At 37.2% G+C, this 60,948-nt stretch overlaps 3 protein-coding genes across 11 annotated transcripts; 2 read left to right on the top strand and 1 right to left on the bottom strand.

Annotated features, from left to right (window-relative positions):
- Positions 1 to 18,061: 18,061 nt before the first annotated feature.
- On the top strand, positions 18,062 to 21,741 carry LOC145804122 (MICOS complex subunit MIC10-like). The gene is made up of 3 exons (XM_082897842.1): positions 18,062 to 18,537; positions 20,630 to 20,760; positions 21,396 to 21,741. The coding sequence occupies exons 1-3, from the start codon at positions 18,405 to 18,407 to the stop codon at positions 21,408 to 21,410; spliced, it is 279 nt and encodes a 92-aa protein (XP_082753968.1). The 5' UTR covers positions 18,062 to 18,404; the 3' UTR covers positions 21,411 to 21,741.
- A 1,805-nt stretch (positions 21,742 to 23,546) lies between these two features.
- On the top strand, positions 23,547 to 38,072 carry LOC114283769 (DNA mismatch repair protein MLH1). 2 transcript variants are annotated; one of them, XM_082897769.1, is made up of 16 exons: positions 23,547 to 23,940; positions 24,086 to 24,258; positions 24,896 to 24,968; positions 26,670 to 26,804; positions 26,923 to 27,133; positions 27,408 to 27,556; positions 29,529 to 29,627; positions 29,847 to 29,916; positions 30,034 to 30,169; positions 34,049 to 34,143; positions 34,239 to 34,347; positions 34,624 to 34,789; positions 35,561 to 35,722; positions 36,421 to 36,595; positions 37,207 to 37,367; positions 37,772 to 38,072. In XM_082897769.1, the coding sequence occupies exons 1-16, from the start codon at positions 23,677 to 23,679 to the stop codon at positions 37,814 to 37,816; spliced, it is 2,223 nt and encodes a 740-aa protein (XP_082753895.1). In that variant the 5' UTR covers positions 23,547 to 23,676; the 3' UTR covers positions 37,817 to 38,072. The 2 variants fall into 2 exon arrangements, 1 of the variants encoding a protein (XP_082753895.1); XR_014345733.1 differs by having other exon boundaries at positions 23,568 to 23,940; positions 37,177 to 37,367.
- A 686-nt stretch (positions 38,073 to 38,758) lies between these two features.
- On the bottom strand, positions 38,759 to 59,781 carry LOC114283768 (phospholipase SGR2). 8 transcript variants are annotated; one of them, XM_028226649.2, is made up of 22 exons: positions 59,255 to 59,747; positions 59,047 to 59,147; positions 58,623 to 58,723; positions 57,901 to 58,095; positions 56,523 to 56,678; positions 56,139 to 56,210; positions 55,894 to 56,046; positions 55,034 to 55,084; positions 53,958 to 54,128; positions 49,461 to 49,610; positions 47,216 to 47,281; positions 46,591 to 47,112; positions 46,462 to 46,516; positions 46,193 to 46,314; positions 46,040 to 46,112; positions 44,778 to 44,880; positions 43,549 to 43,642; positions 43,408 to 43,470; positions 42,039 to 42,087; positions 41,712 to 41,815; positions 40,895 to 40,941; positions 38,759 to 39,259 (listed from the first exon to the last, which is right to left on the bottom strand). In XM_028226649.2, the coding sequence occupies exons 3-22, from the start codon at positions 58,659 to 58,661 to the stop codon at positions 39,019 to 39,021; spliced, it is 2,526 nt and encodes an 841-aa protein (XP_028082450.2). In that variant the 5' UTR covers positions 58,662 to 58,723; positions 59,047 to 59,147; positions 59,255 to 59,747; the 3' UTR covers positions 38,759 to 39,018. The 8 variants fall into 8 exon arrangements, with proteins under 8 accessions (XP_028082450.2, XP_082753894.1, XP_082753893.1 ...); XM_082897768.1 differs by having other exon boundaries at positions 46,046 to 46,112; positions 58,208 to 58,723; positions 59,255 to 59,659; XM_082897767.1 differs by having other exon boundaries at positions 58,519 to 58,723; positions 59,255 to 59,394.
- Between the last annotated feature and the right edge of the window lie 1,167 nt (positions 59,782 to 60,948).

Raw genomic sequence — 60,948 nt, 5'->3', positions numbered from 1 at the left:
CATTCTTCAAACTGAATGGCATCACACGGTAATGATAAGTCTCTCTATCAGTAATGAACGAAGTGTGCTCTTGATCGGCCATATGCATTAAAATTTGATTATAGCCTGAAAAAGCATCTATGAAGCTGAGCATCTGATGTCCTACAATTGCGTCGACCAATAAGTTTATCTTGGGAAGTGGGTAGCTATCTTCAGGGTAGGCTTGGTTGAGGTTGAAGTAGTCGACGCACAGTCGCCACTTGCAGTTTTTTTTGCAGACTAAGACTATATTGGACAACCATCTGGGATAGTCCACGTTTCTGATGAACTGGGCTTTCAGCAGTTTGTCCACCTTAGTGGCAATGAGATTGTTGCGCTCAGGATGGAAAATGCGCTGTTTCTGGCGAAATGGTCGGAACTGGGGCTCAATACTGAGGCGATGAGTAATAAAGAAGGATCGATATCTGGCATGTCTGAATGAGTCCAAGCAAAGACATCGTTGTGCTCAGCTAAGAGAGCCATGAGGTCGGCCTTGGCCTGAGAGGACAGCTGACTGCCAATCTTAGCTGTCTTCGTTGAATCGGTGGGATCAATGGAGATTTCGACCAGTTTCTTCATGTGTTCTCCTCTAACTAGCTCCTCCTCATCCCTGACATCGAGGCCTTCGATTATCATAGCCTCTATCATCTTGACGAGGCAACATAGTATTCTCTGGCCATTGTTTGTTCACCCCTCACTGTGCTGACCCCTTAATTAGTAGGAAATTTCATAGCCAAATGGTATATGGATGTTATGGCATGGAGGGCATTGAGAGCCGTACGTCCAAGTATGATATTGTAGGCAGAAGGGCAGTCGACGATGAGGAAAGTTAAAAGTTTGGTGAACTGTCGTGGATACTCCCCAATGGTGATTGAAAGGTCGATGAAGCCTATGGAGGTCACTTGATCCCCAGTAAAGCCGACCAAAGGGATTTGTAAGGGTGACAACTTTTCTTCTCCAACCTTGAGTTGTCAGTAGGTGTTGAGGAAGATGAGGTCTGAGGAGCTGTCATTATAAACAAGGACTCGCCTGACTTTGTAGTTAGATAAGAGAGCGGAGATGACTAGGGGGTGTTCATGAGGGTTGCAAATGCCTGTGCAATCTGTCTCCGTAAAGGTGATCGGCTCAGACCATTGCTTGGGTTGCTTGTGGGGTCGGTCCATCGTCGTTACTTCCTTATCGGAGCCTTGTCTGATTTTTCTAAGCTCAGCTTGTTGTCCCAACCGAGATGGCCTACCACACGCGAGCCCTCCAATAATGACTCTTGTGGGGGCATATTTTGTGAACGACAACACGTGGCCAAGGTGACGCCGAAATGTCAGCCGAGATGCCATGTGGTCTGGTCTTGATGCCGAGGTGATCTCGACTAGGCCGAGGTTGTCTGCAGAGATATCGGAATCTGAGATGAGCGAATAAGGAACAGTAGTCCTAGAATTGGAGAGGATCTCAGTTTGGATAAAGATAAAGCTCTTAGAGAGTTTATCCCTATTTAGTTGAGAGTCCAAGGTGAACACTGAGCCAAAGTCCATTGAAGTTAGGCTTCTATAAGGATCAGGTCAGTGCTGGCTATAAAAGCAGGGCACCCTTGTAGGTTTAAGGTATGTGTGATATACTGTGAATAACAAGTTCTTTGCTTGTTAGTTAAGCACAATTAGCTATCTGTGAGAGATATTTGATTACTGACTTGATTGTTGGAGTGCCCCCAGGTGGACGAACCACTGCCGAATTCTTATCTTTTTGTCGCAAGTTGTTCGGTCTTATTCTATTCTGCCGGTGTTTTCCAGCTGAGTTCCCCATTTGGTAGTGTGGTCGAAAATCAACACCCACAATTTGGCACTGTTTGTGGGAACGAAAGGAGAATAGATAGCCAGCGACGGGCAGAAAGAAAAGATCGGGAACGACATTCCTAGTGGGAGTGGTAGTCATGCTGACCCAAACATGGAGGAAGAAAACCATAACGAAGGAACACGGGATCAGAATCCTGGAGAGAAGGACGTCGGCCAAGAGGCAAATGCATCGAAGAAATCAGGTCGAGACGAATATTACAATGAAGGCGACGTCTTGGTATGGAAAGATAGATGCCTAAGGAGGGATGTCGAGACGAATATTCACATCGGCCTTCACGGGATGCTGGGTGAGCAGAATCAATGAGAGCAGAGTCTTAGAGCATGCCTCATACCAAGGGAACTTATGTCAAGGAACATCGGCACGTTCAGGGAAAGAAACTTTGTTTTAACACGGTGAATGAAGAAAAGTCCAAGAGGAGGCATAATGACACCGGGAGTAGTGCACCCAAGAGACTGAAGTTCATTGACAACTGAGCTACTGGACAAACTAAGGAGGATTTGAGGAACTACCTCCAGAGGAAGCGGCAGAATGCTGAGGTCACATCACCCGTAAAGTCGAGAATGCTATTCTTAATAGAGTTGGATAGGTTTGAGGCCCCAAAAAGGTTCCATATGCCGAGTGGGGATTTGGTGGAGTGGATATATTCTTTTTTGTGGGGATTTGGTGGAGTGGATAATGGTGGATGCTTGTTGGAAGGGTTTTGGGTGTGTGTAATGTGGAATTGGGCATTTATTGAAGAGGAACATTTGTCTTTTCTTTGTGTTGTTTTTGTGGAGGCGTTGGTGTTGCAGGTTGCTGGTTCGGTTAGAATGTGACAAGATCAGTGGGTTGTTTTTTTTGTTGTTGGGTGTGTGGCCATTGTATGATGTGATTTTGTATTTGAACGTGGGTGGGTATCATTGGATTTGGTTTTCATTTTTGTGGTTGTGTATGTGATATATGGCGTGGGTGTTGTTTGCGAAATGTAGGTTGTTTTTAAGAAATTATGTGATGTGGATTTTATGCACGATGTGGGATTTTTGTTTGTATCACTGGATTTGTTTTTTCATTTTTGTGGTTGTGTATGTCATGTATGGCGCTAGGGCGGGGTGGTGTTGTGAAATTTGAGTTGTTTTTTGGGAATTCTTTGATGTGGATTTTTCTGGACAACTTGGGATTTTTGTTTGTCTATGTTCGTGTCAATGTGTTATATTTGTTATGGATTGATTAACGTTTTCAAATTGGTGGGTCATGATGGTTTTGATTAAATTTGGGTATTATATTTTTATATGCTTAACAAGTCAATTATAATGGTGTTTAGTTCAGTGAATATACATTGGCGTGGTGCGATGGGTAGCCGATGAGTGATTGCTATGTTTATGTGTTTTGTGCATGTGTGGATACTGTGATTTTGTTATTGTGCACGTACAGGCAAACCAATGTTGTAGTTCAGTTGCATCATGCATCCACATTTGAGAAGATGATTGATGTTATATGTGGGAAGTTTGATGGTTTGGTTCCGGAATTGGTCTACATGTTGTTTAACATACCCGATTACAATAAGTTCAAGATGGATTGCGATGACGATATTCAAAACATATTGTGCCTTACTAAGTCATTCACTCTCGACCATATCAACATCCTTATTCAATTACATGTGGGGATCCGGTGGGGACCGTGGTGGGGTGGATTACGAGGGGCATGGTGGGATTACACCCATTATCAAGTCGACATTCGATATAGATGACCAGACCGATATGTCAACAACAATTGACTCAAGCGTGCCGTCAATATCTACAGTTGCAACGTATAGAACTAATGCACGGAACATTGTTGACTTGCCAAATAATATTGGAGGGACTAAATGTAATGTTTGTTCTTGTAATATGGAAGTTGGCTTGAGGTCTAGCTTTACATCATTTTTTAAGAGTTTTGTTTTGCAACTATGTGGCAATGTATATTTGCATTTTCCGTGGTACGTTAATGGACGAAACATTTCCAACTTGTCAGGTAATGTTTTCTCAATTTTTGGAGACTATGTTTTTTGTGATTTCAATTTCTACGTACGCTGGTTCTGTTAATTGAATATTTCCTTTAGTGGCTTCGAGTTACAGTAACAAATTTGAACAGTACACTCACTTGAAATGCTGTAACACACATCACTCCAACATATGTTTCCACATCGATTTCCCCAGCGTATGGAATTAATAGATGGAACATTTCCGACTTGCCAAATAATGTTGAAGGGAACGAACGTAATGTTTGTTCTTGCAATATGGAAGTTGGCTTGAGGTGTAGCTTTACATCATTGTTTAACAGTTTTGTTTTTGCAAATATGTGGCAATGTATATTTCCCCCACAAACATAACGTGGTCAGGGTTTTGTTCAACGTGTGGGTTATGACTGATCATTACAGTTAACAATACAAACACAATAACATCACAACACACAAAATTATAATGGTCCCATCACATTTACAATGAATCAAACCACGTCAATCAGAGTATATTCATAACCAACCCAGATCAAACATACAGTTGTAATTTACCCAATACGAAAGTCATATGTTCACATTACGAAAACAACAATATTGATCAACACTATCTTAAACAAAAAATCGAATGTTGCATGGTCATTTGTTTTCCTACGGGAAATTTCACATATTGCAGTTGTTGGACGGGCATGTGACTTGGCGATGGGATTTTCATATGATAGTATCATCACACTACCATATAAACATTTCCTTACGACATTGTCAATAGTAAAGGCCTAATCGCCAACAACATCAATACATACTCACGCAGAAGCTACAAATACACACCAAAACCCAATTACAAGCATTGCTTTCGCAACAAACCGTTTCAAACAAACATAGAACACAATATGTGCACATTCCAAATACAAACAAATCCATATTAAAACCTAAATCCATAAGCACAAAATTATTTCATATTAACAAACAGTTCCACACTGGTGTGTGAATATAACCTTTTGATATTGTTAAGCGTTAAAAAACAACTGTTCAAAATAAACTAATCAAAAACAAAATCTTCAGCTTGGAGAGATGTACTGAAACAAGCAAAAATAGGGAATACTGTTTAATAATTCAGGGACAAAATTATAAGTGGATAACAGATATTCGGACCATGAAGTCCAATATCACCGTGGCTCCCTGGTGCACAAGCCTATTCTCGGGTCGTTCATGAACATCTTCACCAAAGCTACTCGGAATACATCATGTGTCAAGCCATCCATTGAACTGCCAATCACCACCTTATTTACATAGTGGTGCATGATGAAACAAACCATTACTCCACAATCAGTGCTACAATATCCAACAAAAACTACCGTTACTTATAACAATTGGGGCAATGTTTGTCAGATGTTTTAGTATGACTATTGTAAGTTTGCGAAACACATACGAGTTTACTTTTTGTTGAGGGCATTCAACAATTGACTCGAGCGTGCCGTCAATATCTACAGTTGTAACTTCATTAGCCACCGGACCTTTTCCCAGAACCTGTTTGGTGTAATCGACCACCCATTGTTTCTACAAACAAAAAGTACTGTAAGGTCTCAAGGGTAACTACTTTTTTATGGATTTCTAATGATTGCGTATAACTATCAATTTATGGGGGGCCACATTTTCCACAATACCATTGTAATTACATGGTCGCAGACATCAAAACATGTACACTCACACATTTACCATTTTTAATTGAACTTCAGAAATTGTCTTAATGACCCCAGCCATATTCAAATGGTACATAAGCTTCAATGGATTGACAGTCGTTTTTTATGTTGTGTTTTTCACACCAGCGCTGCTTAGTTTTTTGCTTTTGAATGGCAGTTTGATCTGTCTTCGCATCGCCAATTTTGATGACGTTGACGCGACCAAGCTTGACGCACGAACTTTACCTGCAGACCCCCGGTGTGGTGTTTGCTCTCGCAACATACCTGTAACATTCGTAACAATTCATTAGTCCAATTTTTACTAGTACACTCGTGCATCATTGTCTAACACTAACAAAAGTCCAACTAATCATAACACAGATGTTAAATGACATAACAAATATCGATGCTTACAGTAAGTGGGTTTATTATCTGATATTTTGGAAAATTAGACATCAGATAAATCCAATAACACATTAACATTGACTAATACTAGTACAATAGCCATGTAAAAAACCTTTATACTCAACGAGTCAAATGCCGATACAATTACACAATGTAATAGCAGATAAGGTGACGCATCTACACACTTAACGCCACGGAACCATCCTCACATATGAGTAATGGATGCATTTCATTAAGATGCAACAATACCAACATTATAACATAAAAACACGTTACACAAGAACACAATCATTCAATGACTCCAAATTAAACAAAGTCCTCTCCAATCCAACAATTGTTGCCTATACGAATATGAGAACGCATTAAAACCTGACACCGTTAACCCCTTCCTACGCAACCCACACTTTATACAACGATCACATTTATGACCCTAAAGTCAGATTTTCAACTACATATCATAAACAAGACCACTGCACCTACGTGCAAAACAAACGTATCGGTATCCATTAATTAATGTTACATAAACGACTACTTGCATAGTTTTGTGTCACTATACACCAGTGTACCTAAATCATACTTCTACAAGTTCATTTAAATGCACGTCCAATTCACCTCGTTGCAAATGTGCACTGATATGCCAATCATACATACATATCAAGCAGTCAACAATACATTTACGTTGTGGGATTCACCCTTCAATTTTGGACAAACTGTGGTCTACCAATTATTATCCCGGTAACAATGTCAACAAGTACATACATGTCCACAACCATGCCGAACCAGGAGATTCCGAACAAAAAACATCACCAAAGAAACATTATACCAACCATCTCATGATTGACAAATGTAGAACAATCGAAAAATATCAACCCAAAACCCAAATTCCAAATTTAGCATTACAAAACAACACCCAAACATATACCAACGACATATCACTCATACATTACTTATCATATTTGTGATTGAACACTAACTGACAAACCCTAACATTACGACCATAACACCTAACTTTATGAACACAAAACAAATTACAGACCAATCAAACATCACCCACATGCACCAAAATTAACATAGGCAAACGTACTGCACATCCTATTCCATCCATATGTCACTCACACATTACTTACATAAACCATTTGTGGAATCGATCCCAATGTGACAACCCTTAACATTACGATTACATATCAAATTAGAGGCCAATGCAACATCAATTACCTTCTCACGCCATCGTCATCCACAAGAACACTGTTTCTACACCACGAATTGATCGTCTGTTGGTGTTCGCCCCAACCCCTCGTTCCAACAATGTAGGGTTTCCGCCTCCACACTGCATGCAAGGAAGGACTACTTTCAACGACAATCTCTCATTACCATTTCACGATTACAATGTTTTAGGATTAGATTTGACCAAATCCACGTTGATCTACAGAATATTTCCATTCCTCATAGTCTGGGATTCGTTTGGTAAGGAGGGAAACTATAAAAGTCTATAGTAAGCTTGGTCCAAATGTGTAATTTCAACTTAGTGAGAAATTCCACATTCATCCCTCAAATCAAACAACCATGGTCTACTAGTGTGCCTTTTCTGGTAATTCTTAATAAATCAGGACCTTTAGGTCCATAAGAAAAAATGGAGGGCTAAATGGAGCACAATTTCACAATTTGGAATTTATTGGTGTTTCACCCTAATTGTAATGCCAATAACAATAGTGATGGAAATAGAAAGATAGTAGTTGTGGTGATAGTAGAAAAAGTAATGTAGTGGAGGTAAAAAAATATGTGTAAAAAATAGTGCAATGATCGTAATAATTGTGATGGTTTTGACAACAGTTGTGGAGGTGATGAGATATGGTAATTGTTTTAATGGTAGTGGTAATGACAATTGCAATTGTGATGGTGGTAAAATGATGTTAGTGCTTTTAGCAATAATAAAATTAGTGATGGTAATAGTGTACGTTGACGTTTATATATAAATATTATAAATTCAATTAGTAATAAGTAAGTTGACGTTTATATATAAATATTATTGTTGGCTTCATATTTTGTATAAGCCAGTTACAGTTCGACACGTGGCAAGATAAGGGCAATACGGGAAGACAATTCAAATCTTCAATCATAATCGTACACGTGGCAGTTAGTATTGGTTTTTATAAGATCTGCGTAACACTGGATCAGCAAAGAGATGCAAAATGATGTGGCTTCAATGGTTACTCATATTTAAATTCAAAATCATGAGGGAAGCCTAACTGCAGATATTGGCATAGTGGAGCTAACTATAAGGCAACATAATCAGCGATCATGGAGGGGCGGTTCGACGGTTAGAAATGCAGTTCGATGGTTGTCATTGAGAAGAATAAATAGCAGAGAAGGTCCCAGAAAGTGCCCCTGGACTCAAATCCAAAAAACCAGTTTTATTTACTTTATTTTTCCTTCCAGTTTTTACATTTCTTGTTATTTATATTTCTGTACTTCAAATTCCTGCATCGCACTTCATTCATAGGAGTAGTTTTCAAGTAGCTTGTTGCTGTAAACCTCTACGAGGCTGATTTGGATCTTTGTAAGTCTTTCATTTTGCTTAATGAAATGCTACAATTGTTCTTCATTTAATCATTGTTTGCTTAATTCTCCTAAACAAAGCAAAGTTCTCTTCATTGAGGCTGAAAGAACTAAAACACAATCGTCTGATAATTGTTTGGCAATTAATATTCTGTAAGGACTAATTGATCCTTGTTAGCACGCTCATAATTACAATAATAACCTTCAAAAGCCAAAAAGCCAACATATATTTTTGGCACGCCCAGTGGGACTAATTGAAATGGCTAGACGTAGGAGACAAGTAGAAAATGAACGCTTGGAAGAAGGCGCGGAATGAGAGGTAGAAATGCCCAATCTAGAGGATAATGTGATAACACATGCCGTGAAAGCACCAATTTTATCAGAACCTATGGTCGAACAGACCAACACTTCGGAAAAAGTACCACATGTTCAGAATATTGGACAAGGCCAAGGGATTGGACCATCCACTATTCTATCTACTTAGCCAATGAATCCATGGGGTGGCTTAGTAGATGCCATGGGACAGCAGTTAATGAACACAATGGAAAGGTGGGCAACATCCTTTTTGGATCGAATGAATACTCATCAACCAACTAATGCAAGGCATATAGAAGAAAATTCAAATGTTCCTCAGCAAATATTGGCTAGAGATAAACAGCCTATGCAGAGTAATGAACATACTAATGGCCAAACTAGTAACCAAAACTATGAAAGACCATCACCTCAGTCTTGGTATGAGCCTCTTTCGAGGCCTGTGGCAAATCAAAATGCCTCCTTACTCAACAGTGAAGCCATACAAATTGGTGAATCTAGTCCAACACAAGAAAATGGCATAAGGATGTTTCCAAATCCCATGTTCGAAGCCATACCTGGCACGATGAGGTTCACTAATCCTTTGTTCGAATTTGTGCCCGGGGGGTTGGAAGGGTTTCCTGCAACTGGAAGAGACACAACACCTGTGCCAGCACCTTCCGTAGGTCCTTTCGCAGGACAAGCTCAAAGGGGTCACCCATACCCTTAACAGTAACCAGCACCACAGGGACAACCAGTCCTAAACATACCACCCTATGGACCAAGAGGACTCCAGGCACAAGGTTGTCCACCAAATCCTGTATTTGTTCCTCTAATAGTGGTTCAACATGCACAAAATATGGTCTCTAGGGACCAAATTGCTGATATTGTTAGAGAAATGTGTGGACCAATGGCTCGGGGGGTTCAAACTCCTGTATATAGGAAACCGTACCCAGAATGGGTAGATAGGGTACATGAATACCCAAGAGGCTTCAAGATACCAGACTTTGCCCTTTTTTATGGGAATGAAAACCAGTCAACGGTTAAGCATATTGCCAGGTTCGCTGCTTAGTGTGGTGAGTTTACCAATAATGATTACATGAAGTTAAGATTGTTCCCAAATTCTCTAACTGGGGCAGCCTTTGTATGGTGTATTAACCTTACACCTGGCTCTATCCAAACTTGGTAACAAATGGAGGAGGCATTTCATGCCCAATTCTTCCAAACAAAGCCAGAAGTTTCTATGGCAGATTTGGCAAGATTGAGTCAAAGGCCTGATGAGAAGGTTGCTCAGTTTATTGTCAGATTCAAAAGAGCACGAAACAAATGTAGGATCAACTTACCAGAGCTTGAATTTGTGAGGTTGACTCAAAATGGTCTAGAGTTTAGGCTTTGAAAGAAGTTTGACTCAACTGAGTTTAGAGACTTAGTGGAACTAACCTGTAAGGTGTCTAGGTATGAAGCATTATTAGAGGAAGAGCAAGATCGAAGTAATGCATCATACAAGACGTATTATAAATATCCTAATTATGAGATTGATGCGGCAGAGATTGTGGGAAAAGAACCTGTGATCTGTGAAACATTAATTCATAAAGACACAACAATAGACCAGCAGTTTAAAAAGAAAGACCTTATAGGAAATACTCTTTTGATTTGACAAAGGCAAATGACATTTTTGATCATTTGCTTGCTGCGAACTTCCTAGAGTTACCAAAAGGAGTCAAAATTCCGTCTCCAGAGGAACTTAAAGGAAAAGTTTATTATAAATGGCATAATTCTTGGTCTCACTCAACTAAAAACTGCATTGTTTTTCGAGACAGGATCCAAGAGCAAATTCGAAAGGGAAGTTTAAAATTCCCAACTAAAGCAGAAAAGGCCATGGGGATTGACACTAATCCATTTCCAGAAATTGGAGAAGTGGCAGCCAATGTTATTGTGCCAGACTTCCAGAACTTGTCCTTGAAAGAATTGGAAAAGGTCAATGTGCAAATGGATGTTGCAAGCCAGACTACTGTCAAGAAAGATGCTAGAAGTCTGTCAGCTATTGGACAAGGTTTTCCAAACTAGAGGGAAAACTCTGATGAAGAAGCACTGGATGATGATTCTTTAGAGGCAGCGGTCATGCAAAGAATGTGTCCCAGATACAGGTTGAGCTACAAGTGGCTGAAAGGGCATCCGATTGATGGGAAACAATATTACAAAGATGTGCAGAGGCATCCTAAACCAACCAGTGCTTATAACAAAAGGCCATATCCAACTGGTATTAGATAACAACCATTAATGGCTGAGCCAACAACCACTAGAGTGCACTCCAAAGGCAAGAAACCTCTACATGAATCCAAACCGCCTAATTATTATAGAATGGAGAGTAATCATCCTGAAAGGAGACCTGAAAAGGATTTAAGTTATGAGATCAAAGCCAGGGATTGGCCTCCTAGACCGGCTTCTCATAGGATGAAAAGTGGCCACCTTCATCGAAGGCCTGAATTGGGCCCAAAACATGAAGTCAGGGCCAAGCTGTAGCCTTCACAGCTAGCTTCGAAGATGGCTTCAAAGGAAGAAAGAGACAGTTCAACAACTGGGCTAGTAGGTTCGTGGGTGCCTGGAGTCCCAGATTGGTTTGTCATGCAGAACAAACCTAGGAAAATGTCTACCCAAAGAAATGTTGTTGGAAACCAAGGTAGGATGGTCAAACCTCCTTTGATAGCTCCAAATAATTGGGTGTTATTAAAGCATCCAAAAACAAAAGAACCGAATATGGTTCCAGTGATCTCTAGATCCCAAAGGAGGAAGATCCAACGAAGGTACACTCAGTACCAGAATGATCAGAAAGAAAGTGGAGAAAACTCTTCATTGGTCCAGCCAAAGGCCCAAGTAGAGGGAGAAAAAAGTTTAAAGTTAGATCATAATCCAAAATTGACTCTTCAAGACAAGAGGAGTTGCAGCAGAGAGCAATTCTCCAAAGTTCATTCCGAACTGAAAGCCAAAGAGAGATCCAATTTGGCAGGACTGGAAAAGGCTTTAATGGAAAGTGATAGTGAGACTGAGGAAGAAGTTGGCCTAGGCCAAAGGAAGGAGATGGTAGATGAAGAAATGTTTGAAGCCTTCATGGCTGAGCAAACATTTTTGGTTGAAAAACCAATATAAACAGATCCTTCGAAGAAAGTTACTAGTACCGAAGTGCCAGAATGCAGCATGGAAGATGCTTCTGAAATAATTGAACAAGTTGGCCAGGAAGAGAAACAGGTACAGCCAATTATCCAATTTGGCTCGTTTCCTCCAATATCAGTAAATATGATACATATACTACCATAAGAATTCCAAACTGAAGATGAGAACCAAGAAGGACAAGAAATTGACCCAATTCCAGTTTCCAGTGAAGACTCACAAGTGAGCATGGTGCAAGATGAATCCAAAGTGGCCATACCAATGGAAACTGGATATGAGAGTGAGGAAGAGGTGAGTATTAACCTCTCATACCCTTTTGAGTATCCCACAACATCCATGACACAGCATGTCAAACCCTTGTATATTAAGGCCTTCTTCGATAGGATACAGATGAACCGAGTGTTGATGGATGATGGGGCAGTAGTAAATCTGCTTCTGAAATCTTCTTTGAAGAAACTAAGAAAGAGGAACCCCAGACTAATCCCAACCAGTACAACCATTGCTGGTTTCGCTGGAGACAAACAGATGGCTCAAGGCATTTTGCCCATCAACTTGAGTGTGGGAACCAGGGACTACATGACTGCATTCTTTGTTATCGACAGTAATGCTAAATACAATGCTCTACTTGGTAGGGATTAGATTCACGCCAACAAGTGTGTGCCTTCCTCTCTACATCAGAAAATAATGATGGCCTTGGGCAGTGGAGAGATAGAGGAGATCAATACAGATCCTCAACCCTTCATAGCTTGTGCAAATTTTGCAGAGACCAAATTGTATACTGAATGAGTGGCACCACTCAGTGTACTGAGGAAACCTGATGGATCAGCCGAAGTGACGGCTGATGAAGAATTAGCACACCTGAAGCACTTAGTCCAAGAAAGTGCTGATGAGGAGTTTGTCGCCAAAGATGACAATGATGCCTGGTTATAGGCAAAAAGATGGAACCCAGGAGGCCAGGTCTTTGGCTTTAATTAAGTTCTCAGTATTGGACATAAAATCAATAGTCCAGAAGATGCAAGAGCAAGAGGAAGAAGCCATGGCAATTGGCTGTAAGCAGGAACAGCAACAGGTTAGGGTTTTGGCCTTGGGAAAATACTGTGCATTAGACATCGAAACAAAAGTCCAGGAGATACAAGAAGAAGAAGCCTTGTGGACAGACTTTGTCTATGAAGAGAAGGGCAAAGATGTTGAATCAAAGAAACTAGGAGCAGGACAGAGCAAGGAGATTACTTCGAAGAAAAAAGAAATCAAAAAAGAAGAATCCGTGAGTCCTCAGATGCAAGACCCTTTGGAAGAAGTGAACTTAGGGGAAGGTTCTATGCAGCAGCCCACCTATATAAGTGCTTGGTTGAATGCTCTTGATAGGGACCAGTTGTTGGTGGTCTTGAAAAGATATAAAGATTGTTTTGCATGGTCTTATAATGAACTACCAGGATTGGATAGGTCATTAGTAGAACATAGGCTCCCTATGAGGCCTAATTTCAAGCCATACAAGCAAAAACCAAGAAGAATGAGTCCTGAGGTGATCCAGAAGGTCAATGAGGAAATTCTTAGGCTCCTCAAGGCAGGCTTTATTAGGAAAGCCAGGTATGTTGAATGGTTATCCAATATTGTGCATGTAGTTAACAAGAATGATAAAATGAGGGTATGCATCGATTTCAGAAATCTGAATTTAGTAACTCCAAAAGATGAATACCTTATGCCCATAGTAGATTTATTGGTGGACAGTTCAGCAGGGCATCAAATTTTATCAATGATGGATAGGCACTCTGGTTATAACCAAATCTGTTTTGCAAAAGAGGATATCCATAAAACAGCATTCTGATGTCCTGGGAACATTGGTACCTTCGAATAGATTAAAATGACATTTGGTCTGAAGAATGCTGGGGCTACATATCAAAGGGCTATTGTAATAACCCTCACTACTGCTTACCGATAAACACTGATTACCGTTCAACTAAACTGATTATGACTGATAATTGAACTGATTAAAATACTGAACTGACTGACTGGAATCTGGAATTAATAGACTGACTGTATCTGTTTAAATGCATAATCTATCTGTTTGATTGTTTATTTGATCTGTTCGTATTTTAGTGTTAAACTGCTAATTGACGGCCTTATCGGCGGCCGAATCCGAAATTGATTAGTGTTTCATGATCAGTAGAATTTATGTGATTTTATGGTGTATTTATCTAAAATGTGAATTGGTATGACTAAATTAGATTAAATATTGATCAATTGCATAGTTTGACTTATTTACCAACTTGCCATTGTGAGTGGTCCACTACTTGATTCATTGTGAGCTTCATTACACTTGATCAAAACATTTCATCAGTCCATATCTCTTGTTCTAGCCGACCTTAGAGAGAGAGAGAGTGAGAGAGTTGAGTTCACTTGTAGAATTGCTTGAAGAATTGAAGATTGATTTCATAATTGAGCTCCTAAACCTTGAATACAAGACTAAGGTAGGAAACTCATCTTCTTATTGTTGTCATTAAGCTAGTTCTTGCATGATTCATGCTTCATTTCATGCTTCATTGTAGAACTAAGTCATGATTTGGGTAAAAAATGTTGAATTATAGCTTAATTCATGCATGCATGTTAGTATTGTTGGATTTTGAGTTGAGTTCATGGCAAATTGTCACATGCATGTCCATGTTTTGAGTGTAGGCCATTTTTTTATCTTGTTTGTGAATCAATTGGCTCATTAGAGCATGTTTTGAAGCTTGAAAGTTGTTTGAAGATCATGCATGTCATGTTTGAGGATTGTTCTTGAAAAATTGGTTTCAAATTGAGTTTGAATTAAACACCCTTAGGCTTTGATTTCTCAAGTTGAGTTTTGAAACATGTCATTCTATGAGTTTATAAGAGTTTTCCAGAAAATGGGCCCAAGAGGATCGGTTTTGATACATTTGAACTTGAGTTTGAGCTTGGAGGTGCAATCTGGAATTTCCAGATTTTGCACTCCCGCTCGAGCGGGGAAAGTGGCGCTCGAGCGGGGAATCCGAGCATCCAGCATCTTGCACTGTTTTACAGTCCGCTCGAACGGAGGATTGGGCACTCGAGCGGAGGCATGTGTCTCAAGCTCGAGCGGGCATTGAGCGTCCGTCGAGCGGAGATTTCACCAATCCAGTACTTTTAAGCGGGGGATTGTCCGCTCGAGCGGGTACCTTTGTTGCATGTCCGCTCGAGCGGGGAAACCTGAGCTCGAGCGGGACTCTGTTTTTCTGAAATCCTGAAACTATTTTCTGAGCACATCTTTGCATCCTCATCCCATCCTAGGCATTCTTAGGCCTAGTTTAAGGCATCTTACTGAGGATATAGGTGTAGAACACACCGAGGCAAATTAGGGGTTAAGTTCTTATCTTTCCCAACTGTGTAGCTTAGTGTGTGCTCAATCTGTTAACTGTGTAGGGTTGGCGACTGGGGAGGCACGCTCTAGCATACTGTAGCCCAAACTCTGTGAGTAACGATTGTGTAAAGATATGTTCACAAATGATTATTTTCTGAACAACTGAACTGTACTGTTCTAAATTGAATACTGTTAATTGAATGAATGTATGTCCTATATTCTGAATTGTACTGTGGCATCCTTAGCACCTACTGTTTATTGTTACTGTTATCGAGATCTCTGTCTCCCTTGTTGGAACCACTACTGTTTACTGACCGATGGCCATCATTATTGTTCAGTCTTTTAAGACCTATTATTTACTGTACTGTTATGCTAATGGGTGTACCACATATGACTGTACTGACTGAATGACTGAAATACTGTTTAAATGAACTGTTTGCATACTGTAAGGACATTCATTCTTAACCTCTTTACGCATTATGTTATTCATTGGGCTTTAGCTCACTGCTCTTATATATATGTAGGTGTACAGGCACCAGACCGCGGCTAGGAGCGTCAGGGTTACTCCAGTTTTGTCAAGCCAACTACCGTGCCTCACTGCGAGGTTCCGAGCCTATCATGCTAAGGCTTAGAGATGTTTTAGGATTTCCCGTTCTGTACTGTCTTACTGTTTTTTAATAACCGAATGGATTGTATAAACTGAATGTTTACTGTACTGTTGAGCAGGGATTAAGTCCCTGTACTGAGTGGTTGTTAATATTGTGTATACGGTTTTGGTACTGACTGTATATATATATGTTTGAAAAGTCTTTTTGCATATAGACTGTCACAGCTCATTGGACATTGTTATTTACTGTTTTGGCTTCCGCCAGGCCCTGTACTCTGTTTTACTGTACTACTGTTAAGCAGGCCTTCGGTAATCTCGGATTACTGGCCGATTACGGTGCTAAACCCATAGGGCTGGGTTTGGGTCGTGACAGCTATGAACACTATCTTTTATGATCTCATTGGAGGATACTTAGAGTGCTATATTGACGACATTGTAGTAAAATCCCAATCCATGGAGGAACATTTGTTTCACTTGGAAGCAGCTTTTGAAAGAATGAGAAAGTGTAAGTTGAAACTTAATCGTCTCAAATGTGCTTTTGGTGTATCAGCTGGAAACTTCTTAGGCTATGTAGTACACAAGAAAGGAATATAGATTGATCAGAACAAAACCAAAGCTATCATCGAAGCCAGACCTCCATCAAGTAAGAAAGAAATACCAAAATTCCTGTGGTGACTTTAATTTAATATTAAAGTAGGTCCCAACCATTTATTGTGTTGGGTCCAAGTGGGCCAAAAACCATTGGGTTTTGAATAAGAAATTGCCAAGAAATTGCTTCATGATGTTAGATTCATGAATAGGATTTTAAAGAGTATTTAAATCATTTTTCTTGGCTAAAGGGTGTGAATCCTTTGGGCATCCAAACTTTTCATATTTTGGAAAGGGGCTATGGATGCTTGGTGTTTTAATGACCAGCCTTAAAGGCTGGAGGCTCTTCCTCTCTCCCCTATACATGTATAAATTGAGACATTCCTATCAAGTTTTAATATAGAAATTTTTTCTTCCATTTTACAAGTCAGTTTGCCAGAAAGTTCCTATTGTGAGAGAGTGCTGCCACTGTTTTTGTTTGCTAAGCTAGACAGAAAGTGCTTCTGCCGTAGCTGGTTTTGACCGTCCTCTCCTGGGAGACAGACGCCGGGTTTCCTCAAGCACTCGACCCGTGAGGCGGCGAAATCTGTTTTAAGGAAACTGCTACCGTACAGGCTTCGGTTTCATTTCTTTACCCTTTTATTGTTTTATGTATTTCTGTTGAAATTTAGTTATAATTATCTGCATGTGTTCTTGGTATATAATTTGATTTCTTCATAAATCTATTTATTTAACTTCACAATTTGAACAACAAACTAGTTTGTAAGTGTTCCGTTTTGACATGCAAGGCAAAATTCACCATGTATTTTTTATTTATTTATATGGAATTGAAAATTAGTGTGGGTCATCTTTCATAAAAAAACAAAAACAATATTGATAATTTACCATCAGAAGAATTTATATAAATTTTTTGTATTCAATAATTTTTTTAAACACTTTTTAAGTATATTAAAATATTAAAAAAGACAAATGAAAATATTAAAAAAAATTAATAAAAATAAAAAAATACTAATTAAAAATTTTAAAAACTATCAAACCGTCTTTTAAAACAATTAAACATAGCCTTCGTTAGTTTTTTTTGATTATTTTAGCTTAGGTTAAAAAGTCTCGTTTGAAATAGATTTTTTAATTTTTTTAACTTTTGTGAGAAAAAAAAATGAAATGATTATAATTTAAATATGACAATTTGTCTTATTAACTTATTTTATCTTTTATGACTAAAATAACCTCTAACTCACGTGCCAATTTGCCAAACATAGCCAGAATTATATGATTTGAATTGATTTCGATTTGACCCCATTTTATGTTATTTTATTATTACAAAAATGAGTGAGACCCCACCACGTTCAGTGAATGCTGATTGGTTCAAATTTATTTATTTATTTTTTTGTCCTCCTCTCGTTGACCCTCGCATGTCTGTGGGGTGGTGGGAGTCACCCCAAGTAAGGGTCTGTATCAATTTTGTTATTATTATTATTATTTTAAACAACAAAAAGATATTTTATGTCGTCATTATATCTGTCAATCCTGACTCGGAATAACTAATTACTTGTCAGATTTAATCTAATCTATAAGAAATGATCAACCACCGACACATTAATAGAGCTGAGTCATGCCTCCCAGAAGAGGCCATAATCGATCAAAATGCGAGATCTCAACAAAAATAAAATAAAATCAAATAAAAGAAGCTGAAATTCAGTTATTTTTCGCACTCAGGATTCGAACCTGATCACCTCTGTGGAGAGAACTGCGCCCTCCACTGAACCACCACATTTTATTGAACACCCTAATTTGAACGACTTACTCACCAAAGGTTCACTTTTACGATGCAAAGCCCACAAACAAGAAAACCAAACGAGATATTCCAAGAAAGATAAGAAAAAAAATTAAAGAGAGCTAAAAAATCTGAAGAAAAAAATGGGTGAAAACAAGCAAATCCCTTCTCCGCAGTTCGATCCGAATGCAAAGTGGGACGCCTGTCTCGATTTGGGTATCCGCCGATTCGTTTACTCCACCCTGGCCGGTGCCGTCGGTGGTTTCCTTCTCTTCAGTAAGTTCCCCCCCCCCCCCCTTTTTTTCTCTCTGTTTCCCGAGAAAACTGCAGAAAAAGAAATGGGTAATAGAAAGTTTTGAATACACCTTCCTGTTTGTGTAGTTTAAGTTTCGAGAAATATGGATAGCCATTGATTCCAAACGGGTATCATTCAATGATTATTTATAGGGTTTCTTTGTTCTTCAATTTTCAGGGATATGATTCATATTGGAATGTGTATCTACGCATGATTTACATTTGTGTATGATATTTTGAGAAAACGAGTCTCTGCAGAAGTACAATACCTACTTATAAGAATCCAGATAATTGGAATTTTTCTAATTTGAGTGTTTCTTCGTAAATGTAAACGTTGAGCAACTCCAATGGCAAAGCTATAAGACCTGCCAAAGCCATTTTTTTCCCTAGATATCTCAAAAATTGTTCTCCGATGGTGAACCAAATTTCTTGCCAAAAAATGGCAAAGCCCTTTTTTCTACGTCAACAAAACTAAATCATGGGCACAAGAGATTTTATGAGTGGACCTAATTGCCGAAAATTGATATGGGAATTGATTGCTTCAAAATAGCATATGAACCATTGGAGTGGTATAGCATAGCCAAAAAATAGCTTTTTTTGCACTGTAGCAAGCAAAAAAATAGCTTGAGCAAAGCCATTTTAGCCTTTACCATTGGAGTTGCTATATGGCCATTTTCTATACTAGGGTGTGGAGGGAGCATAGTAGAAGTTGTGTGTTTGGCTTGAGCCAAATTTTGAATTCCGTGTTACAGGCAATGTTGTTAATCTCATACTGTGCCGGACATGGCCAAGACACAGTTATCTTGCTATGAGCTCTAAGAAGAGTCTCATAAAGTCATAATCACCACCACTATGTAAACATGATGTTTTTGTTAATCATTGCTTACTCCTTAAACAATACAAATAAGTAGAGCATTCTCTCTCTTAATTTTTGAATTAGTGTTTGATTGTTGGATATTGAATTACCATTTTAAACCAGAGTTTGGTTGTTGATTGCTAATGTTTTCTTTTTTTACTTCTTGTGGTTATAGGAAAACTTGTCTTTTTCTTCTTGTGCTGGTAGCACACCCACAATTTCTAATATTAAGGATGGTTGATGATTGATAAAATAGTACTTAATATAGATTGAGTACAGTTTTAAATTATAGATTGAGTGGGTGCAAGTGAGAATTGTGCCATTTTTGCACATTTCTCATTTGCTGAGGACACATGTCTCATTTGCACTCCATTGATTTGCAATTACTTTTCCTGTTTCTCATTTTTACAGCTAATTGGTTTTTCAAACTGGTCTATTAGTATCATTATTATTTTTATTACTCTTTAATGGGTGACTCAAACTTCATTTTTTTTTAGCATTACATTTTGGGCTAATTTTACAAATGGGTGCAATGGAAGGAAATGAATATGGTAATTAACCACCAACACACACACACACCAAAAAAGAAAAAATAACAAAAGACCATGCTTGATTTGAATTATTATGTAATTTCCATCAATATTATGAAATTCCTAGGCTCATTGGTTTCTTCATGTGCGCTGTTCCTTGGTCTTTTCAATTGTGTGTATTATTTTCTGATTATAAAATCTTGCATTGTAAATGGAGGGTCTAAAGAAATATAAGGTGTTTTTAGTTTTGTTGTATTTGGTGTTCTGCCGTGTCAGTGGACCCTGTTTTGCATTGAGAGACCCTCAATCAGGCTTCTTGTTCAAGTTATATTATTTTTCACACTTCCATAGATGCTAAAGTTTTGCCTTTCTTTGACCAACATCTGGACTAAACTAGAAAATCAATCGAGGTCTTCATTTGGTGTTGTGTCATTAATGATATCAAAATTTACCATGTAGATGATCATGTCAACCAACCTCATATTTGGCTGGACCCATGTTGGGAAATAAAGTTTATCTTAAGTTCTTAACGAATAGAAAGGAAAGAGAAAAACAAAAATATGTTATAATAGTATTGTATTTCTAGGTTAATTTGTTTGGTCTTCTCTTGCCAGCTGCATTTGTGAGGAAAAAAATTGTGTGCATGAAATTGATGCCTTAATGGATTTACTCTGGTTTGTCGTGTTAGGGAGTCCTGTGACACGCTGGGCATCAGTGGCTTTGGGTGCTGGAGTGGGTATTGGATCTGCATACACAGAGTGTTCTTACAAGTTTGATGAGAAGTTGACCATCTCTAAGATTTCAGATCCTGCTTCTCAGGTAGTTCTCATGTTCTTCACTTACTTTATATGATCTATTTAACGTTTAATTAAGATTAACACTTCATCCAGTTATACTCCTATAGCCATGCCAAATTGAGGAGCAGCCTTTCTTTCTACATTCAATTGAAACGCACTCAATATTATTAATCCGAAAGCTGAATATTATAATGCTAAAAGCCCAACATTTATAGGCCAAAACCCTAAACGAATCAGGAAACGGATCTTAATGATATTTGGAAACATAATAAAAAAAACTAAATTAATAATTAGCAACTACTAACTAAATAATAGTAATAATAAAAACTATTAATTTCATGTATTGGACCGAAAATTCTTTGAACCCACAGGCTTTGCCGTTCTAAATCTGATAGTAATGGGCTTCTAGCCAGTCAAGGGTTGCGCCATTAAGTTATTTATCTTGTCATTTTCCATTGGTGTTTACCGATGTCAAAAAATGCTAAGATACAATAGTTCAATACAGTTGTGATGCCTACATGGCGGTTATGATGTGTGGATACTTTTGTTTTTATCATTTATTTTTGAAAAAATATTGTTCACAGTTGTATGCTTTTTATGAAGCACAAATACATTGAAGGAAGAATGATGGCTTTTTTTTTTTGTTGTTGTTTTCAGGATGGACAGGACTGAGATTAGAATTTGAAGTACCTTCAAGTTTTTGGTCCCAAATCAGAATTCTTCATACAATTAGATTGGGTGTTACCGTTTTTCTGTTTCAGCTTTTGTCCATGTATTGCCAAGATTGTTCTGGATTGTTAATCATTTAACCCAATGTAGTGGAAATTTCATATGAAACCCTTATTTTCACTATGTAACTTAACATCAATTGGGGTTTCGTAGATGAAAAAAAGAAAAAAGGAATTACAGCTTTTATTGAAGCGTTGGGCTAAATGTAAGGTATGATATGCAGATTTGAGTTTTGGTGACTTTACAAGTATGGAGAGCTTTATTTTTGTTCTTATTTAACTTCTTGATTTACTTTGGTGACAAGTATATGGATTTTCATTGGCTTCTTCTATTGAGTAATGTTGCAGTGTGCCAACTCCCTTCGGTTAGGGTTTGGGAGAACTGACAATAATGTTGGAGCAAGGAAAAACAACGTTACAGCAAAACAGCAGCATGGACGATTAACTGTTGGTAAAAATCTAGTTCAAACCTAATCGACAATGATTTGATCTATAGACTTAAATCAATCTTTAAGTAAACACAAATAAAAATTAAGTTTTGTGGTTGAGTTCTATGCCTTAAACAGATTAAGGACTTTCCTAAAGGTAATTAGGCAAAAAAGAGATAGAACAGAAAAGAATATGTATTAATTCGAATAAATTGTCACTAGTTTCAAAAACTTAAACAAGATAAAAAATTGAAGAAATACAACAAGAGCTAGAAGGAAAAGAAGTGGGGATTGAAAAAAAAGCTATTGGTTTAAATTATTCCTAAATTGTTGAGTTAAATTATTTCTAGATAAACTCGTTTGCGAGTGTGATTGGTGGTTGTTGATATCTTTTTTCTTCTGCCTTTAGCCTTCTTTTATATTTGTTTCTTGATCAGGCTCTTGATCTTGATCTTCCTAGATTCTCGGATTCTCTGCATGCTTATCCCTTCATTCCAGGAGTTGTATTTGAATTTCAAATTCCTCTTTGATCTACTTCTTCTTTTATCTCTTATCCCAGCATTTGTTCGTGCCATCTTGACCAATACTTGATGTTCTTTCCACTTCACCTCTACCATGTCATCCCTTATGTCTTGTTTGCACCCCTACTGACAGAGGAATCCAACTTCCAGCACCAACACTAACACACAGGTTTTAGTCATACACTTATTTATTTATTTATTTATTTTTGCAACACTAACACACAGGTTTTGTTCTTTCCACTTCACCTATACCATGTCTTCCCTTTCTTTTTGTGTGCTTATTTTCAAAGAAAAATGGTAGAAATCTCAAAAAATTTATTAAAAATTTTACCAAATGTCTTATATAAGTGTAAGATTCACATAGGACTCACATTATATAGTCCCACACCCATATAAGACATTTAATAAAATTTTTAATAAATTTTTGATATCTCTAATATTACTCTTTTTAAAGAGTTTAGGAAAATTTGACAATCTAACCAAAAGTTTTTATAAAAAAAAGTCAATTGTAATTAAGGGGTGTTTTGGAAAATTGATTAAAAGTTAACTTTTTAGTTTTTTTTTTTGTGTGGCTATTTTGTCACTTTATAAGTAAAAAATGTGAGAAGTGATATGATCCAAAATAAGTTAAAAGTTAAAAGTTGACTTTTAACTAAGCTGCCAAACAACCCTAAAATAGCTAGTTTTCAAATTGAGATAAAATTTTATAAGTCATGCTGTTCAATAGTTTTGTAAATTTTATATAACTGGGGACCTTTAAAGTTTTCTAATAAATAATACAATAAGCATTATAAGTTTAGTATAATTAAATTGAATTCATTTTTAGTAATATTAAGGCCATCGAAATAATAGTAAAAAATACATTCAATGTAAAAGAGAAAATAATAGTAATTTTATTACGAATATAAGTAATAAATTGTTAATAAAAATGAGATTAAATATTATATAATTTAAAAATTTTAAAATAACTCAATATAAGTTAGTATAATTTATTCTTTGGAATTTTTGGTAAGTCTTTTAATTAAAACAAAATATATTTTTTTAACTTTTCCATTTTTGACTTTATTTTAATTTTTAAACGTGTAAAAAAAACAAAATGAGTTTGTTTTATCTTATTTGGCTTTGAAAAAAAAAACAAAAAAAGCCAAAAGTAAAGTAAGGGAGTGTCTAACAGAAATTCCACTTCACTTGATAGCAAGCCAAGTGGAGAAGCTCGCGCTCTCTCTCTCATCTCATTCATCATTCGATTCTCAATCAAACCATGGAAATCGAAGAAATACAAGAAGTCCAACTAGAAGAACCATCTCCATTACCAGTAGTAGTAAAAGAGCCTCCCATGATACACCGCCTCGATGAGTCGGTGGTGAACCGAATCGCCGCCGGTGAAGTGATCCAGCGGCCTGTCTCCGCCGTCAAAGAACTCATCGAGAACAGCCTCGACGCCGACTCCACCTCCATCAACGTCGTCGTCAAGGACGGCGGTCTTAAACTCATTCAAGTCTCCGACGACGGCCACGGCATCCGAGTATACCTACCTCCCTCCCTTATTTACGTCTCTATTCAAATTCAATTTCTCTACTCTATTGTGTATTTATTTCTGTTGAATTTTTTGATATTGCCATTGTTGTTGTTGTTGTTGTTGTTGTCTGTGATATGTATATATTTTGTAGTATGAGGACTTGCCAATACTATGCGAGAGGCACACGACATCCAAGTTGTGTAAGTTTGAAGATTTGCAATCGATTAAGTCGATGGGTTTCAGAGGTGAGGCCCTGGCTAGCATGACCTATGTTGGTCACGTTACCGTCACCACCATTACCAAAGGCCTATTGCATGGTTACAGGTATGTATGTCTCACCATCACCATATCTATCACCCCCAAATGTCTTCTATTCTTGCTTTTCCCCTCACTCTGTTTGGGAACCTAGGAGAGAGAAAAAAAAAAAAAATTATATATATATATATATATATAAAATAAAAGTTAGGAGAGAATAAAAGAATTAAAAGAATTGTGTTTCTCTTCCTCATATTTTATTGGTTAAACTATATAAAATAAAATTAAAAAAAAGAAGAAGAAATTTTTTCATATTATATTATTAAAACAATTTTTTATACGTGCGAGTTTTTTTATTTCTTCTATATCTAAAGGGAAATTTTAGTGTTATAAAAAAAATAGTGATTAGTTGGTTTTTTTCTCTCCCAAACTCTCTATTTTGGTTTGGAGAGATTCAGAATGAGGGTGATGAGAGAAATAGGTTTCTCTCCATTTCACCCCACTTCTCCTCACTTTGCTTATTCAAACAAGTGATTTGAAAATTCAATCTTAAAAAAAAAAAAAAAGTGATATGAACCAACCCTTTTCTTCCCAAATCACCCAATCCAAACAGGCTTAGGAAATGAAAAATCTTTTTAATTTGAGGTTTTATCCCTATTTTTGATTATTGATTATTATTATTATTATTTTTGGGCTTCTTGTTCAGGGTGTCATACAGAGATGGTGTAATGGAGCATGAGCCCAAAGCTTGCGCTGCTGTAAAGGGGACACAGATAATGGTAGGATTTGGACCTTTGACCTTGGCTTGTGCTTCTTCTTAGGTACACCTTTATGATTTGAGTATCATGGTGATGTAGGACAAGTAGGGGGTTGCACTCTCCTACTGGCAATAAGCCTAAAATTAATATATGCTAGCAAGAAAACTTGGGCTTTTGGGGCTGATTTTAATTGTGTTTTATGGCTAAATGGTTAGCAAAACATAAGAGGTTTTTCAAAGATTTATTTGGGGTAACAAAAGGGTAGGGTTTGAAGAATGAAAACACAAGATTTTACAGATTGTTTCAGGGCTAAATGGTTAATCAAAGGGCTTCAAACTTTGATGTTCAACAATGCTGATTGCCTTTAATGGTTCATCAGAGGACATAGGCAACAAGTTAGCCACCTCAAGGTGCAAATTTTAAGCAGGGCTGACAGAGGAATTTTCCAAAATTGTAGTTACTTTAACGATAAATATCATCCAATTCTTTGCTTTCAACTTTTGCTACTTCAGGGACAATACATGTAACTTCAAGTGGAGGCTTTCTCAACCTTCATAATCTTGTCATCGTTCACCTTGGACATATTTTGTTTGTTTTCCTTCGCTTATAACTCCAATCGTGTGAGGTTATGATCTTTAACAACAATTTTCATTATTTGTGCTACTTGTAGCGCATGCTTAACACAATTCTTTGGATGCTACATGAATTATGATCTTGTAGTAGGCTTAAAACCATCTTTAAATTCAACGAATTTTTGGTGCTGGACTTCAAGTGTCAAGTGCCCCAAGTCTTTTCATATATTCTTCAAACAACATATTGGCATGTCTTGAAGAAACAAATTGTTTGCATGAATTTACTTGATAGGAATATACTTCTTTTGAAGCTTAACTTTCATCTCTTTCCATGTGCTTATTGGTTGCATTTCCAATCCTCTTGTATTTTCTTCAACACATACCACTACATTTGTGCCAAACCTACAAGTTTCATCTTAACAAATCTCACCTTCGATCATTTATCCTATCATGATATAAAAAGAACTACTCAATTGAAACAAGCCAATCGGAGAACACTAAAGGATCATCCCTTCTTTCAAAATTTGAACTTCTATCTTACGTTGTTTGATCTATTGTGGCAAATAGGATCTCCCACTTTGTAAGAATATAGTGGGAAAACCTTAAGCTCTAATACCAAAACTGATGCAACTCTAGTAGATGTAGTGCAAGTTTGTCAGGCTGTTAGGATTTGTTTTTGGGCTTAGGAGAAAAGAATTTTTGTGGAAAAGTTAAGGCTGTTCTGGGGCAATGAATAGTAACCCATGACAGTATGGGAGTTATTTAAAAGGGCTTGGCTTTAAATTTCCCTGACAGTATGGGAAAAATTAAACCTTTCAAAAGGGCTTGGCTTTAAATTTCCCTGAGCACGTGGAAACAAAAGCATATTGAGGGAACAAAATCAAATGCCATAAATTCTAGAATTATTTGGAATAAAATTTCACTAGATTGAATATGGGAGTTATTTTCATTGTAAGACAAATTAAAGATTTGTTCTGTAATTTAAATTGTACGAGGCACAATGGGTTTCAGGACACAAAAAAGCAGTTTATAATTGATGAGTTATAACTTGGGCATTTCATAAAAATGTTGTTGTGCATATCTAAGTAATCCAATCTTTTGATATTTTTATTTTCTATTTTTTCTTCTTTTTGTTCATGTATTTCTTCAGATTGAGAATTTGTTTTATAACATGACTGCTCGGAGAAAAACACTTCAGAACTCTGCTGATGATTACCCAAAAATAGTAGACTTATTAAGCCGGTTTGCCATTCATCACATAAATGTGAGCTTCTCTTGTAGAAAGGTTGGTCTGTTGACCCTTGATTCTTAATTTTTCCATTCTGTGAACAATATTTTCCCTCTCTCAATTCTTCATATGTGATGATTAACAATTTCCCACATTAAACTTCCACTGTACTTAGCATGGAGCTGCTAGGGCAGATGTTCATTCAGTTGCGACAGCTTCAAGGCTTGATGCAATCAGATCTGTTTACGGAGTGTCAGTTGCGCGCAATCTGATGAAAATAGAAGTTTCAGACGATGACCCATCTAGTTCAGTTTTTGAGATGGATGGTTTTATCTCCAATTCTAATTACGTTGCTAAGAAGATCACGATGGTGCTTTTTATAAATGGTACGTATGAATATTCTATTGTATATTGGAATTAATAAGTAACTGTCTAATTATTGTAATCCATTGAGATTTATCATTACCCACAAAAATAAAAAATGGAGGTTTATCATTCTTAGTTACATCTATGATCTTATTTGGTTATTCATTACTGATATGCTCACTAATCTTTTCTGGCTACCCCTTAACATAGATTACTATGAGGGAAAGCAAACAAATAGCAATTGGTATTGTATTCATTCATTTTTTTTTTCTTTTCCTCTATTTTATTATCCAGATAGATTAGTTGAGTGCAGTGCCTTAAAGAGAGCTATTGAAATTGTTTATGCTGCAACCTTGCCGAAAGCATCAAAACCTTTCATATATATGTCAGTTTTATTGCCACCTGAACATGTTGATGTGAATGTACACCCAACAAAGCGAGAGGTATGAATGTTTCTTCTCAAAAATTGATGATTATTATTGCTAAAAATAATTATCATTGTAGATAAGACTAATGCTACACAAATAGAAAGGTGTGCATAATTTTTGTGCAGAATGATGTGGTTGAAATCCATTAAGATGGCTATCTAACCAATTTTAAATGTTGGGCCGATTTCCTAATAGTTTATGCTTTTGTGATAGTTGACGATCTAACCATCAACAACAAAGGAAATTGCTTGGAGAAAGTGTCAAGGAGGCACAAGCTATACACAACTGAACAAAAAGAAAATTAAATAAATATTTTTTTAAAAGGTAGACCATCTTTGTAAAATAAAAAAATAAAAAAAAAAACCATTTGCTCTCTATTCCATAATGCATCAATAAAATGCCAAAATCTTGAAGGGTCCTTCCCTGACTTTTGACATCATCTTTCATTTCCCCATCCTTGCCATTCCTTTTCGTTACCAATTACCATGGAGCTTTGTCATCATTAGTCATCGAATTCCATTTCTTTGAATTTTTGCTCGGGTGTTTTGTTTGTACTTTTTCTTAAACTCCTCCATGAACACCATGAAGGCACTACTAGGTTTCATAGTTTCCTTCACCCAAAGAGTTACTAGTAGCAATACTTTCTACCTCCCTTGTCCACCATCAACACCGACTTTGCTACTCTTCCACCACCACAACCTCCATCACTTGGTTTTGATAAGTACTTCCATCATTATGCTCTCTACCAATTGTAAATCCCCCTCTTCTAACCCTAAGCAATGCAGTAGACCAAAATTTTCCATCACCCTAGAGAGGTGCACTTTACCTTCAAATGATCTCTTCTTCGCCAAAACACCTTGAACAACTAGATACCGTCAGAATTTTGCCCCCATGAAGCACTTCATTTCTTTCATAATTGCTCCCTTTTTGTTGGATTCAACTTCCTCTCACCATCATTTGTCAATTCTTCGATAGATTGGATAGTCTTTGTAAGCTTCCCCTACATCCATGGAGGGCACCCTCCTCAATGTGAATGTTGTCTTGCGCATTTCCTTCAATTAACTGTCCTGTTGACCTTAGCTTAACAACTTCATCAATCGGAGGCCCACACTTAAATATAAACCTTCGCCAAGTCGTGTAGGCCTCTTGAGATCTCTTCACCTCTAATCCACCCAAATCCATCCCATGAATCTATTGGCCCAGGCCACCAACATTTTATTATAATTGTTGTAAGCTTGAAATATAGGTCCCTCCCCTCTTTTGGTGAATTGGGCCCTCTGTTCAACCAGGCCCCCAATGTCCAACCCACCAAATGATCTGACCTGATATCAACCCACCAAAATAACAGACCATCCCTATTGAACTAACCTCTTCTTTGACATTTCCTTTGCGGATCGTCTCCTCTCCTCTACTCACTGTCGTCATTGTTCACCATCGCCATGGCTCACAAGATAAGGAATATGAGTCTCTGTAGAACAAAGCCCAACAATACCAAGAAGAGGCAAAATAAAGATAAACAATGGAGCATCAAGATGGAACCCTTACTCGGACTGAAGAGAAGAAACCCCCAATTGAAACAGAAGCAAACCACAATAAAAGACAAAAAAGAGGAAAAAAGTATGATGGATTCCTGTTTCTGGGGAAGTAAGCTTTATAAATGAGTTAGCTTCTATTGAGAAGACTAGAACATGGGAGTTGGTTTCCTTGTCTGCCAATAAAAATTCCCTTGCTGGTAAGTGGGTATATGAAATTCAAATCCACTCATGGTTATGTGGAGTGTTATAAAGTGCAATCCAATGTGGTTTTCTCAAGAGGACAGGATTGACTATGAGGTGTTTTTTTTCCTGTAGCTAAGATGACCATTTTTCACACTTACAACTTCGTTGTTGGAAACACTCTGAGCTGCTCTTTTTTCTTGTTCAGTTTTATCTGTCCTAAAATGTTGGTTTAAACTTTTCAACCTCATTAGCGCATTATATAAATGCAGGTAAGCCTTTTGAATCAGGAAGTTGTTATTGAGAAGATACAATCTGCAGTGGAGTCAAAATTGAGAAACTCCAATGAGGCAAGGACATTTCAAGAACAGGTATATTTTTCTGCAAACTTGGTAGCTTATAGTTTAGTGATGGTAAACAAATATTATTAGTGGTCATGTCATTTGTATTTATGATTTAGTTGGAAGTTTGGGCAAATTACAATCTTAGTCCCTGTTGTTTTTGTTTGTCTCTTGTGTTAATTTGGTCCTTGTAGTTCTAATTGCATCAATTTTATCCCTGAATTTTTCACTTTATGTCAATTGAGACAGGTGGTAGATCCCTCTCCGTCTAGTCCTATGCTTAGGAGCAAAGATTCCCCAATTAATCCCTCAGCTTCTGGTATGAAGAACATTTTCTTTCGCATTTGGCTGGTCTCATCTATTGGCAGATCTATTAAATGTATTGTCATTTTGGATTTGCTCCATTGAATTGTCCAATTTTGTTGCCTTACTACAGGGACGAAATTGCAAAAAGTTCCAGTCCACAAAATGGTACGAACAGATTCACTGGATCCTGCAGGGAGGTTGCATGCCTACTTGCAAGTTAAACCTCCTAGCCATCATGAAAATAATTCCAGTTTGACATCTGTGAGGTAGGACTTGTATTTAGTCCAAGTGCATCCCTTTTTTTTTTCTTTTTTTGGGATAAATAGTCCAAGTGCAACCATTTACTTTGATAACTGAAACTGAAGTACTTCTAAATCTTGCCACATAATAAATATGCAAAATATGCAGGCAAGGATGAGTGTCACGTTCTCTAACATGCACACAAGAATTAATTATAAATTATTCTCAGAATCATCATCATTCAGTTTCTTCATAGTAATCGATTTGGGCAAATCATCATCCTTAAGTAATGGAGGTTTTGCCTCAACCATGAGAAACCAATAAGGATGCAAACCAGTGAAACAGAACAAACTCAAGTCTATGACACCAAACAGCTGATTGTTCAAACCAGAAGTGGACTGCTACAGTTCAGCCGAACTATCTTTAGGCCCAATAGTCATTGCAAATGCAACAAATAAAAATGAACCTCAAAGATGTCCTCCTATAGCCTGGTTGGTACCCATAGACTTGATTCCAACAAATATTTTGCTGGGCAATGCTACAAATCACATATTTAAAAAATGACCCCTTATATTCCAAAAATAATACGAAAAATGAAAACTTAAATCAAACAACTTCAAAAAAAAAATCTACAAAAATCACCATAATTACCAGGAGGGCAAGACAAATTAGATTGTGTGTTTGCCCGATCACGGCATTCATACAAATGCTGAATTATGCTGATGTCAGCATAACGTTGTGCCTCTTTTCTCTCTTTCTCTCTTATTATTTTTCACTTTTTAATGTTTATTTTTAACTACAAGAAGTGCTGTTGGTCCTTTAAGCTTGTTTGTTATGACTGTAAAAATTTATGTATTATTGATTGATATATAGATGTGTTGTTATATATTACAAATGGTGAGTGACTCATTATATAGGAGAGGGTGAGTGTAGTAGGTGAGGAGTAGGTGAGGAGTAGGTGGTGGTAGGTGATGGTAAATTGGTGGTAGGTGATGGTAAATTCTAACAGCCCCCCGCAAACTCAAGGAGGATAGAAACTAACCAACTTGAGTTTGAAGAGAGGAACAAAACAAGAAAATACATAAAAATAAAAAAGGATAGGAGACACTGTATGGTCGTGTCAGACCATTGGTGAAGACACTGAATGGTGGTGTCATAACGTTGTAGAGGACACTGTATGGGGGTGTCATAACGTTGTAGAGGACACTGTATGGTGGTGTCATAACGTGGTAGAGGACATTGTATGGTGGTGTCAGACCGATGTAGAAGACAGTTTATGGGGTCATGTCGGACCGTTGTAGAAGACAGTTTACGGGGTCTTGCTGGACCCTTGTAGAAACTAACCGGAATCAATGTCGGGACAGTTTACAGAGTCTTGTCGGACCCCTTAAAAAGTCGCACCCTCAAAAAGTGCGCCCAATCTTTCAAAAGGCGTGCCATAAAAAGGCGTGCCCAATCCATAAAAAGGCGTGCCATAAAAAGGCGTGCCCAATTCATCAAAAGGCGTGCCGGATATGATGGCGAGGCACGTGGGCGCCTTGGCGTGTGTGCCCGTTTTGTCGGCTAGTGGCAAGAGGCGCGCGATGCGCGTGGCTGCCTCGGCTATTTAACGGAGGCTGAGGCCGAGGCATACCATTCTGAAACCTCTGAAACTAACCCTTCTCTGAAAAACTCTGCCTCTTCGGAGAGAGAAACTGTGGAACACTTTGTAGCCCAGAAAAATGGCTTCGTCTTCCCGCGGGCTGCTCACCCTCTTTCCCGACCTCAACGAGTCAACGAGAGAGAGAACTGGTGCGGTGGCACTGGAAACTCAACCAAGCGCCCCGGAGTTTGCTCCGTTGAACTTTCCGATGCGGTCTGTGGAGCAAAGAATGGCAGTGCAGTCGGATGTGGAGGCCAACCAGTATACTTTAAAGACATGTGTGGAAAGCATGACGGCGGTCACAAACTTGTCGAACCGGCTGCAGAGTAGGACAAATGAGGTGCAGCATTTAAACGCCCAACTGGCTCTGCTCCAACGCATGTATAAGGATGCGCGAGCAGAGATAAGCGTGCTGAAAGCAGAAAATAAGGAGCTGAAGCGGAAGGCCACTGTGATGTTCCGATTCGGAGGGCCGCCATATGCTGCAGTGGAGGAGCAGGGGGGAATGAACGTGCTCGGTGGATTAGGAAGCACGGAGGCAACACCGTCAAGGACCGCCCAGGACGGAGGCAAAAAGAAGAGACCCGCGGAATAGGCGAAGAAGTGAGGTTGGTGGGTGGCCGCCTGCAGAAAAGAAAACAAATCTTTGGGTGTTTGTTTGTTGTTGTTGTTGTTGTTGTTTTTTTTTTTTTTTTTTTTTTTTTGTGTGTAAAATTGTGATCGGGGTTGATCCCTGAGATGAATAAAATATGGTTTGGTGTGCAAAGCTATATGGTATGAATGGAATTGGAAAAAAGATTAAAAATAATGTGAAAAAATAAAGAAAGAAATAATAAAAATATATTGTTTGTTGTTGTTGTTGTTTTTTTTTTTTTTTTTTTTTTTAAATATAATATAATATAATAAAAAGAGATATATATATATATATATATAAAATAAAGAAAGTGGGGAACAAGTGTGTATCAAGAGCACCAATCGGTGTCCCCCATGTTTTCCTCCTCCAACCGAGACCCAGAGAGAGGGAGATTGAGTGGGTGCATGATGATGATGTTGGGTCCATGGAGAGAGAGAGAGAGATTGCCCTCCTTGAGTTTGATCTGGCCAGATCCAGATCCAGATCCAGAACAGGGGGAACAAGGGGAAAGTGATGAAAGTGGGTGCAAAGCCAACCATGAAGAAGTGGAGCCTTGGGAATGGGATGAGGTTGACTGCAAGTTGTCGGAGATCAGAGTTGAGCTGACCAGGAAACCGAAGGCAACAAGTGACACCACTCATGGTGGTTCTGTTCTTAGATCCCTGAGCAGAAGCTAGAGCCGCAGAGCAAAGAAGTAAGAGGAAGACGAGTGATCCGAATTTGCACATTTCGCCGGCAAATTTCGCCGGAAAATACTCAACAGCTCTGAAACTTGAGGCGATCTCCGGTGAATTTTCAGGTTCAGTGAGATGAGAAGAAGCTTTGAAGAAGCAGTCCTTTCCAGATGGCAGACCCACGAAGCAGCAGCAGCACCTCCAATACCCACAGCCACAGATGCAGATGCAGTGCAAGAATCCGATTTCCTTAAGGTAACCTTGCAAGAAGACAAAAAATGTGCATCATCAAAGAGGTGCAAATCCGATGATTACTCTAGACATGGACATGAAGATGAGAATCTGATTCTTCATTTTCAATGGGCTTTGAAGATGACGATGAAGAAGCTTTGGCACTTTTCCCAGCTGTAGAGAGAGAGAAGATTTGGACAATGATGGGAAGGTATGTGTAGAAAATAAGCGGAATAGATTGAGGTCCGGCGGGCGGCTAAGGTGAGGTTGCCGCCCGCCGGGGAAGCGAAAATATTAGGTTCTAAACCTGAAAATATTAGGTTCTAAACCTGCTCTGATACCATGTAAAAATTTATGTATTATTGATTGATATATAGATGTGTTGTTATATATTACAAATGGTGAGTGGCTCATTATATAGGAGAGGGTGAGTGTAGTAGGTGAGGAGTAGGTGAGGAGTAGGTGGTGGTAGGTGATGGTAAATTGGTGGTAGGTGATGGTAAATTCTAACAATGACCACATACATGAACAATACACGTCCCTTGAAGGCTGACACGTGTAAGTGTGTATAATTAATGATGTGTAAGGTACATGCCATTGATTACTTGCCTGTGACGTTTGGTAGGTTAGGAGGTATCTACACTGGTCATGATCCATGAATAAGTTGTAGATGCATATTTAGTTATTTTATGATTTATGATTTATGAAAGAACTCCAACTGCAGGTCTTCTATCCGACAAAGGAGGAACCCAAAGGAAGCTGCCGATCTAACTAGTATTCAGGAGCTTATTGATGACATTGATAACAAATGCCATTCTGGTATGTTTTTACCAAATTCACCATCGTTGACACTGGAAAGTTTTCTTAAAGTTGAATAAATTTGGATAATTCTTTCCAATAATGTATCTCTGTAGCTCTGCTGGACATTGTAAGACACTGCACCTATATTGGGATGGCAGACGATGTGTTTGCTCTGCTTCAGCATAATACTCACTTATTTCTTGCCAATATAGTGACTTTGAGGTAATAATGCTCTTCGATGCTTCTTAAAATGATGGACTTAAATTTCTACTTATCGATCTTTCTGGAAAACAATGATACCATGATGAATTTTGTTGTCATATAATTTTTTGTAGGACTGACCCACTTGCAGGTTCTGAAGAGTAAACTATTTGAGCTTGTCTTGCTTCTTGTCTAGTTCAAATTGGTCTTGGGGGCACTGATTACTCAATGCTCCACTTCTATGTCTTCAGTTATTGATTCTTTTTTATCATTTGCTTTTATGCCTCCATGTATCAGCAAAGAGCTCATGTATCAGCAAGTCCTTCGTCGGTTTGCTCATTTTAATGCAATACAACTAAGTGACCCAGCCCCACTGCCTGAGTTGATTATGCTGGCACTGAAAGAGGAGGATGTAGACCCAGAATGCAATGAAAAGGATGAACTGAAAGAAAAGATTGCAGAAGTAACTGATCTTAACCCAAGCAGATTAATTGCTTCAGTTTGCACTTAATTTTGCTCCTGTCATCCTGTTTTGCCTCTGCTGTTGAGTTCATGGATCCTTTTTTGTTTAATTCGTGTATGATTGTTTAGTATTTCTATAATGTTTAAGTGCTCTCTCTCTCTCTCTCCAGTGTTAGTATTATTTTGGTTTTGTTGGCAAATGCTGATCAACTTTATGTATACTATACATTTGTCACATGATTCGTATTGATCAAGTTTCACTTCTAGGGCAATCTGATTGGATCCTGTTAAACTATTTGATCCCAAAATAACAACAAAGCATGTATATATATTGGTTACTTTTCATACTAAACACTTTAGAAGTTGTATCTTGATATTTTCACCAAAAAGAGTCAAAATGGGGTCAGAATCTATTGATCCCGATAATTTCAGAAGTTGCATGAATCATAAAACATGAATCGAATTATGAATCGTGCGATTCACTTTTGATTTATCACAAAAAAAAGTTTGTCCCATAGTTGAGGAAACACTCAGTCGACAACACTTCTACATACATGTATTGATTATATGTTCTTTTCTTTCTTTTGATACTTGAGATTTGGCACTGGTGATTCTTTTTTCTTCCATCTGGCAGAAACTAGAAAAAATCTTGTTATTCATAAAAGGCAGACCTTATATAAAATTTTATGAAGTGGTGTAAAATGGGTTCTTTCACAATGGCTGGTCTTCATTTGTACTATATGACTAAAGTTAAATTTTTGTTCTTCTTCAGATGAACACAGAGCTGCTCAAGAATAAATCTGAGATGCTAGAGGAATATTTTTGCATCTATGTTGATTCACAAGGTAACTTGTCTAGGCTTCCTGTCATACTTGACCAGTACACACCTGATATGGACCGGGTCCCAGAATTTGTGCTTTGTTTGGGAAATGATGTAAGTTCTGATATCTATTTTTTCTAACATCATTTTCTTTCTTTTTATCTTTGTCTATGTTTATGGCAATATGGTAGTACCAAAGGTTGTATTCAATTATTGATTTTGCATTACTCATATTTTTTGACAATTCCATTCCAACAGTAGAGAAACCCATACATAGATTTTTGGCTCCTTTTTTTTTCATTTTTTTTTTTCAAGAGAGATTATGTTCTCTTCTGTGCTAGAGATTGTACCACTAAGACATGCGCAAAATTGAAATGAATTTCACCCATTTTAATCATGACACATGTTTTATAGCCTCCTCTCCATCCCCCTCTAAAAGGTACGAGTTGGGTCTTGGTTTCATTTTCTGTCTTCTGATGTAATTCGCTTATCTTTATTCTATATCTATAAAAAGTCATATTTATTTTTTAATTATTTGTGTACTTTGGGTATTGCATCTTGTAGTTTGTGAACGAACTTCAAACACAGAAGATTCACACCTGCTCCTTTTGGTGCTTTTAATTGAACCATCTTTCCTGCTTGTTTACTTAACTAAGACAGCTGTAAATGTCTTTTTCATAATTTCAATTGTGGTAGTAAAATCATGATGATCAACAATGCATGTAACATCTGTCAATTCAAGCTCTTATTCTTCATTCTTACTGTCTTATGAATTATTTGATCCGTATTGCGAATTTTTCTCATATTTATAGGTTGACTGGGAGGACGAGAAAAGCTGCTTCCAATCAATTGCTGCTGCTCTTGGTAACTTTTATGCCATGCATCCACCTTTGTTGCCCAATCCATCAGGTGATGGTTTGCAAATTTACAAGAGGAGGAAACCATTCAGAAGTCCCCAAGCAGAAGAAAATTCCATGAAGAATACTGGTATGGGTGTTTCCTTCTGCAGATCCTATCCATTTTATATTGGTTATATTTGCTTACTAACTTGAATGGTTTGACCACCTACCTTGTGTTCTTTGGACCATGGAGAAAACTTGCTGACTATATAACCAGGATCTTCTTTTTTAATTGCTGATAGATTATTTTTGTGAACATCAAGGTTTTCCTCGATGATGTACCCTATAGTCTATAGTAGTAAATTTTTTCTTCTAAAATCACTTTGTTATTTTATTTTGGTGTTTTGTGTGTGTGATGTGCCCAAGAGATTTTTTGTGTGGTATACCCATGTTTTTGCTTTGTCGTTTGCTGCACAAAGATTGTTTGCATTCAAAGCATGAGATGAGCCATTAAGATTTCCCAGTTTTCTTATCTGGATTCTGAACACACCACTCAAACATGCATGCTTAGTCCAGTGGATGCTGTGTACTGATGCATTGAATAGATCTAATGAAAGATGTCTTGGTCCTGTGGATTGTTTGCATTTAAAGCACGATCATTTGCCTTTTCCTTGATGATTTCTTAGTTTTGAGGCCTCTTTCCTTGTCTTTTGTTAAACTGATGATCAGATCTAATGAAAGAATCCTGATTTCTCTCAGAGGATCGCATAATGGAGGACGAAAATGAGCATGAACTAATTTCCGAGGCAGAGACTGCCTGGGCCCAGCGTGAATGGTCAATCCAGCATGTCTTGTTTCCCTCCGTGAGACTTTTCTTCAAGCCACCAACTTCAATGGCCACAAATGGAACATTTGTCCAGGTATTTTTGTGGATTCCCTCTGGAACGATACCAAATGTTACTCTGGTGTGCAATTGCCTTGTATCTTGAGTATTTTTAAATTTTGTAATCCAATGAAAATTAAATGGATACTTTACCATCCAATGTATTGTGTCACTCATGCTAAATAAAGAGTTTGTCAGGTACTATCTACCTTGGTCTTTTTCGACTGATTGGTACTCTAGATTTTTGAAGCTTCTAATAGTTATTAAAGTGTATATGGCTGTAGCTTGCATTGGTGCAGGTTTTCACTCCTTGTATTGTTCGGCAATTTGCTCGACTTATAGGAGTTTGACATTCTTTTTTTTATATATATTTATTGTAAAGTTATGCATTGCATTTTTTGCTTGTGATTATGGAATAATGTGTTGATCCTTCTCCCACAGGTTGCTTCACTGGAGAAACTTTACAAGATTTTTGAAAGATGCTAACAAGAATAGTTCGGTTCCAGACCTCATGACACAGACAGTTGTTGATGCAACATATCTTCTAGGAGCAGCCAGCATCCCTGAAGGCTGGTGGAGAAAATTGTGTTAGTAAGCATGTTAGGTGTCAGTAAATATACCTCTGTCTCTCTCTCTCTCTCAACTATTGATGATACCGTGGAGATTCCCAAGGATAATCTGTCAGAGGTCAAGCTGATACTTTCTTAATGACTGTTTATGCAAATATTAAAGTTTGTGCCAATTTCTTTTGTTGTTGCGGACTACTATAATTACTGTTGTGTGAATATTAGCTGTACTTAGAACGGTGTTTTTGTAAACTAAATGGTTTAGTATAAATACAAGGGAGAAGTTCAAAAAAGTGGATAGTGAAAACTTTTTTCCCCAACTAATGAAAGTACAAGATATCTTTGCATAATTGAATTTGAATGTATAAAATACTTGTACCTTCGTCATTTTGTAATTATTTTTTCACTCTCCACTTTCTTGATGTTCTCCTTAAATATACAAAGGGCTTAAGGAGAGAGCCCTAGTTTTCTGTATTCTTCTTTTTTCTTCTCCTTTATTTTTCATATTAGTCATCATGATATCAGATCAACTGTTTCATTGTTGGCCTTGAAGATTGCTTCCCCCCTATATTTTATTTTTAATATGATTAATCTATATTAAATTTAAGCAATTTAATACCACAGTTTTTAACTCACCTTTGAAAAAGGAAAATATCAAGTGTTTTGTTCAATTATTTGCTTTTCAATTCATGTGTTGAATGCAAGTCAGTTTGTAACGACTGTAAAAACTTGACAATATAAAGTTATGAACCAAGCAAATACAATGACCATACCCTTCTTTCCTAGAGTTGAGTAAAATGAAGAATTCACTCAATAGTTCAGAAAAGAAAGAACAATTAAAGTTCAGTGATTCAAGAACAGGTCTCGAAATAACCTTCTTTTTATTTATTTATTTATTTTTTTTACTATTCATGTAATTCAGTGATTCACTGTTTTAATATACAAACTATGCAGAAACATGGAATCCGTTCATGTAATTCTTCAAACAATGTTACAAATTTCTTCCTACGTACAGCATGAAGAAACAAGAAATAGGTATCTGTTAGCTAGAAACAAAGACTGACTAATCCCTGTTATGTCTCAATGCACTAACATTTTGCAGAACAAACGGAGAGGAAATTTTTAGCGTCTTTTCATAATGTTCTTTGCTTTCCTTGAGAAGTTTTTTATCAAAACCTTATCAGCAAATGTTAAAGGAAGTTCTTCCTCTACAGCCTCTCTTTGTTCTGATGAGCCATCTGAATCGCTTTCATATTTTGAGCTGCCATCTTTGGTTTCTTCGAGCAACTCAGTTTCTTCAGCTATGTCTCGATACAGGTGTTTCAGTATGAAAAGGGCAGTATCATAATCCCTCCAATAGTTCCTGAAAACCAACGGAAGAATCAAATAATTAATCAGGGTGGAGGAAACAAACTAGCAAACTATAGAGTACCAAGTCCATGCCCCAACAAGTTCAAGCTTACGTGAGCACTAGGGCATGTGAAGTGCTGTGCAAAGTCATGGTTTCAATCACACAAATCAGATTTAGCAGATTGAGAACTTTTCAACCCGCCGCCAACTCACCCATCCACAAAAGAGGGTTGGTTGAATAGTTTGGCTGTTTCAGACCAACGGTTTGAGTGGGTTAGAAATACAAAATGGAAGAGAACATAGGCGGGTTGGGTTGATTTGTAGGTAGGTTGACAAATTTTAACTCACAAGCCACCCAACCCACCAATTTTTATCTTCTAACCCACCCAACCCAACTTGTTCACCTTCTCAAACTGCATGGGTTGGTTTCAATTGGGGTGGTTTTTTTACACACGCTGCACGTAAGGAAGGGTCACCTCAACAACTAGTCTTTGCTAGTTTATAAATGGGGGATTTGGTCAAAGCCCCCAAATAATAAAATTTTAATACATTAAGGACAAATACAAAAAGTTTTTCTTGAAAAATCCAACATGTATTATTATTATCAAAATATTAAACTTTAAAATAATATAACTTTTGATGTAGATATCAATTTTTAATAAAATTAGTATTTTTAAAATTCTCTTGTCAAAATCTATCAAATAAGATTTATGTTGCTATGAAATTCTTAAATATATATATATATATATATATATATATATATATATATATATATATTACCGTCAAAATTGATGTAAATAGTAACAGTAAAATGTTACTCTGTCTCATAGTAATATGTTACTCTGTTTGATAGTAATATGTTACCCTGCCAATATTGTTCAAGAAAAAAAAAAAGAAAAGATATTTTACTTTGTCCTTGCTCAATTATGTATTTTCTCCTTAGGGGGTTTATGAAGCAAAATAAATTGAACTGTCCTTTTCACCAAATAAGGATCCGGTGGAGGGGTTTTGACTAAGTCTCCCTTGTCCATAATTTCTCAATGATTCAAGAAAATATCTAGAAAGTGTAAAGGTAACAAGTTATCTCCCACATCTAGAGACTTATCTTCTGTAAACTGCCCATCCACAACTTAATGGGAGGGAACACTACCATTTTAAAGCAGGATGCACCATTTCAATAAGTTGCCACACAAACAATTACATTTACGTCCCCACCCAGTGGAGCAGTCTGTCTCCTTTGTGGATAGGGCTATACTCTTCAATTTTGCAGCAACTTAAGGGAGCATTACATCACATACAGATGGTACAATACTATACCACCGAACAAGTGGAATAGTTGTGTAGTGTAATATGCAAAAATGGTTATTTATACCTTAAAATTTCCAGTATGTATAGTTATTGGAATATTTACCTGCAATCAGTGCCACAGAAAATCGCAACATTCTACACAATCATGCATGCAAAATGAAATACTAATGACACTTCAAAAGAAAAACAATTCACTCCACAAAACTCAAATCTGGCAAAATGTAATAAGTTTGCTCATGTGATGCCAATGTTTTACTCAGTAAACCAACAAAAAATTAAAATCAACATAAAGAATGTAAAATACAAATTTGAGGTTCGAAGCACAAAATGGGTAACTTACGTATGTGATCCAATCGCTGATATGTATGGATGCTGAAAGGTTTTATCCTGCATTACCAACAAGGAAAATATTTCAGAACAAAATTGAAGTTCACTGCAGCAAATGCACCCATGATAAATAGAATGCTAATGTTTTTTATAGGGCCAGCAGAAGGGAACGAAAGAAATTGTCAAATGATTGAATGCTACCATCTAAATGTTACCTAAGCACAACAAACTCCAATTTTGCATCTCTGTTTGTGAAATCGGGAAGACGAACTAATTTAGTCCAATCCATGATAAGTTTTGTTTTGGAAAAGGCGAAGAATATTTGTTCATGGGGATGTTTGGGTCAGGGATGCTTCATTCGATAATTTGTTCTCTCACTTATATCATCTTTCCCACTCACAGAATGCTTCCATTGCCTTTATGGCATTGCCCTTTTCAGTTCCTACCTCTTGGAATTTCAATTTCTTTAGAAAACTTAATGATTATTTCCTTGTTATCTATTCATGAGAACCAATTGTGTTGATAAGAGAGTGGACAGTCCATTCTTTGAGTCATTTTGTTGCCGATAAATATATATACATATATATATATATATATATTAACGGAAAATATGAGATACGAATAGCCTTAATGTTCAAGTAAGGATTAGGCAACAACATAAGAGAATATATTTAACAATGGGATGCAAAAGAATAGCAAAGGTTTGTTACCTCCAAATAAACATGCTCTCATAATGAAATTAAAAAATTGAAAAGAACAAAAAAATGTAAGCTTCAAATTTGTAAACAATGAAAGCTCAGAAGTTGAGACCAAGTGATACAAGTGCGTACTTGAAGCACATGATCTATTCGCCCATCCTCACTACCAGTCAATCTCTCCATCATAATTGAACCATATGATCTCTCTTCTTTTTCTTGGGTATCTTCTAATACTTCTGCAATATGTACACAGAAGGACACAATTAATCAAGGGATTTAGCAGTTAAAGTGGATTGTTATATGCTTTGTTCTCTGGGAAGGGTGGAGAGGAAGGGAAAAAAGGAAGGCCCTTCAGCTAAATGATGGTTTCTATTTATCCAACTTGCATGGAAAAAGACAGTTAAGAAACCAAAAGGCACGGGGTGGAGGCAATAAAGGAAACAAGTATGCTTGTATTACCATCAAGGCTATCCTTGTTTCTTGATTGGCATAGTGTAAGCATTTTGACCTGTTCAAAAAATCAGATATTTCAAAACTCGTACTTCAATCAGAAACAAAATGCATATGCTAGAATGGATTAATGTCGTGCAATAAAAAGACAAATGTACCCAAGCCATTGTCAATTTTTAAAAAAAAATATGGTGGTGGGTTGAGTAATCAAGAACCAATTGCCTAGGGTGAATTGATCAATTTAATGGCCAACTTCTATATTGTTGAATAAGCTAAAAGAAACATGATCCCCAGTGTGTCTTTACAGTGATAAATCAAAATGTACTTAATTCACAAACATTCTCACGCACTCACATACACACACGGCACACCCCCTCTGCGGTGGCCCCTCCCCATTGCTGAACCTGACCATCCAGTTAAACTCCCACTCTGAACCCGAAGTAACATATACAAATATATATGTATTTTTTTTTATATACACAAAGAAAGAGAAGATATAGTGAAAGGGAGGAGAGAGAGCCCTCAAAAAGCAGTTAGAGTGATCTTGTGTGAATCTCCCTCGCTGAAGTCACATATCTAGGTTCTCTTTGGATATGGCCCACTTGTGACTTTGGAAATTTTCAACTTCCTGTGCCCCACCCTGTTCACACCTAGAAACTTATGTTGAACTTGTTTTTTCCTCCAACAATGAGAAATCCTTTCCTAAAGCCAATGGCTTGTGAGATCTAATTGTTTACTATTTTTTTTGATAATGCTAAATCCTCAAGAACTGAGCTTCTTGACTTTTCCCACAGTAAGTTAAATCCACAACAAAAAAATTCAACTCTCCAACAATTCATGAGCTAATTTTCAACTGAAACCAAAAGAGAAAAGGAAATCTGAAGGTAACACAAACATAGGAAAGAAAAAGGAAATAGTCATGGTTTTTCCTTTACAAAATTGTGAAAATGGTGAAAAAAGAAGCAAAAAAGTAAATAATATATCGTAGCCTTAGAAAACAATTGTTCAATATATCTCAGTGTCATGTTGTTTCTATGTTCAAAACAAGCACAGAGAGGACAGCACTCAACTAAGGATTCAGTAAGTGCCCAGCAGAGAGGAAGAAAATAGGCAAGGAGAAGCCAGTTAACATGTTAATTGGAAAAAAATTTAGCCAAGGAAATGCATGGATGTTATTGCACATTGCCTGCCATCTGCTTTTAGTTCATTTTGCATTTGTCTTTATTTTGTTGTTTAAAATGGTAACTTTTAGATTTAATTCAATGAGATGATTCCATTTTGTTTAAAATGATAACTGAATCCTAGAAAAAAAGTTTTAGTTGAAAAGATCACTAGTCCGTTTATTATGTGATAGTTAGAATGACATAAATGAACCCACCTTTACGGAGTTTAGTTGATCCGTTACTGCCTGAGAACGTAAAACTAAATCTTCAGCAAATTCCTGCAACACACAGTATGAGGACAGAATGAGAATGGAGTAAGCTTAAACCAAAAATAATATTACTGTTAGAGAGCATACCTGAAGTCCAATATGCAATCGTTTTCCACCTTTGTGGTAAGGGATAATAACAGGGCGTTTGCTGATGTATTCTTTACAGACAAGTGGTTCTATTCTGTAACAAAAGCCAATGTAGCTTCAATAAACGTGTTCTAGATTCAACTACTTACAAATAAGAAAGCTGTGTATGGATGCATGTATAAGGGTAATAGGTTGTAGAAGTCACATGAAAATTTCAGGTGAGAGTATAAGTATCTCACAATTCTAGCTCACTTTTATCTTAGAAGTAAAAATAACTATCACAGTTGTGAAGAAGAAATTGGGAAATTGGGAAGGGAGTAACATGTGTGTGAATTAATTCAGCAGGATTTCAAGTACCAACTGGGTCAACCCAGCTGACGTGGTAAAATTGAGAGTTGTAGTTGTGTTTTAGCTTGGGCCAGCTGTACATGAGCTATTCATGAGTATTAGTTGAGTCTTTTAGCCAATAAATAAGTGGTTAGGGCCTGCAGTAATCAGTTTTGATCATTTGAGATTGTAATTGTCAGAGCTCAAGCTCCTGTACCGTAAACTTGGGGATTTCTCTCTAATACATTCAATTGCATCATTTGGTATCAAAGCTCTAGGTTTTGATTCTTCCTTCCTATTTGTTGCTTCACTTGCATGTATAGAGTATATCAGCTTCACAATTGATAAGAGGGGTGGGAATATACCGTTGGAAGTATTTATACTATGATAAAGCATTGAATAAAAAAAAAAGGGCAGGAATATTTTTGGTAGTTGTATGGAAGGGGGAAGATTGGGGATTGGACATCATGTCCCGAGCATAAAATGCACACAAACAAGGGTTAAAAGGGAATGGAGCCATAAGAAAAAATATGTGGGGCCCATAAGATAACAAACCGAGCCATTCCTATTTGTTGCATAAGAATTTTTTTTTCTGACTCAACAAGGAAATAATGTTATATTCTCCATTCTTTGATTGTACATACACCACAGCAAAGCTATTGCATATAGTGCATGTGCATCTAATATTCTATTAGCTGTTCAAACCCGAAGTTCAAAATATGGATACAGTTACATTGGATAAGTAACAAGAGTGACTTGCATGGCAACATTAAAGTCGACTAAGGAGAAAATAAAAGGTTCCATGGAAGGCTCTAGTTAAAGCCTTTCAACGAGATGGAGTGCATGTGTGAGATTGTGATACAGATCCATAAGAGTATCATGATATAGGGACTAAGACATACCTATACGCCACAGGATCAAATGGATGAAAAATGTTGAACATTTGGCGACAAGCTGGCATCTCTTCACATATATTTTGCTGCTCCCAATATTCTTGCCCTTTGCCTAGAGTTCAAAAGGAAAAGGTGCAAGTAAATGAATGACCGACTACAACTAGAGATGATAAGCTTCAAAGTTGGACAATTGTTAAAGAAACAATAAAAGAGTACTGCCAGGGTTTACAACTTTATTTGCCTATAAAGTTGATAAGCTGTGAAAACAATATCCCAAAAGAACACCATTAGCAAACGAGATATCAGGATACATCAAGAATATGATTATGTTATATAAGCATCCCTTTGATTAAAAGATCTGCATTACAAAAACATGAGATACAGACACAAAACAACATGGAAATGCAGGAAAATTCTAGAAAAGATACGTGGACATGGATTAAATCAACATGTATTTTTATGTATATGCATTATTATAATTATTAGTATTATTTGATAACTCTACATATATTTATATGATAAAAGGATGTCATTACTTACTGATCCATATTTACATCAACAAATGCTTATACTGTATAAAATATTTTTCTACTAATCTCTCTTTCTTTCTTTTTTCCCCACTTCTTTGTCATATATTCTTTTCATGCATTGAAAAGTGACCGTCGGTTGCTTGAATTGCGATGGTGATACTTCCAAAAGAAAAAAAAAAAAAAAAATTGGTACAAAATTAGCAGCCTATAGATTTCTTTCCATCTCAAGTCAAAAGTGTTCAGGAAACTTAAGTTGTAGGTTATGAGTCCAAGAAGTATCAACCAAGTGTCAGGTATAGTCAAGTTTATTTCTTAATTTCTGGACACATTCAATAAGCACTGGACATGTCTACAAGTGGCAAGAAGTGTCAGTACCACACGTGCTCTGACAGGGATACAGCTTGTGTGAGAGTGTCAAGAAGTGTTGGCATCCACATGTGATCTGATAGGGACACAGCTCCTATATAGAAATGTCCATGCCACTTAGCCCATGCCCACAAGTATAGAAGTGGAAAAACTATGAAAGAATCTAACAAGGAAAAACAACGTCAAGTTGGCAATCAGGAAACAATTCCAAAATTATTCTAGTCTATTGGTATCAATAATGTTGGAATTTTGATTTTAGGCCACACTGTAAAAGATTTCTTACAAGAAAAATAACAGGACTCATGTCCATGAACAAATAATATCAACACATCAAATTTACACCAATTACAAAATCAAGAAAGCGTTAATTATTACCAATACCAATACGAATATTGCGGAGGGCAAGAAAAACACCAAGGGGAGATCCAACTGCAAAAAAAGTGTCCACCTGATACAAAATTGAGAAAAAATAAGGAACATGTCCCCCAAAGCTTAAGATTACAAATTTACAATAAGGAAAAATATTACCTTGAATTCTAACTTCGTATATTTTATACAAGGAGTATAAATCTTCGATGTATCATTTTGTCCAGGTGGAAATTTTCCAGAAATTGGTTCATTTATAAAAGTTTTGGCCACTGCCTCATTTCCTGTTCATATTATACATTAAATCCCATATTCCATAACAACAAATAAAAATTCATTCCATCCACAAGAACCATAACAAAAACTGTAGAAAGCATAAAAAAGGGGAGAAGAAGAACCACAATTATCTTAAAGCCACCTTCTGAATGTACCTTTAGCACCGCACTGAGATTCCAATTCTGTGTTCCTTGCTTTTAGGGAATCTATCTGTCAAAGTAGAAGTTTATTCAATAGAAGAAAAAAATATCCAGAAATTAATGCAGCAAAGTTACTGATACAACCTCTTCTTTCAGCAGTTTTATTTCTTTTTCTTTGTCACTCTCAGACACTCCCTCAGACAGTTTCCCTGAATCGGCCACAGGGACTGCACAGTTCATGCTTGAGGCTTCACTAAAGTCTTCCCCTTTGCAAGAAAGCATGCTGCTACAATCAGAAACCTGTTGCTTAGGGTCCATGGCCCTCAAAGAATGTTCATCTAAATCTAATGTGACTGAAAAACCAACAGGAACAGAAGAATCTTCTTCTTGTTCTTTCTCCAGGACTGGTGAAGTTTTTAGTTGTTCACTCATGTTGTCTTCTTTGATGGGGACTTCCATGCCCATAGTTTCATTATTTACTGAGAAGTTCTTGTCCTGACAGGACGTGAAGTTGCATTCAGAAGATTGGCTGTTCATAATAGGGGAAGATTCTTCATTTTGTTCCTTGTACATCCGGTCCATTGGAAATGGGGAGGACAAATTCTCTTGATGGCAAAGAATGTCATATGAGAGGACACTTCCCAAAGAGTGACCATACAAGGAAACCTACAAAAAGCGTAGCACAAGCAAAGAATTTCAACAGTAATCACAAACTTGAATAATTAAAACCTAACCAAGGAAAGAAGTGAATGTTCAACCAGTCACGCACCTTTCCATCATAACATGGATTCCTCTTCAGGAACTTCAAATATAATCGGTTTAACTGGTTGGAGAGCTGGAGAGGAATCATCTAGTATGAGTCTGAACACATTGCTACTTCTAATCTTACATATCTTGAATTAAGTATTGTTGTATGTCATATTTTAGAAAAGTAAGAAAGTAATGCTCATGACATGTCTACAAGAGAAACTATGATGAACTGATCTCTAAGGCACAATAAGGGACTGTTCTTATCCTACATAAATGACTAAATGAGAATTCCACCAGCCAACTTCTTGTAAGAGAGAGAATATTCGAAGGAGGCAAAAGCAACTGAAAAGAAGCACAGATCAATAGCTCTGCATGGATGCATGTGGGTGGAATAGATTGATTGAATTTTTTCCCGCTATTCAGACTGGTTATACCCCAAACAAACAGGAGTACTTCAGGTTTTGTTCAGTTAGGCCTTTGGTTCATTCCAGTTTGGGGTGGTATGAGCTCATGACAGAATTTATGAACTTATTTGGCTCGAGATGGTTCTTAAAGATCTTGGCTTCACTAAAAAATAGTCAATGAGGTTGTATTGTGATAACGGGGCAGGTATTAATATTGCTCATAATCCCATTCAACATGATCAAACTAAACATATTAACATTTTTTTTTTTTTTGGGATAAATAAGCAGACTTTATTGAAGAAGCTTCAAGACGATACAAAGAATACAAAAACGAACCTAACAGTTATCAGCAAACAAACCAAAACAGCACTAAACATCAAGACAAAACAAACAAAATAGCTACTAAATCAAATCCTCTACAAAATCAACAAAAGTCAAAACATTCGGGTCCACTGTCAAAGATATCCAACTATGCAGCACAATGAACAAACGCCGCTCCAACCATACCACCGAACGCATCTCCTCCAAAAAAACTCACCTATTATGCTCCAACCAAACTAGCCACATTAGACAATGGCCAGCCAACTTCCATGCCTTCCGACGTCTCTTCCCAACCCTTTCCCCAGCCCAACTTTGTAACACCGCCCTCACTGTCCCTAATTGAACCCAAGCCAAACCGAAGATAGCAACAATAAACATCCAAAGACGTGAAGCAACCGAACAGCAAATAAGCAAGTGGCCCACTGTCTCAGCATCCCCACAACACATGCAATACCAGTTCACTAAAATATGCCCACGACGAACCAAATTATCAATTGTCAAAATACGCTCTAATGCTGCTGTCCACACAAAGAAAGCAACTTTGGACGAACAACCCACCACCCAAACACTCTTCCATGGGAACAGCACCCCATCCCTTCCCGTACGCATATGGTAAAAAGAAGACGCAGAAAATACCCCTTTGAACTTCAGACAATCCCATATCAAAGAATCCTCCCCAACGCGCCCAAACTAGAGTCCGTACAAAAAGCCCAACAATGCCAGCAATTGGCCCACCTCCCAATCCTACACTTCACAACGCAACCCAACATTCCACACCACCACGTGGCCTTGTACCTGAGCATAAGAAGCCACCGTCGCCTCCCGATCAATCACAATACAAAAAATCAACGGGAACATCACCTCCAAATTGACATTGATAAGCACTTTTATCAAAGATAAGTTTAAATGTTCTACGTATTTGTACTCCTTATGTGAAGACTAAAGATTAATTTGTTGACATCCTATCAAAGGCAGTATTAAGTAACGTGTTTCATAATATCCTAACCAAATTGGACATGTGTGATATTTTCACACCATCTTGTGGAGTGTTGGGATATATGTTTTATGTGTACAGAGGGCATTTTTTTAACATTATTGAAGCAAGTACAAATTAGAGTTTCAAGGGAGGGAACCATAACTCTCATTCTTTTCTGGCATCTCTTTCTTTTTGCTCCATCATCTTTTCATATTCTTATTCATACATGGAAAATCAACTATTTTCAGGTAAATTTATTGATGAAGCACCTACTCAACCAATGATATTCACATTGATTTACATAATCTATACGAGAGTCAATTGAGCTTGCACTATTTTGAATCCAAATCAAGCAATTAGTGAAAATTAAGTTCCTAAAATCAATAGAAAAGTCTAGAATCTCAATTGAGCTACAAAACAACAAACTACCACCTAGTGTCTACAATTCAAATGCTATATTCAACATTTTAGAACACATAAACAGGCTATGTTGAACAGGAATGGGAATAAAAAATAAAAAGGAAAGGAAAATTGAAAGCTTACTAAGACATAGTATATAATACCGAATTGATAATATCTTGGCAATAGATAGGGCTCATGTAGTACAATATATCATGAGCAGTAGCGCTCAACATCACACGCAGACCTCGCACACCATCTAAAGTTAATTTTTCAACTGCCGATTCACCACTTAGCTTCAAGCCCCTCCTCCACTAGACAGCATACAAGCAATAGTGAGTAGCAATTTTGAAGCCATTTTTTGAGAAGAGAGAAAAGGTCAGACAAAATGACTTAAGTAAAGACAACAATAAAAAAAAGAAGAAAAAAAACCCCCAATATTAGTGCAAAACAAATTAGAAACAACAACATACAAATAAAACAAAATTAATAACTCCGTAATATAACAACCTACAAGAATATTGAAATTATTAGCAAACCATATAGATTATAAGAAGGCTAAAGGATTTTTAAGACAACCTGAGCTAAAAAAACAATTTACAATCAAACATGTAATGACTTACAAATTTATGTGTACAAATTTGAATATATGGAAATAAGTTTACATTTTATATTCAATCACTGCAAAGTTCATTTGATAGTGGCTGACTTGGTAGTGAATTAGTAGTATTAACAAGATTGATTGGATAAGGAGTTGGGTAGTGCAGAGGAAAATGTGCTCCACAATTTTAGGAAGGTAAATGTTCCCAGCAAGGAAAGAAGTTGGGCCACGCCGGCGGATTCTTTTCCTCGGCGGCCAGTTGTTCGGGTTTGAGGAGGCATCGGAGGGAGTGGATAGGAAATGCCGGATATCCATTGTCGAGAGGGAGGAGGGGTTTTGTCGGGCGGTGGTGCTAAATGGCTCGGAAACTCGTTGGATTGTGGCCAGAATGAAGTTAGCATCTAAGGAACCCAGTCGCCTAAAGTTTTGGGGTCATCTCAGTGGGGGTAGTTGGACTAAAGCAGTCTGGGTACGAGGCGAGGAAGGAGGGAGGTCGTCGTTTCAAGTAGTCGTCACCACAGGGAAGCAGCGACAACAAATTTACATACCTGTATTTGCGTTCGGTGATGGCTGGGAAGGGGTGGCGCTGGTTATCGACAGCTTTGGGTTGAACGATGAGAAGGTTCCGTGACCCATTGGGTCCAGGAAGGTAATGTCCAACTCTAGGACAATGTTTTCAGCCATTGAGCGTGACTCTGAAAGGGTTGTTAGCTCTTAGGTGGATGTGGATTGGTTCCGGATCTTGGATAGATCGCTAGTGGGCAAGCTAGGGGGGTTGGGTGGCAAAGGCTTGAGTTTTGCAACTATCTCTGACTGGTTTGGACGTTGGTGGCAGCATTCGAGGAAAGTGGAGGTGCAACCACTGGGAGATACAGCTTTCTTGTTTGTTTTGCCAACCAAAAGTGAGGCGGAGGCGTTGTTACGATGGCGGTGGACAGTGGAGGGGTGTGATCTACTGTTGGAGTGGTGTTTAACACTGGCTCTCTGTATCTCAGGGAACAAATTGATGCCAGAGAAGAGTGTGTGGATTCGGGTGATGGGTTTGCCTATTCATCTCCGTGGGGACAAGGTGTACCGTATTATCGACGATCGGTGTGGTGGCTTTGTCGAGGTGGATGAGTCGTCGGTGGATCTGGGTTCAATTCGGATACGTGTGCGATGCTCAGAGAATACGCTACCGCGAGTCTCCCTCCAATGGGGGATGTGGCAATTTTCGCTGCCAGTGTGGGTAAAGGCAGATCCGGTGGTGGAGCTATGTTCGCCAACAACCAAGAAAGCGGGTATCTGGGTTGTACTAGGCAATGGGGGATTTTGGGCAATTAGATCGGGGATTTCAGCCGAGAATTGGGGTGAATGAATATTTACATAGATTTAGGAGAGATGAGAGACCCATGGGTTTCCGGGGCAACACCACCCAGCCTGTAGGGGTGGAGGTGGCCCACCAAAGGGGGTCTGGGGGGGGGGGGGACAAATAGACTGGAGACAGGCCCAGGAAAATCATAAAGGAGAGGTGGGCCCACGTAAGTGGGCTGTGATAAAAAATAAGGGGACTCAATTGGGGGGCAGGAAGTTAAGGGGGTGGGCTCCTTAGCTGGTCATTCAAGCCGAAAATGGGGTGGTCATTCAAGCCTAAATGGGGGTGGTCATTCAAGCCCAGTTATTTCATATCGGCCCATGTTATTCCAAAGTCGGTGGCGCAACAGTTGGAGAGGCTTCAGAGGGACTTCTTGTGGGGCAGTGGCGGAGATGATTTTAGGTATCATTTGGTTGATTGGGAACAGATTTGTCAACCCAAGCAAGCTAGAGGGCTGGGGGTGCAGAGGTTGGTGACTTTCAATCGAACCTTGTTAGGAAAGTGGTTATGGCGCTTTGCTTTGGAGCCTCACAGATTGTGGCTGCAGGTGGTGGCTTCTAAATATGGGGTGGGCAAAGGGGGCTGGGTCTTGTACTTATGGGTGTGGGTTATGGAAAGGGATTTGGATGGAGAGGGTGGAGTTTTGGTAGTGGGTAGGATTTAAGGTGGGGGTTGGGATTAGGGTGAGATTCTAGAAAGATAAGTGGTGTGGGGAGTTTGTGTTGGAGACCCGTTTCCCTATGATTTTTAATATTGCGATGGATCAGGAAGCTTCGGTGGCTTCTTATTTGGGTGGTGGGGGTGTGGTGGTTTAAGATATTCAATTACGACGGGAGGTTCAAGATTGGGAGGTTATTCAGTTGGTGGAGATGTGGGGTTTTTTATATGGATTGGGGAGTGTTGGGGTCGGCCAAGATGTCTTGGTGTGGAATGGGGTGGGGGCAAAGGGATGGTTCACAGTAGCATCTTTTTATTGGGGGTTGATGGGGGATGGTGGTAGGGTCTTTCCTTGGACAAGTATTTGGGTTTCGGGGGTTCCGACTAAGGTTGCCTTTTTCATGTGGACGGCAGCCTTGGGTCGGAATCTCACATTGGATAATTTGATACGGTGGGGGCACATCCTAGTGAACCGGTGTTGTATGTGCTGTGAGGATGCGGAGACAGTGGATCATTTGTTTCTTCATTGCTCGGTGACTTTGTATTTGTAGGGTTTTGTCTGCTCACTCTTTAGGGTTGATTGGGTTTAACCACAGGGAGTGTTGGATTTCCTTTGGGTGTGGCGAGGCGTTTGTCTAGGGCGGCGGCGGCGGGGGGGCTTGGTCATTGGTACCGTTCCGTTTGATGTGGCTACTTTAGTTGGAGCGGAATAGATGTACCTTTTCAGAGGTTTTTCATGGGGTTTCTTGGTTACAGAATCGTCTTCTTGTAGTTATGTATAGTTGGTTGGAGGGTAGGGTAGATCCGGATTTATTTGTGTTTCTAGATTTTTTAGATGAGGTGATTGGTTAGCCCTTGTCTTTTTTGGTTCCCAATTTGGGGTAGTTTTCTTGTATTAGTTGCATCATCTTTTGATGCTTTCCTAATAATATTTGCTTATTTATCAAAAAAAAAATCTGAATATATGGAAATGCTGTGAAATTTCAAGTAGGTTCACTAACAAAAGGTATGCCCAGTCTATTCTAAAACAAATTGTGTCTACCCCACTGAAATCCAACCTTGATATTTTACCCAAGCTCATTTAAAATATTTGTTCAATTTTTTTTTTTTTTTTTTTTTTGAACTGCAACAAATGATTGCATACCAAGCTTCTTTTTCTTTTTTTCTTTTTTCTCAATATTTTCTCAATTGATTCATAGAGTAAATCATCCATAGAGATAAATAGATCCCACATTGCATACCAACATTTAACTAGAACAGAGTTAGAAACTGCATAAATGACCTTCAGGAAACAACATACAAAGCTAGCACATTTTATGAAACATCATTGAACTTTCATTGTTCCATGTATTAGCTATTCCCTTTGAAATGCCCGAGTATCTACATAGCATCCAAAACTTCATTAAATTATCGTTTTCCTCATGCCTTACCCTTATTAAGAAATTTTCCGGATATTCTAAGTTTTCAAGAACAATACAAATACTTATCTGAAATAAACCAAGAGATCAGCAGTATGGAGCAAGATAAACATGAAAACGGGCAAATCAAGAATTTCACATGGTGCTCACTTAGACCTAGTTTAGTAAAGATTTAGATTAAACCCAAATTCATATGTTGAATCTCCATTCATAAGTTGTTTTAATCATATTATTTATATTTAATCAAGTTTTATTAATCAACGGTAGTCTGAAAATTCTTAGATTTGCTGCAACATAAGCAATAGTAGTGGTTTGTGGGTCTTGTTTTAGGTCAATCTCTATTATTAGGTCTTTTATAAGTCTTGAATGTTCTTAGCAGTCAAACTGTCATTCTCTGATTTTGCAATAAATTGATTTGTCAGTTTGGCCAGATACAATGGCAGCCTCATATTGGCAGGCCAGAAATGAAAGCAGGAAAGAAAAAAGTTGAATGATGTTTCGACATGGTACAATTTCAAACTCAATTAAATATGACTGAAAATTTTCATAATCCCATTTCACATTAATCTCATCATAATATCACAAATGTAGAACCAAAAAAATGTCTATGGCGAGAGAATATATTGTCTACCTGGCATGGGATGAAAAGAACTCTTTGACTGCTACATTGGTATGAAGTTAGGTGCCGTTCAGCAAGACTTGCTGTTATATGATGAAAATTACTCACGTCATCTACTAAATTAGATTTCTCCAAACTTTGGCCAATACCATGAACCATAAACACTAAATGTCGAACTGGAACCTATACAATCAACAAAATATTAAATAGTGCAAACTGTGGACTCCATAATAAAAGCTTGTAACAGTCAAATATGAGTAGAGGTTTTTACCAGTTTCCTATTAGTGAATCAAAGTCCTTGTGCAAATAGGAGAATTATAGTAGCAGATAATTATATTCTTCTATCTAATATAGTTCTAAAGAAATTGTGATTGTGTTTAGTGTGACTTGCTAAACCCATGCAAGCCATTGGTCCTCCTTTTATTCACGAGACCTCAAAATAGTTCTCTTGGATTATTGTTCGCTGCACCCATAAAGTAAACTTCTCAGTCCCAAGCATAATACATCAAGCTCAACTCAATCCTGATCCTTTGCCCTACCTATTGGCCTTTAATTTAACCACTAGTACGCTAAATTACTCACCATCTAGACCTTCAAATAGCCGAATTTTTGGAAATTTAGCAGGCTGTCACTCTTGAAGCTGAACCCCTTTCAGCTCTTTTCCTTCTAGAAACCCTAGTAATTATCTTCTAGTACTTCTACCTTTCAAAACTCTCAACTCCATAACCTATCAGTACCCTAAACCCACCACAAATCTAATTGCAGATAGTTTTATCGCTAATCTCCCAAAGTTGTCCTGCATCACCAAATCATTCTCCCTTATCACTAATATCCTAAAGTAGTCCTGCATCACCATCTTAGACTGCTTTCTTGCATTGTTCCATACATTAGTAAACTTCTCCCACAAGCTTTTAACATTTAGCAATGCCATAAAGTTCAAGAGGATAAGCTTTGACTTAAATAAGAAAGTTTTTTTGGGAGACTTGCCATAAAATATAAAAATATCTGCTATATTAATCTTGCAAATAATTTGCTGAATACAATAAAATGAACAAGTTGTAAAAATGTCTATAAGCAAAACACTATACCTGTGAACAATAATCATCCATTTCTTCCTCCTCCTGCTGACGTAATTCATCCTGATGCAAACAAAACAATTTCAAGTACTAGATCTTGCCTTCTTTTGGCAGTACCGGATGAAAGGGCAATTAAATAGGAACCCTTCTATGCACCAAGGATTATAGTGTTCATTAACTCAAAGTAAAGAATCTACCCTGATGTATTTCAATGCAGAAAAATAGGGGCAGAAAATGAAACATAATGCTCTCGAAACATTTAACTATAAAGTTAGGATAACAATCAAATAATCTTTTTACATAATGATGCCTATATTTATAATAGTTTCATTGGATATGTGAAAAAACAGTAACAAGAAAGTTAAATTTAACCTTAACATGTGCAAACAAACTTCATGCTCACACTTGCTTTATTCTATTGTGCTAATAGAAACAAAAAGCAAGGATTTCCTTGGAAAGCAATGGAAAGTGGTGTTTTGGATAAATATCAGCAGCTGATTTTATTGGCTTTACCCTTACATTTGCATATATTAGACATGTAAAGTAGATAGCTTCCACTGTGCTTATGACTCAACCCCTTTATTTTCATGAAAAATTTTATGTGCGGCCCCTGTTTCTGATGGAATTTTATAGTTTGATTATCAGAGTAATTCCCATATTAGACTATAATCTTTTCAAAAGAGAGAGAATCATATAGCTAAGTAACATGAAAAGTAAAATCTGCCAGTGAGACTTTACAAAGAGTGCAGTCTAGGAATCTAAAAATTTAATCATATTTGTGGAAAAGCAGTGCAGACTGCAAAAGTATGCAGCAAAATTTTGTTTATTCAAGCACTTCTTATATTAAAGAACTTATCAAGAAAGAAAGGAACCTGAGTAAGTTTCAGTGACTGAGATGCAGCATATCCACGCCTTAACATAATGCCACTCCTTCCCAAACTAATCACATTGGAAAACCCAGAGGCATCAATATTTAACCAAGCCTCCCATGTATCATCTTCTCCAGTAAAAAGAGCATGCAGCCCCTGTATTAAAAAAAAACCCAGAAACACAAATACACAAGATATTAATGATCGAAAGAGCGAAAATTTCCTTTATTGTAAAGAACATATTATACCGGGGTGGAGCCTTGCAAATCAACTCGAGCTGCAAAAAGTCCCGATGGCTGAAATGTTCTCCGATTCCAAACCTGAAGGCAATAAGACAAGATCAACCATTTGTTCCCCTTACAATGCAATGAAGGATAGAAAGTACATGAGCCTTAATTTTCAAACACAAAGGAAGAAAAAGAAATAAAAATATAATAGATACTGTTGGAATGTGTCCCACTTCGCCTGGAATTGCCTCATCTGTACTGGTTTATAAGGCTCCAGTTTCCCTCTCCTTAATACCTGGGTTTTAAGGAGAAGTGTGGACTGGGCTTTTCAATTGATACAAGTGAAGTCAAAAAATTAGAAACTCATCCTGTGGACTATAAGAATAAATAAATACTGTTTCAGACCTTGCTGGAATACGCCAATTCTAACTGTTCACTGACATTTTCACGGACTGGAAGCCAATCGATGCCCTCTTTACGAGCAAACCAGTGACCTCTTAAAACACGTCGATTTTCTCCATTCCAGTAAACAGGAAAGCAATGTCTCTTCTTTAAATCTACCTGCAGTGGTGATATCATTTATAAAGGTGAAGCATTCAAAAAACAGAAAATTCTAAAAAGTAATGACCTAGTATTAGTATTTTCATGCGGCATAAAATTCTATATCCATAGAATGGAAACTAGAAAATGAAAGGGGCAAGGAATCAACTCTGAGAGAACATTCCCTTTTTTACATTTATTTTGATAAGAAGATTCCAAAATCATAATTCTTGAATGTGCATGCTAGGAAAATAACAGGAACGGTGACAAGAAGATAAAACAGAAAGATGAAAAATGAAATGAATTAACATAATTGACAGCAGACTTATCGTTGAATTTCTCAGGGAAGAAGACACAAGCCATAATGCACCACTTCACAACATGTAATAAATCTAAATGATGATGTCAAAAACAACCAACAATTCAGGGATTTGCCCAAATGTCAACTTGAAACCACTAGCTAAAACAACAATGTAGCACCACTAATCTGGGAGGGGATGGCCAATCAAAACAGCATAATTTGACTGAATCTGATAGCTAGATGGGAATGCATATTGGCATAAATTTTGGCAAGAAGACCCAAAAGGATCCTAGGCAGGGCTGTATCTGTTCAGGGTGCTCCTCAGCAGCAAATTCTATTAGAACATTTATAAGTAAGCATCAGTTTAAGGAAATACAGGTTGATCAATGGGCTAGTCTGTCTCACTGACCAAAATTTACCAATACTTATAGGTACATTGACACTAATAAAAACCTTTTCAAACCATCTTCTGCATTGAACAAACACTTAATGGATGCCTAAATCACAGTTACATCAAGAATAATAAAAATATTTTCCAACTGTCTTCTGCATTGAACAAAAAACCTAATGTACGTACGACTACTTCACAGGTATATTGAGGCTAAATAATAGAAAATAACTTTCACTTAACACTCTGAACACTCCTGTCCCTTTACATAGCAAGCCAGGACCAACAGCATAACTTAGAACCATCCATAAAAGTACAATAGGGCACAATACAATAAACCGTACAAAAATGAGCAGAAAACAAAGAACAATTATAAACATTATGATGCATGATTTGACAACTATACTTGCTGGTATTCAAGGTGGCATTAACACTAATTGAAGTTATTGAAATTTGATGAAATCCATATGCATATTTTAAATCAGTTTCTTCACAACTGTCATGTATATCATTAACAAGAAGAGGGTGTAATACGGAAAGAACAGAACAGATACCTCATACAAACCTCCCTTCACAGGGACACCAACTCTATCTTCTTCCATTGCATATCGTTGGGCTGATTGGGCACTTTCTAAAGAAGATGCTTTTGATTGTGGATTCAATTTAGCACTAGAACTACGACAGCCCTTGGGACCTTCACTACATTCTGCATACTCCATCCACCAACTAGAAAGCAACTCTTCCTCTCTCTGCAGATGCATATTGAACAAACAAAGACGTATCAATATCATAGTCATATATATATTGAACTAAACCATTTATGTCACTTGAGATAAATGGACTTGTTTCTCTCAATTATACCTTTTGGTTCCTTTGTATTTGATGTGGATTAATTCAGGAAAGCATAATTGGAGGACTTTTGAAGGATGGAAGAACCCCTTTTGAAGCAGAAAAGTAAAATTTTGACCCTTTTACATAGTTGGCTCTTGGGTGTTGTTTACCCCCTAGGACCAATTTTTAGACTTTGTAGAGGCATTTGACTATAAAACAGCGGTATTGGAAATTTTGGTGTTTGGTTTTATCAATAAACTTTTACTCGTCAAAAGAAAAAAAGAAAAAAGAAACAAGTTGATAAAACTCGATGGGTTTCTGAACATTTATCAGATACTGACCAATATACTCCATGAAGGAGATCCTGCCACCTAAGATGAATGAGAATTAGAGAAGGACAACATTAAGTAGGTAACCAACATAATCAGGAGTCAGATTAGATGACCTGCAAAAAGGAAGCCTCTATTGCGAGTGAATCCCTCATACCAAATCGAAAATAATCACCCTTTCCCACAATTTCAGTGCGAGGGACTGCGGCAGCCAGCTCTGCACACAAAGGCAACAAGATGACATTGGGATACAGAGATGCACTAAAAAATCTAATGCAATGTGTTGGAAATCTTTAAACAAAGCAGACAACGAATGATGCAACCCAGCAATGAATTGATTATTTTCTCAATAAACTAACACAAGTAGAAAACAAAATATATATGTAAGAGGTGTAATCCTTTAATGTAATGGTTTCAGCCTGATGCTGATGCTGTCTCAAAGAATGTCAAGGATCAAATTTGGTCGGGGATTTGGAGAGAGATTTGAAAATGAGAAGGAAAAGGGGCATAAGACATAGATATATTTTATTTTCATTTTACCTGTATATTTTTTTTTTCCCTTTTCAAATTTCTTCCCAAATCTTCCAACCGAAACACAGTAATAGTTGCAATTCTATTCCTTGAGTCTTTGCCTTGATCAGCTGCTATGAAACATTTTATACATGAATACAAATATTTTATACTAATTGATGATTAACATTCATAATGTATGCTTGATGATTAAATTGAGGTCATAAATTATTCGCACCATTGTCTGCCAAGGGAAGCTTGCAAAAATACCAACGAACATCACCGCCATCAGACGGACTTGTAGTCTGCGCGAGATACTTGGGGCGACCCTCACATTGCTCGATCTCATCCACCAATCTCCTTATGTTTGTCGGAGTGTTCTTCAACATATCAGAGGAAGTCTCTTCATTCTTCCCATGAGAATCAGTTGCGTCAGGAACAGATAACCACCCATCATCCCCTTGCCCGCGTTTTCTTCTACTTTCACCCATTTTCTCAATCTGTTGTTGACACGCCATTCAACCATTCATTTCTGAAGCAAATCAAATGGTATGGTATGGTATGGAGGAGGATTGATTTGATTCAATTAAATTAAATTATGATCTTGGAAATATAATCTTGCATAGGAATTTTCACATGAATAAATTGTTGCACGCCCATCCCATCGTATTATACGCCATTGTTCGGGGGAGGAAGCTTCGTCATAGATAGCTCTAACTCCAGAATCTTACATATATTACACCGAAGCAACCGTAAAAATAGGTTTCGTTTGGGTCAGGATAATCATTTTTTTAAAAAAAAATATTTTTAAGTTCAATAAATTAATAAAAATGATATTAAAACATTAGAATAAATGTAAAAATATAATACATATTTTAGTATATATTTTTTCAACTAATAAATTATTAATAAAAATTAAATTAAATATTATATAAATTAAAGTTTTAAAAGAGTCAATGTAATTATGTTAAATTTATAAAACTTGTTGTATATATAATTTTCAAACTTTACCATTTTTTCTTTTATAATTTATTATTCATAATATTTAATTCATTAATTATGCTTTTGTTAATAAAATATGATCAATTAATTGAAGATTAAAATTAATAATTTTGAGATAATTATTAATTTTTTAATGTTTCAATTTCGTTATTCTATATAAATTGAGAGTTGGTTTGAGATGAATTAAAAAAATAACAAAAAGTAATTAGAAAGTTAAAAAGTTAAAGTTTTTTTTTTATTTTTTTACTTATATATATATACAGGTAAAAAATAAAAAAAAAAACAGCTAAAATATATTAATTTTTTTAATTTATATTTTAGTCAAAAAATTAAAAATTTATTAAAATAACATATTCTCAAGCTAACCCTAAATGCTAATATTAATAATTTTGAAACATTTTCTAACATTTTAAGACGTAAAAATTAACAAAAAAAATTTAGAGGTGAGCACTAAATTAAAATTAAATTTAAAATGGAATGATCAAATTATTCAAACTATAAGATAAAAAGTGTAATTCATTCAATTTCTAACTCGTATTTCTCTTTTCTAAAAAAAATGAATCTATTTTCTACCAGTAATACTACACACATCAATTATATACTAACTAATATAACGATATAATTATAATATTATTATTTTAAAATTATAATCTCATCCATTACGTAAACTATAAAAGCTTAAATCTATAAAATTATATCTCCACAGAGTATAATAGGTCTTATTTTCTTGCTGAGAAGGTTGCGTTACTTTGCTTCTCTTTCCAAACGAAACAGAGTGTGGCTTTGACGAGGAAGAAAAAAAAAATGTAAGGATGGTCTAATTCTGAGAGAACGAGCTCTGACAAATTGAAGATGCTCGAGTTCAAACTTGGTCAACGAGTCCACTCGGGAGGAGATTGCCGGCGAATCGAGACAGTGAAGTACATAGGA

The sequence above is a fragment of the Camellia sinensis genome, chromosome 12 (genome assembly GCF_055761805.1).
Source record: "Camellia sinensis isolate YWXY chromosome 12, ASM5576180v1, whole genome shotgun sequence".
Lineage (NCBI taxonomy): Eukaryota > Viridiplantae > Streptophyta > Magnoliopsida > Ericales > Theaceae > Camellia > Camellia sinensis.
This window is presented reverse-complemented; position numbering and strand designations above follow the sequence as displayed.

What these genes read in the sequence shown, in the direction of transcription:
- LOC145804122 (XM_082897842.1), top strand. Translation starts at nt 18,405, where the DNA reads ATGGGTGAAAACAAGCAAATCCCTTCTCCGCAGTTCGATCCGAATGCA. An exon ending in CGGTGGTTTCCTTCTCTTCA is followed by an intron (nt 18,538 to 20,629) that starts GTAAGTTCCCCC and finishes TTGTCGTGTTAG; the next exon opens with GGAGTCCTGTGACACGCTGG.
- LOC114283769 (XM_082897769.1), top strand. Translation starts at nt 23,677, where the DNA reads ATGGAAATCGAAGAAATACAAGAAGTCCAACTAGAAGAACCATCTCCA. An exon ending in TAAAGGGGACACAGATAATG is followed by an intron (nt 24,969 to 26,669) that starts GTAGGATTTGGA and finishes GTATTTCTTCAG; the next exon opens with ATTGAGAATTTGTTTTATAA. An exon ending in AAATTCCATGAAGAATACTG is followed by an intron (nt 36,596 to 37,206) that starts GTATGGGTGTTT and finishes GATTTCTCTCAG; the next exon opens with AGGATCGCATAATGGAGGAC.
- LOC114283768 (XM_028226646.2), bottom strand. Translation starts at nt 59,534, where the DNA reads ATGGCGTGTCAACAACAGATTGAGAAAATGGGTGAAAGTAGAAGAAAA. An exon ending in GCTTCCCTTGGCAGACAATG is followed by an intron (nt 58,724 to 59,254) that starts GTGCGAATAATT and finishes CTTTGTGTGCAG; the next exon opens with AGCTGGCTGCCGCAGTCCCT. An exon ending in ATCCATGTTATGATGGAAAG is followed by an intron (nt 47,113 to 47,215) that starts GTGCGTGACTGG and finishes CGCTTTTTGTAG; the next exon opens with GTTTCCTTGTATGGTCACTC.